The 52,657-nt window shown below is 35.4% G+C and overlaps 1 protein-coding gene across 1 annotated transcript; it reads left to right on the top strand.

The window, feature by feature from the left end:
• The first annotated feature begins 13,930 nt into the window (after positions 1-13,930).
• LOC140445443 (uncharacterized) lies at positions 13,931-39,909 on the top strand. The gene is made up of 21 exons (XM_072537456.1): positions 13,931-14,068; positions 26,261-26,490; positions 27,476-27,811; positions 27,864-28,106; positions 28,163-28,287; positions 28,341-28,646; positions 28,803-28,911; positions 29,004-29,191; positions 29,247-29,463; positions 29,518-29,768; positions 29,827-29,988; positions 30,082-30,279; positions 30,338-30,581; positions 30,868-31,163; positions 31,267-31,752; positions 31,811-32,026; positions 32,080-32,260; positions 32,321-32,614; positions 32,722-32,894; positions 37,284-37,499; positions 39,472-39,909. Exons 2-21 carry the CDS (start codon positions 26,262-26,264, stop codon positions 39,616-39,618), a joined length of 4,617 nt encoding a protein of 1,538 aa, XP_072393557.1. The 5' UTR covers positions 13,931-14,068; position 26,261; the 3' UTR covers positions 39,619-39,909.
• Positions 39,910-52,657: the final 12,748 nt, after the last annotated feature.

The following is a 52,657-nucleotide window of genomic DNA, read 5'->3' on the forward strand; positions in this document are numbered from 1 at the left end:
AAAACTTTGTTAATTTTTCAGTTAATTTTTTAAAGGCATTGTTTTATTTTTTGTTGAAAATTTTAATTTTAGCGAAGTAGTTTTGTATCTCGGTAAGTCCAGGTTTTTTAACTCCGCCTACAGGATCATTGACATACTACCTCACTGATCTTGTTGCCGGTCCTAAGCCCGGAAAAAGGAGGAAGGTTCTTGGGTCAGATTAGCACTTTAGCCAAGTTAAAAAAACCTTGTCTTTTTTGAAAAAATATTTTTTTTGGGTTTTGGTACAGACTATGTATGACTTATTTTAAAAATTTGCGACACTCAGATCAAAGATGTTGCTAAAAAATTTACAGTTAAGAAGTTGCGTGACCAGCGGAAGGTTCTTGTAGTTTTAAAAAGAACATGAACGATCTAATTGAGAATGGAGACAACATAACGACAGTCAAATTCCAGTCAGCAGATAAGTACTTATGAAAATAATCAGGGGAATGTCCCTTAAAATTGATGAAACTTCTAGTCAAACCAATGAAAAATTAGAAATTTCTAGAAATTGTAATTAGAAATTCAAAAATGTTTACAGTAAAGTCGAAGAATGAATTAAAAAAAGTAAAAACGTTTTCTGGATCAAAATCGAAAGATCAAAACATAAATATGTAAAATTTATTTTTCATTACAATCAATTGTGGTTAAGTCCCATATAATAATGCCAAACCAAAACAATTACAGATTCTTCTATATTATTTATATAAGCAGTATTCATACTTTTAATTTAATTAAGTCGTGATACAATCCACAATTAGTTCCATGTTTTACAGCTGTGTGATCATTTTAAACCATCAGTTTTGATTTTTGTATTCTGAAAATATAGTCGGCAATTGATTTTTGGCGTAAGTTGGCATTTTTTGCAATCCACCATAGTTTTGAAATAACCTGCTCTTATAGTATCTTGATAGACTTTTAGTTTATTAAGCTTCTGTAGAAGGAGCTACTAGACTGCAATAACATTAAGACATTAAGTTAAGTATTTTCTGTAAATACTATACTACTGTATAAATATAAATGTAAATCAAGGTTCTGAAACTATACTGACCCGCAAAAAAGTGGCCACCCTATAAATTTAATTTATAATACATAAAATGGTCATAACTGCTTGATTCTTTAGCATAATTTATTTAATTAGAAGGCTAGAAAACAAAATATTGTAATATCGAAACGAATTAAAAAACAATAAAAATTAAGGGTGAACTTGAACAACATTGTGTTATATTGGGTATTATGCCCTAAAACATCAATAACCGTTTGCATACGATTTAGGAGGAAAAGGAACAAATTTTAAGTAAAAACATTAGCCCTCTCTAAAATTTCATAACAAAAATTCCGCTCGTCACTTAACATCTCCTCCTAGTTCTTGAAGACATTGAAATTTATATGAAGGAAAATTATTCATTTTCAAAATTTTAAGACCGTGGAATTATGAATATTAACTGGTCTGCAATGGTCCGAGAACTTATTTAGGATTTTCTACATCTGCTGTTAATACATGTATTTAATTTTGATTTTCCAAATTTCTTGGTACCTCAGCAATATTTTTTGTACATGTACAATTAGAAATCACGGTCCCAGTATTTTCAAAATTTTGGAAAGATCCATAAAATCCTTTGAATTGTTGAATGACTTGGAATTGGTTTATTGCGATATCTTACGCTAAATAAAGAACTGACAATTCGCACACTATTGTCTGAATAAAATATTTTTTATATTGCTACTTTCTCCTCTTTAAACAATAAATCACAAAATAAAAATTTTGGCAATTCACATATTTAAATTTGGCAATTCAAATATTGTCAAATATCAGAAACATCAATATGACCAAACGCAACAAGTCATACACATTCTTGCACAGCGTGTGGCCTGACTTTAAGGGGTGGCCTGAAAAATGTATTATTCTTGCACAATTTTGGAATAGGTTTAATTCGTAAAACAATTTTAACGTTTGTTTTCGATACATATTTCAGTCCTCTACAAATAGTTTTTGTTAACTTTTGGTGTAAAATAATTAGAAAAGCAGGAATTCAACAATTTAGAATTTTCCACTGGGTTTCCTAAGGCCCGTTTGATGATTCACCACCCTGTATATATATATATATATATATATATATATATATATATATATATATATATATATATATATAATATAACGTATACAATAAATTCCACAGAATATTTAAGGTTTATTATATTTTATTTAAATTTTTTATATTATTATTTTGTATGGTACTTAGCTTCCTTAAACGTTTATTGTCAAAGCTAACTTTTTGCTAGAAAATTTTAATTCATATATTATATTTCTATTTTATTTATTAACACAAATGCTTATGACTGCTAAACTAATATCTTTATCAATATATTACAACGTACAGAATCTTATTTTGTTTGGTTTCCAAAGCAGTTGGTGCACGCATAAAAAAATCCAAATCTCGACAAAGACAATTATTATTATTATCATATTTTTTTCAGCGTTTAAGTGTACGATTTAGCTTTTCGGGATGTTGTTGTGTAACACAAATACTAATGATAACGCCAAGTTTCGAAAGAGTGTTTAGAAAAAGGTAAAAAAATTTTGAAATTGATAAAATGTTTGCTATGCTTATTAGTTTTATTACAAGTTTGTTATCCTTAGTGGCACACCTTTTTTTATAAGCTGCTGTAATGCGATTATGTTATCATGACCACCTTCTTTATATAGTTTAGCTGGGAGATTATATATTCCGGGTAATTTGTTTCTGGCTAGTTTTTTAACTGCATAGGTTACACTCATCTATATAAAAAGCAACTTCAGTAAACATTTCTGGACGATCCGCTGAATGCTGAAAGAGTTATGTAGGGAAATGTAACTTACTCTTTAAAATACACGCAGTAAATTCCGTGTTTTTTCATTGAAATTAACAATTCTCCGTCTTACAAACTATTAATTAATTAAAAAAAATAGCATGAGGACATTCTAATATACTTTATATTTATTTCAAAAAATCATTTAGAATACGTCTGAAGGATAATAATTCGAGGCGTCTATGAAGTTAAAAAAAAATGGGAATTTGTCCATATGTATTTAATTTAGAAGCTCGCAAATTAAAGAACTTTTTAGGATCTATAACTTTTATTTGAACCATTTTCTCTAAAATGTGCAACACACGTTTTATAGGCAAAAATGATTTGTTCACTTTTTATGGTTGTTAAAAAAAACAAAGCAAACTCAGCTGTAGGTCTTTAAGGATTTATCATTAGCTATCCCTCATATCGTTTATAAAATTCAAAAACCTGTAGGTATAAGATTTTTATGTGAAATCCATCATTTTTTCACAGATACACTGGGGTATGTAGGCAACCAATTTAACTTCATTTTACATTGATGATAATGTAATCGCAATTACTAAAATCTTACTGTTATGTTCTCTCCTGCATTTTATACCAGAAAGGCTATAAATAGAAACATTTCGACTAAATAAATACAGAGAAATAGACCAAGAGCTAGAACATCTCTAAAAGAGAAAAACAATAGAATAAGAAGAGCAAGAAGAACAAGAAATCAAGAGGCAAACTAGACTAAGGCACCAAGGTGAGATGAAATAACAAACAGAGCCCTAAAAATCTACCAATGAAGCTAATAGTGTATCTTACATTACTTATTAATAGTATGCTGAGATTAAGACACTTCTCATCCCACTGCAAAGACGCCCACGGAGTTGATACAAAACTTGAAAAAATGGCACCGTTCCACAAATATATCAACCGATAAACTTATTATCACCCATAAACAAAACTGTGAAAAGAGTTATACTCCAGAGGATAAAAGAATAAACACAACAAATAAGAGTTCTACCAAAGGCAGTTTGGCTTCAGACAAGAACAGTCCTGCGGTACAAGTACTGCAGCTAAAGGAATAAATTAGCAAGAGTTTCAACGAACACAAATATACAGGCACAGTATTCTTTCCACAAAGAAGAACTCATATCCAAGACGAACAACTTCGGATATAGTGAAGCAGTGACAAGCCTGATTGGTTCGTACCTAGCTGATAGAAAGTTTAGAATTTGGATATTATAAATACTGCCGTAAGACGGAACCACAAAAGCTGGAGTTATACAGAGGGCGGTAATATCATCCCTACTATGTACTATATATAAAGGTGATATTCCAAACTCACCGAAGACATTCGAGGACACTACCATACCTGCTAAAAGGTGTGCTAAAATGTACAACAATTAGGATATCCTAGAAAAATTTTGTTTTTCGCCATCAATTTTTCTGGGGCTCAATAATATCTTAAACATAGCACAGGTTGTATGGAAAAATATAAATCAGTGAGTGGGCTAATACAATAACGTAGCTTATAATGTGTAATAAGTAAAGATGTACATAAATGCAAAAATGGCGACAAAATGGAGAATAAAATATCAGACCCAGTTCCTCGCCCAATAGGCTTGAGACAAGGATGTTCTTTACCTTAAACTCTATTGAAAATTTATATTCAAGAAGCATTAAACAACTAGAGGAAAAAATGCACAGGAATGGAAGTAGAACTTGAGAACCAATGTATAACAAATCTTTTCTTAAAGTAATATATGGCTGAATGCTCGAATAAATGACCTTTAATCAAATAATAGGCAGATATCGAGCGCAGGTTTTTATTAAATCTTGCCCAAGTACTTTCGCTCTCAGAGCATCTTCAGGGGCATCTGAAATAAGCCAAGAAACGTTTTTCCAATTGAAGGAAAATTAATTAACCTCGAAAAAAACTCCAAGTTGATGGCTCCAATCTTCATAAAGTAATTCATATAATTTCATATTTCATCAGTTGACTTCCTTTATTAGTGTCAGTTGAACGTTTGGTCAATGTTCAGTTTACCATAGAATTTTGAAATGTGCAGATCACATCACCATGATTGTGACTGCTCATTCAAATTGTCATGTGTCAGATGTCACTTTAGCATTTCCGTTAAGACCAGGAGCCATTCTCATTCCTTTTGTCAACCACTATGTAGCTTCTTCAAATTTAAAAATTTTAACTGTTTATCCTTTGTCTAGTGTTGTGTAATAAATGTAAGTCTACAACGTTATATAAAAATTTTTTTATCAGCCATCAACTTCGAGCTTTATTCGAAGTTAATTAATTTTCCTTCACTTGAAAAAATATTTCTTGGCCTATTTCAGATGCCCCTGAAGATGCTCTGAGAGCGAAAGTACTTGGGCAAGATTTAATAAAAACTGTGCTCAATATCTGCCTTTTATTTGGTTAAAAATCTTTTCTTCGCAGACGATCAAGTGATGGCAAACGATGAGGAAGTCATGGATTATATGATACTAAAGTTAACAGAAAAATCCGAAAATTAGTGACCATCAACATGAACAAAACAGAATATCTTAGAATAAAGACGAAGAAAGAGACATAGAACTCTCGATTAGAGATATAAAAAAAATGTGAAAAATTGAAATACCCAGGGACAGTGATAGCGAAAGAAGGAACATCGAAACGAGATATTCAGTAGAAAATACAACAGGGCCGAAATATAGTACAACCACTAAACTCATTCTTTTGCTCTCCTAAAATTAATTTACAAACAAAAATGACAATCTACGAGTGGGTTGTGAACCAATTTTGACGTCCGGATCTGCATGTTGGCAAATGAAAGAGATGAAATTTGGGATGCACCGGAAGCTGCAGGACCCCCGTAGATATATATATATATATATATATATATATATATATATATATATATATATATATATATATATATATATATATATATATATATATATACAAACAACACAGTTTATTAGGGCTGCAGTCAGAAAGTTTGGCCGGGATGTTACAGAAACACTCTTTTGACTTTTGGTCTTGCTTTCGGAATTGTTTTATTCCTTCTTCAAGAGACTGTAATTAGAAGAATGTGTTCATATTTACAATATATCACAAATTGTCAGTGCAACTTACTAGTCGTCGAGATTATTTATATAAAGCTATGACACTCAACATTAATGGCACACATAAATATAACATAAAATAATGAACAAAATACATTTTAAAATTTAGTTATTGATAGTAAAACTTCGTTTGTAACATCTTTTAATGGTGTGTTTTAACTGATCCATAGAGAACAGAAAGAAAAAACAACAAAAATAGTATGAATTAAAATGTAATTAAGTGTTCTTCATGTTTTATTAATGGAAGTAGTATATTAAACCTGTCTTGATGGTATACAACATGTTTTGCATGCAGGTGTATTATGGTGTGTATATGTAAAAGTAAATCTTTATGTTATTTTTGATGTTTTGTCAGTAAATAACAATAAATGTTACTCAGTTTATCTATGTCAGACTTTTTGTTTATACGAGACGTATTGGATTTTATGAAACACATTTCCAAGAAAACACGTTTTGAATGATTTTTTTTCCTTTGCCAAAATACAGGAATCCTCGAAATTAAATTCATGTTTTAACGTTAATGCATGTTCTGTCAGCGCACATGCATTTATTTTTTTTATTTTTATGTCGCTGCGATGCAATATCACTCTACTGTGAAAATTACGAGATAATTCTCCGATATACACGTTTTTACAATTGGCACACGGTATAGAATAAACAACATTCGATAACTCCTGTATTGTGAAAGGATCCTTTGTCTTTGTGTACAACTTCGATACCGTTTTCACATTCTTAGTTGCAATTTTTAAGCCACGCAAAGCCAACCAAAAATTTATGAAAACAACAATTTCTCACTCCCAGAGGTGTCCTACAAGGAGACGCAATATCGCCAAAGCTCTTCACTGCAACTCTAGAAAATATATTCAGCAAAATGAACTGGCAGAACAAAGGCCTATCCATTGATGGAAAATACCTTAGCTATCTAAAATTTGCAGATGACATCGTTGTGATTACTAATAACTCTGCAGAACTACCAGAACTTATAAACGACCTAAATGCAGCTAGTAATGAAGGTGGCCCAAAAATGAACTTGATAGAAACAAAAACCATGTACAACGAGCTAGTGGATGTCCAAGATATAATAATAAACAACACTGCACTTGAGACAGTAGACGAGTATGTATACCTGGGGCAATTATTAATACATAAATCTGGCTCTTTACTCCCAGAAATTAACAGAAGAATGAAACTGGCTTGGGTATCTTTTGGTAAAAATGCAGTTATATTCAAATTCAGGATACCACTTCACCTGAAGAAAAAAGTATTCGATCAGTGTATATTACCAAACATGACATACGGTTGCGAAACTTGGACACTAAAGAAAGAGATAATAGCGAATAGAAGGAAAACGAGGACAGGAAGGCGAAGTATTTCCTGGCTGAAAAATCTACGTACGTGGTTCAACAAAACAACTATAAATCTTTTCAGAGCAGCAGTTTGCAAAATACAGATTGCCATTATGGTCGTTAACATCCGAAACGAATAGGCACTACAAGAAGAAGAAGAACATACTCATATCTAAATAGCTGTAATCATAGACAGACTTCGCGGTATGGATAGCATTTCAAAGTAAAGCTCATTTTAATGGAAAAGATTCTTTTTAAAGAGTATCGTAATATCATCTAACTAAATTTGTTGAATGTGCTTTGTGAACCTTTTCTTTTAATAACACATCAAATAATAAATAAAAGTACGATTTAGGCACGTAGGAATTATTCATAAATGGAAACGCATTTAGTTATAGATATATGTACTTACTGCAGTAATGCACAAATATGACTAAATTAATAAATGCTGTGTATTTTGATTGCCCCTTGTATGACCCGTCATAATTATTAGATTTACCATATTGCGAAGCTGCCGACCCAAAAATCACAGAGCATATGTATCCTCAATTTAAAAATAAGCGGTACTCCAATTCTAATCACATATTGAATATTTATGGTAAATAGCTCTATTAATTTCTGCATTGGTCACATTTCCAGGACTGAACTCGAAAATTTAACTGCACTCTAAAAAATTGTTAGTTCTAGGTAAAAAAATTAATAAATATTATATAATGGTTCCAAAGAGTATAATATTATACACAAAAATAAAATAAACACCGAGATAAATAAACTTATCGAAAGAACAAAAAAAAAAAAAGAATAATAGAAAAAAATGTAAGATTACTAAGTTTAAGCACATCCTGGAATCCATAGAAAGCTAGCACATATGGAAAAGTGTTTTAAGTTTAGTAGGTGTTCTATAGTAAATGGGGTGTGCTGATCACGAATAGGTGCTTAGTTTTTTTTTTCAGCACAACAGGTTTTTAGAGAAAGTGACTGTTTTTGAAATTTTTTATGGAAACTGACAAAAATATTGAGAAAACATTTATTGAAACTATATTTAATAGAAAATTATAGTGCAAAATTGAGTTGTTCATAAAAAAGTATAACGTTAGAAAATCGTTGGATGTTTTTTAATAAAATCGTTCTCTTTTTCCGTGAAAACAGCGTGCTGTTCATTTTGTGAATTTTTGTAAGCGAGTCCCTCTTCGAGACCCAACAATAATTAGCCATAAAATGTGGTTTTTGGCGACAAAAGATTTTTATCTTTCAGTCGTGATCCTAAGATTTGTACAGCATCCTTCGATAGGCTCAAGTTTCGGCTTGGATAAACTGTTGAGGTTGGTCTATATCAGGATTTAATTCGTCTTTATTGGTTTTTTCATTTGAACTTTCATCTGATGATTGCTGTTGGATGGTATGAAGAAAAGATGGAGAAATGGAGATTCCTGGTCCATTAGATACTTCGGCAGACGGTAAATCAGGATACTGAAGTGTATGTTTATTTTTCGACTGAAAACGCTTGATATCACAGAAGCAAAAGTAACAGTCGTCTCCATAGTTTTTTGGTCTCCATACCTCAACACACTGCAAGTACACTTTGCATGGTCAAGGTTTGTCCTGATCACCAAGCTTAACATTGAAGTAAGCGTGATTAGCTTTCTTGATCAATTCTGTTGTATTTTGTTGATACTTTGCTATCGTTAAATCACCACACGTAAGAAAATATATCAGGGCTGTTTTAATACTTTTTCTATCAACTGCTGATGCCGTCAAGTTGACAGCATCGGCAGTATCGCCATTGAAGAAAGATGAACATAATATTATACCAAATATTTTTGCTCTAGTACGTAAGAAAATATATCAGGGCTGTTTTAATACCTTTTCTATCAACTGCTGATGCCGTCAAGTTGACAGCATCGGCAGTATCGCCATTGAAGAAAGATGAACATAATATTATACCAAATATTTTTGCTCTAGTACAAAATAGCTCACAAGGTTTTTTTTTTAATTTCGTGAAAAATCTTGATCTGATGAACTCAAACCAAATTCACATTCATAATCAACGTACACGTGTTAGCTAAGGACACTTATCAAATTCAAAACGCCAGAAATCATGTAGGTCTGTGAATTAATAAACGGATGTGTATTGGATGTGTATGTCAAATAGCCTAAATATTTAGAATATAACATACCAATATACAACTTGTACATCGATTTCAAACGAGCGTTCGATTAAGTAGATAGGCAAAATATGCTAAGTAATTATCCATGCTATGTATACCCAAAAAGTTAGTCAAACTTATAGAAATGACCTTAATGGTTCCAAGGCAATGGTGCGAATAAACGGAGATCTGACAGGGGCATTTGGTATTGAAAATGAAGTTAGGCAGGATGATGAATTATTAACAGTACTTTTAAATCTAACTTTGGAAGCAATTATTAGAAAATTAATTATCAACGACTGTATTAATACAAGATCATCTCAAATATGCGCATTTTCGGATGATATTACCATAATAAGCCGCAACAAAAGGGTATTGATCGAAAAAAATATAGACTTAAATTGGGAAGCCTCTAAATTTGGTCTAAATATTAATGAAAGTAAAACAAAATACATATATGGACTGCACACAATCGGATCAACAAGAGAATCTAGAGGCAGGGAATCATACCTACGAATATGCCTTTAGCTTTCCCTACCTGGGCTCAATATTAAATGACAACAACAACGTCAGTCTAGAACAACAAGTAAGGATTCTTGGCGGTAATAAGTACTTTTATAGATATAAAGACTTAATGAAAAGTAAATTGCTAAATCGTGAGTCTAATTTAAGAATCTACAAAAGAGTTATTAGACCAGTACAATGGTCACGTAGGTATAAATGCGAAACGTAGACTCTCTCAAACGCTGATGAAAATCAATTGAGAATATTTGAGCACAACATATTAAGAAAGATATTTGGATCAAGGAGATTGGAATGCAAAAATAGGAAAAACTAAAATAGATGACCATTTGAAAGGAACGATAGATGAGCATGGCTTAGGCGAGCAAAATGAACGAGGTGAACGGCTCCTTCAATTTGCCATCGACATGGATCTTAGTATAGTAAGCACAATGTTTAAACATCATCCGCGGAGATTATCAATATAGTCTTCGCCTGGAAGACGATACAAGAACAAAGAGATTATATTCTTATCACTAAACGATGGAGGAGCTCAATAATCAACGTGAAGACAGAACCAGCTGCAGACTATGGTTCCGACCACAAAATGTTACAAGCAGAATTTCGCATTAAGTTACACATTAAAACAATCACAAATTAACCACAAAAATTGATTCCAAAACACCCGGAAAAGTTTAGAGAAGCATTAGCAGAAGCTGACCTACCAGTGACTATCGGAGACCCTGACAAAACGTGGGAATATATAAGGAAATGGATCACTGAAGCCATCAACAATACTAATCCTAAAGACAAAACAGCTAGGAAAAACATTGGATGACTGAAGAGACTCTCAATCTTGTAGAAGAAAGATGAAAACTTAGAAACGGTACATCAAATTCAAAACAAAAAGAAATAGAAACATGCACCATAAATACAACTATAAAACACTTGTGGAGAAGCGACAAAAATAATTGTATTAAAAACATATGCGTACAACTAGAGGAACATGCTAACCGCCAAGAATCTAGAGAACTTTTCTCAAAAGTCAAGTATCTAGCGAGAGAATTCAAACCGAAGAAATAGATCATCAAAGATAATAGTGGAAATACCATAACAAATAAAGACGGTATCGCAGGGCAGAGGTGTGGAAACAATATTTCGAAATATTATTCTCTAACAACGACCCAGACAATAATACAGAGAAAAGAAGTTATGAAAAAGAACCTCAAATATTGAAATCAGAACTTGAGGCGGCAAATAAAAAGCTAAAATTCAGAAAAGCAGAAGGAGTAGTAGATGGAATAACAGTTGCAACACTCAAAGAAATGGGAGAATTAGGGACGGAAGTAATGCTTAGAATTCGCAATGAGATCTGGAATACCGGAAAATGATTGGGGTAAACCCACGTTTATTCCCATATATAAAAAAGGTTGACCGGCAGATTTCAGTAATTATCATACAGTAGCATTGATATCACACGCGAGCAAAGTACTTCTAACCATCATCAATGAAAGACTAAAATCAATTCTCTTACCACAAATTCCCCAAGAACAATGCGGATTCGTCCCAGTTAAAGGAACAAGAGAACATATCCTTAATATTCATCAAATTATCGAAAAATCTCGAAAGTTTAACGTAGAAACATATTTATGCTTTGTTGACTATTCCAAGACCATCGATACCGTAAATGGGATAGAATGTGGCGTATACTTAGAGAATTGGGTACGCCAGTACATATAATCTATTTATTACAAAAACTATATAAATGATACTGCTAATATGCAAGAGTTAATAATGTGGTTTCGAAAAACTTCAAATTAAAATCTGGAGTTCGAAAGGGATATATATATATATATATATATATATATATATATATATATATATATATATATATATATATATATATATATATATATATATATATATATATATATATATATATATATTATATATATATATATATATATATATATAATTATGCGTTATGTATAAGTTTTTGAGGAATTGGAGCAACGATAGGAGGAAGAAAAATCAAAAACCTACGTTTTGCGCTGATGACACTGTTATATTGGCGTCATCACCAGAAGAACTGGAACAAATTATAAATAGGCTATGCAGGGTAAGTACGGAATATGGTTTGAAAATAAATATGCAGAAAACCAAAGTGATGATCATCGATAGAATTAGAAATATCCAAGCAGAGATAAGAAACATGGCAGGCAATTTAATTACTAAGGCTCTGTTATTACTAACAGTGGAGGATGCAAAGACGAGATCCGCCGACCCATCACAATGGTCAGATCGGCCACAACAGCCAAACTAACAAAAATTTGGAAGAACACTGACATCACAAAACACACAAAATTACGCCTTGTTCTAGCATTGATATTTCCTATCGTCACCTATGCTTCAGAAACTTAAACAATAAAAAAGCTGATTCAAAGCGTATAATGGTATTTGAAATGTGGGTCTATCGTAGAATAATGCGCATACCATGGACCGCCCATCGCACAAATAACTCAATTCTATCAGAACTTAACATAAAAACTAGACTCATCACAACTATCAACCAAAATATACCGAGATATTTTGGACATATAACTAGAAGAAGAGAAGGCATGGAGCGATTGATAGTTGAAAGTAACGTAGCGGGTAAAAAATCCAGAGGAAAATCTCCAGTACGATGATCGGACCAAATGAAGGACATGGTTACTCATTTTCCGAAGCAAAACAACACGTACAGGAGAGATAATTGGACAGAAATAGTAAAACAAATTACATGACGCCACTACATCCTTATGAAGGAGAAAAGATAGAGGAGGAGGATTTGAACCAATCGATTGTAGCGATGGTTCATGGAGAATTAATAATTAACCACGAGCTGGACGAATTAATGCAGAGCGCAGACATTGTTAGATTTATAAAGTCTCAGAGACTAAACTGACCTTATGACCTTAAAACCATGAATATCAGGCAGTGGAGAAGAAAAGTAACTGGGGAGGTAGAATAGAAGAACATTGTTTAGCTGACCAAAACTCACTAAGAATTGTAGCGCCATGAGAAGAGGAAGAATTAATAAACTTACGAACAAGTACCAATCTTTATTATGATCCAAAATACAATATGAAGGAAAATCACCAAAAGAAGTCAGCATTGAGTCGGGTAAGTTGTATCCTGTCACCAGCACTATTTAACGTACACTCAGCTGATGGAGATATTAACAAATATTGGAATAAATATCTGTGATCTAAGAATTATTAGCAATCTTTACTGGAATCAAACATCGTCTATCCGTACAGAGGCATGAAAATCCGATGATATTAAAATCAAACGTGTTGTCCGACAGAGATGTATACTATTAGCCTTGCTCTTTAACATATACTCTGAGGAAATCTTTCAAGAAGCAATAGAGGATGTTGAAGCCGGAATTCAAATTAACGAAGAATATATTAATAACATCAGATACGCGGATGAGACGGTGCTATTCGCTGACAGTTATGAAGCCTTCCGGGACTTAATGAATAGAATCACAGAAGTGAGTCAGAAATATAGACTTTCACTAAACAGTAAGAAAACAAAATGTATGATGATCTCTAAGAAGAAACAGCAAATTGAAAGAATCAGTGTGAATTGTCAACCAACAGAAAGAGTAAAACAAGGCACCTGAAGAAGAAAAATATATTTATTACTTTTTCATTTTTTTCTTGCTAATTCTTCGTATTTACATTACTATTACAAACTATCTTATTGTATTCACCACTCACAAATCATTGATTATTTTATATTTAAAATATCCACTAAAGAGAAGATCTATTTTCTTTAGTCCGCCTCTGTATATATTTGGGACAAATCCATTATTATTACAAAAATAGTGAGAGTGGGAGCGATCCATACGCATTTTAATTAATTAACACTATATGCGTTAATGTCTTACACTATTCCTTCTCCCTCCAATTATTCCTATTTTAAATAGATAAATAGATCTGTAGAACTCAACAAGTCCACAGTGCAGTCCCTGGCAACGGGGCACACGAATCCAAGGGCTCTAGTGCCCTACAGTGCTTAAAGATTTGTTTTAGTGTTTCTACAGTGTAATTTGGATTTTTTCATGTGAGTTTTGATTTTGTGATCTAACGCGTCTAAAGATAGTGATAGGAAACTGTTTTGTTGATCATTTGGTCCAAACTTGGTTTTGCAAATTAAAAAAAAATTGTATTTTTCCTCCCCTTTCGTTACAGTTTTCCAGTGAATTTAATCTTAACTTTTTCTTCCAACCGTCTTCTAATTTCTTTTTTTTTTCTCAGAGACTCATCCATCGTATCCTTATTATCTTGGGGTTTTCTCTTTCTTTGTTTTAAAATATTCAGGTATGTTATCTTCTTTAAAGGGTTAGCTAGTAATTTTAATCTAGACGTTGTCGCCATTTTTGAGTAAGTGCTCAGTATCCTCCCTTTTAGTTAAGAATTTTTATTTCTTTTAGAATATCTACTGTATCTAATCGTTCTTCTTTAATATGTATCCACTATTCCAAACTCATTCTTCTCTTGATGTAAATATTCTAATTTTGAAATTGCATAATTTGCCCGAATGTGCACTTTGCGTTGCTTATTTCTGATATTATTCTTCCAGATTCAAGCATAACAAATATATTACAAACATGCTTCTCCTGCTCTATTTTTTATGCATACTTTAAGTTTTTAAATATTATTTGTCCTTTTGCCTTTAATTTCAACAAATTGTCCCATTTCTGAGTCTTCAATATGCTATTTTATTCATAATAAAATAGGTTTGCATGATGCAATTTTTTTCTTTTGTTTTATCAGACTTGTACTCTTCATTTCCTTTACTCTCAAATTTATATTTCTTTTAGTAAAGAATACACTCGCTAAGCTACAATGTTTTGTTTTTCTGACAGTGAGACTACATTCTTAAAGACATTCTTGCGTTTTTAGGCCACTCTATGGTCTAAGTTTGATATATGTATTCGTAAAATTTGTGTTTCTTATTATTTGTAAATTTTGGTACCACTTCGTGTACAGTTTTTGTTTTAGCTTTCTGTAAAGTTTCTTTTCCAAAAGCATTAATGATAATTCTGGCTTTACAACCCTGCGGAGGTCCTAGCCTCCTCAAGAATTTCTCTCCAAGACGTCCTTAACCATCGCCTTTCTCCGCCAAGCACGTATTCCCATATTTCTCATGTCATCATCGATGTTATCAAGGAACCTTCTTTTGGGTCTTCCTCTTCTTCTGTGACCAATGGATCTATCAAGGAACGTTTTTCTAGCTGGGTCATTTTGTTCCATCCGCATTACATTTTTACGATATCAGGTTCCTGGTATATTTTATAAAGTTCGTAGTTTTATCGTCTTTTCCACACTCCATTGTCATTCACTGCTCCATGTTTTCATTGCTGGACATTTATTTTGAAACTTTTTACTGTTTCATTTGTTAGATTAATTTCCATAACTGATTATAAATCTGAGGCAAATATGTACTCAAACGTAAAGTATGTTCGCAAAATATGCACGAATTTTGTCAATAATATATAAAAAAATTATTTTTGTTAATAATATGCAGAAACAATTCAACATAACATTCAACAAAACACACTATGCATTGTAAAGTATTTTTATTATATTAACTAGGTAAAATCAAAACTTAAAATAATTGTACTTTTTATACTTCAGATTTCTCATAAATTAGTAAACAATTAAAAACTTCTTAAAATGTTCTATTAAAAATTTATGTATTCTGTCAGAACATAGATATGTATAAATAGAAAAGCTTCTTTCGATATCAACCAATGTGGTAGGAGCATAATTAGCCCAGTCTGGTTATGCAAAAATCATCGATTTCACAGCAAAATTGTTCGGAGATATCTGAAGCTTTTAAGACATAGGTGGGGGTTACTCGATGACGAATAGATGAAAAGGTACTCGTATTTTTACCTTGCGTTTTTTTTAACAATAATTTATGGTCACAATTTGATTTTTTCTCTATAAGTTTTTTCCTTTATATTTTACATAAGCAATATTTATATCATTTTTTTATATCAAGAATATCTTTATTTTCCCTTTTTTTCGATTAAAATTGATAAATAATTTACGGAGATATTTGCCAAAAAGCAGTTTTTTTGCACTAATTTATAAATTTCATTAATTTTTTTATTAACAAAGTAAAATGTTATTAATACATTTGAACATCGAGGAATTACTGTCTTTTAAATTTGTGCGAAATTTCCCCCCGATCGGTCAAATAGTTTAAAAGTAGGGAGACTATCATTAATTCATAAAACCTACAAAGATATGTCGATTATTCTACTAAAAAGATTAATTTCGGATGCAGAAGAAATAATAAATGATTACCAGTTTGGCTTAAGACCGGGAAGATCAAAAGTAGACCATATCTTTATCTTGCGCCAAATTTTAGAAAATAGTTGGGACAACAACAAAGATGTACATGGAGTTTTTATAGATTTTAAACAAGCGTATGACTTTGTGAAAATGGATACACTTTGGAAGGTAATGGTAGAATTGGGAGTACTCAGAAAGCTGATAGGATTAGCCCAGATGTGTGTGCAGGATTCTCAAGCATGTATCAGAATTGGCAGCAGTACATCAGATGAGTTTTAAATCAAAACGGGCCTAAGGCAAGGCGATCCACTTTCTTCTTTGTTATTCAACTTTACTTTAGATGATGCAGGCAGAATTAACAAATGGCTTCGCTGCGCAGGGAACGAAGGTACTGTTAGCTTTTGTTAACGATGCCGGCACAATTGCAAAACCTAGCAGAGATGCGAAAGAAGTTTTTATTCTTTTTGAAAGCGGAGTCAGAGAAATAAGCCTTAAGGTAATCGAAGATAAGACCAAGTACATAGTTGTTACCAAAAATACTAAAAAGACTAAGAATTAGACAAAACATTTCGATAAATGAATACAATTTTGAATTTGTCTTGTCAAAGAATTCAAATACTTGGGAGCAGAGATAACAGCTGAAAATAGTTATGAAAAAGATATAGCGGCTAGAACTAGAGCGTATTATTTCCTAGCGTTGCTACTTAAATCAAAATTACTCTCAAAGACAGCTAAAACAAGGGTATATAAAACTGTAATTCGTCCCATAATAACGTATGGAAGTGAGACGGGGTCACTGAACCAGCGCGAAACAACAAAATTATTAGTCTTAGAACGGAACATCCTCCGGATAACCTTAGGACCTCATCATCATCATCACTGGCTCGACAACCCTTTTTGGGTCTTGGCCTGTTCTAGGATTCTTCTCCATTCCGATCTGTTTCGTGCTTTTTTTCTCCAGTTTTTTATTTTTAAGGTTGTTATATCATTTTCTATTTGTTCTAAGTATCTCAGTTTCGGTCTTCCTCTTGTTCTTTTTCCTACTGGCATCTGTTTGAATATTTTGTTTGGTATTTCGCCTTCTTCCATTCTTTCTACATGTCCTATCCAACGCAGCCGTCCTATTTTGATGAATGTTATAATATCCGGATCCTGGTATATTTTGTATAGTTCAGAGTTGTATCGTCTTCGCCATATTCCGTTTTCTTTTGTGCCCTTATATATGTGTCGCAAGATTTTTCTTTCGAAGGTGGCTAACAACGTTTCCTCTCTTTTAGTAAGTGTCCAGGTTTCTGAGCCATATATGTGAGTACCGGTCTTATTAGGGTTTTATATATTTGGCATTTTGTCTTTCTTGCGACGTTATCTGATCTTAGGTGTCTAATTAAGCCATGGTAACATTTATTTGCAATCAATATTCGCCTCTTCACTTCCTCCGTAACGTTATTATCAGACGTGACTAGGGATCCCAAGTATATAAAGTTTTTTACCTCCTCTATGTTGTATTCTCCTATTGTTATATTTTGTGGCTGCCTTATTTCTGCGTTTTTTCTTACCTGCATATATTTTGTTTTGGTCGACCTTAGGACCTTGTATGGACGAAATAACAGGAGAGTGGAGATGAAGACATAACCAGGAACCTCAAGTACTCTATGAAGAAGAAACCATAGTACGATATATTAAGGCAAATCGGATAAGATGGGCAGGACATGTACTGAGATCGAATAATGAAAAACTACTAAATACAACCTTCTGGGAAAAATCCGACGGCAGAAGGTCAGTTGGTCGACCAACAAAGAGATGGAAGGATGCAGTAACGAGTGATCTGCGTAAGAGGGAGGTAAAACAATGGGAGATTACTGCACAAGACCGACAATTTGAGGAAAATAGTAAACTCGACCAAGACTCACTTAGAGCTGAAGAGCCAAGAAAGAAGAAAAATCGATCTGTAGTTAGGGCATTCGAACATATTACCTTTCTTGTGTATTGTACAAAGTATTGTAATATTCCAATCAGTAGGAAGAGATTTATGTCTCCATATTTCTTTGATTATAAGTTGTTGTAGCACAATTATTGTATGTTGGCCCAATTTTCATATAGTTTGACCGGAAGATTTATTTAATTCGGGTGATTTGTTTCTGGTTAGTTTTTTAATTGCCTCTTCAATATCTTCAACTTCAAGAATCGTTGATGGCTACTCTTTCCTCTCATATGTTTGATTTGTTTCGCTTTTTCTAATAATGAAAGGCATTATAATACTTAAGATAAATAATGTCTTAAAATAAAATAAGGAGGATATTGTTAGATACATATTTATTTGCGTAAAAGCATAGATCTCAAAAAAAGATAGAGTGAAGAATAAAATGATAATTATGTATACTAATAGTGAAATACCTGACGTCTATTCTATATCTAAACACAAAATTTATTATATTCAGCCATAAACTTCACGACAATGCTTTCCTATAGATAAATTGACAAAACATTGAGAGATTTACTCACTTTAAATAGCTGGGATGCTACATTAAAGACTAACTAGACCCAAGTAAAGAGATTAAGTGCAGAGTTAAACCAGCTCATACAACGTTTCTGCAAATGCAATCATTCTTTTGTAACTATAACTAAAACATAAAATTGGGTCAAAGAATGATCAAACGTTATATGTATGTGTTATTATATGGCACCGAAAACTGGGCTCTAAAGGCTGATACGATAGTAAATCAACATCAAAGGAATCTAAAATGTAAACGAAAGACAAAGAAGAAGAAGAATAAATAATAACAATTGGTAAAACAAGCTACATGGAAATGGATGAACAAAAATATCTAGCTCTAGCCGAAGACAGAATAGTAAAAACAGCAATATATTATTTCCGTTGCGACGAAGATCAGTAAAAAGATAGTGCAAGCAATTTATAGATTGTAGATAACATTCTAAAAGTGCATTGAAAAACAGGTGAAATATGTCTAGATCAAAAAGAACAGGAAGAAAAAGAACAGATGTATTGGTCATAAGAACTAAATTATTAAAATAATACGGAGCAAAAACAAAAATACTACTTGTACAAAAAACAGAGCGCCGTAAATGAGCGCCATATGGAAGTACTGTATTTTTTGTGTACCAGATATTTGCGATTTATAATATTTAATTGCTTTGTTTTCGACTGCTTATCTGAAATGTTTCTCTTCATTAATTATTATGGAATCATTCTTCACAGTTTGCTAATAATAGATGCGCAATTTAATTGTTTTATATATGAATTTGCTATTTATATAGGTCGCTATGACCGCATTTTAAATGGTCCATTGATGAAATCAGAACCATCTTACTATTAACTATTAACACTAGGTCATCAATTTGTATATTGTGTAATCTGATTATTTATGTGTGATAACAAACCAATTTAAGATAAAACCAATTTGTTAAATTGCAATCAATTCGTAATGTTAATAAGAATGGTAATGGGAGACAGTTAAAACTTTATGGGTTATTTCTTATAAAAGCTGTAATATACGCAATGATAGACTTTGATAAAAAAATAAAAAAAAGCTAAATAACGATATAACGCTTATAAATTAAACTTAAGTAAAAGATTAATAGATCGATTAGTTGATATAGGTGAGTCTTATCCGAGACTTTATTAATGATACAGATATTGTTTACAATATACTATCTTATACTTCTTCGAATGCTTCATTGAATAATTCTTCTGAGTACCTACCTACACATAAAATAGGTGCTGTTGGTTTGGTATACCCCTCAGAGCTTATGTGATTCCAAGGCAAGCAAGTCTTTGCACCGTGCTTAGTTTGAGCATACTACTGACGCATATATAGGGTGTTTGGTAGGTCGATGGAAACTTTTTAAGGGATAATAGGGGCCGCCATTTGCAAAATTTTTTGCTAATAATGTATCGCTCAAACTGTTAAGGTTTCCGAAATAAAATTAATTTGTCAATATTCGACAACCGTCTATTTCACGTTTAAAAATTATCTAGACGTACTACCTTCCTGTTTTACGAATGGAATAAAAATGTAAACCTACAACACTGACTCTTCGCATAAAATTTCCATCAGCTATCGTCATTCTCCGAACGCATAACAAACAAAAAACAATCTACCTGCTATGCTAACAAACAATCTACCTGATATGAAGTGGTTTATTTTGGTGTTACTGATTTGACATCCGAATTGTGTTTGAAGTTTCTTGTGAGTTTTTTGTGCATTACGATTTTGAACTTTGTTTGAGTGAACAACCAGACTGTGTATCTGCATAACGTGATTTATGGATTAGTTGTGATGGCTTTGTTTTCGAATGCAGAGTACGCAGACATTCTGTTTCTCTATGGCTGGAGTGATGGAAATGCATCTGCAGCACGTCGAGAATATCAGCGCCGTTACCCTAACCGGCGACTTCCCCATGTAAGTGTCTTTTTCAACACATATCGACGAATTAGTGAAACTGGTACTGTTAACAATTCTGTTTCTGGTATTAATTCTGGACGTTACGGTCCTGGTGTAGACGCCCAAATTTTGCAAGCTGTTACGAATGATCCTACCACAAGCGTCAGAAAGGTTGCTCGGCAGTTAAATGTCTCGCAATGGAAGGTCTGGTCGGTAGTGCACAACGATGGACGCTATCCTTATCATCCAATTAAAAGGGTAAATTTTTGCCGCTTTTTGTTAGATGCAGACATCAACGATGGTAATTTTCTTAAAAGTATATTATGGACTGATGAATCCAGTTTTAATAGAGAAGAAATAACAAATTTTCACAACCTCCGTTACTGGGCACATGACAATCCCCATCTACCGAAAGAAACATATTTTCAGCACAAATTTAGTATCAACGTTTGGGTAGGAGTTATCGGACGAGAGTTAATAGGACCTTCCTTTTTGCCAGGCAGGTTAAATAGTCAAGTGTACTAAGACTCTCTAGAGAATGAATTACCACCACTCTTAGAAGATTTACCCCTCGCCCTCAGACGAAGAATGGTGTACCAACATGATGGATGCCCTGCACATTGTGCACGTGCTGTTACGGCTTGGTTCAACAATCACTATCCCAATAGTTGGATCGGACGAACTGGACCGATTTTGTGGCCTGCTAGATTGCCCGATTTAACACCGTGTGACTACCACAACTGGGGCAGATTCAAAGAACTTGTTTATCAAGTTCCAACCCGAACTAGAGCTGATTTAATGGAAAGGATTATCGAAGAATATAATTATAATGGCAGAACTGAGGTTAAAAGTAACCACATCAGAAATACGACGCAGGGCAAGAGCGTGCATTAGGAATGGTGGTTCTCATTTTGAACAACAATGACTGTTTTCTGAAGTTTATGTACATACTTAATAAGGCATAATAAAAGTTGCAAAAAGCATGATGTATCGTTGTTGTGTTTTACCTTTCTTACCCGTTTCATTAATGAAGGTTATTTTAACAATGCATTAAGATTCAACGAAGGGTTTTTGCAATCTGAGCAAGTAATACGTAAGGCATTTTGTATGTCAGGGAAGTATCTCGCTTAGATAATTATTTTTAAAAATAAAATAGACTAGCAGCCTAATTTTCGAATATTGACAAATTTAACTTTATTTCGGAAACCTTAACAGTTTGAGCGATACATTGTTAGCAAAAATTTTGCAAATGGCGTCCCCTATTATATCTTAAAACATTTCCATCGACCTACCAAACACCCTGTATAATAGTTGGTTTTACCCCCATGTTATAAATCTAATAAAATATGTTTGGTTTTAAACCCCTACATTTTTCCATGAGTACATCTCGAGTATAATATTACGTCAAGGTACGATACTTCACCACATTTTAGTCCAGTCGTCAGAGATTGACCTCTAAAATCATACGAACAAGCTGAATTTTGCTGAGAATGTCAATTTTTGGACCTCAAAAAAAATGCAAGAAAGTTTACTAAGGTGCCTCATCCTAGAGGGGATAAGACAGAAAAAAAATCGATTTTCGAATAATCTGTACGCCGTAGAAAAAAATGTTTCAAACAAAAAATGTAGCTGAGATAATTTTGAACAAAAATACTTTTTGGCACTTTTTCTGTTAAATAAACCGTCGTCTCAGAAACAACGCTTGAAACGATCGGCGATTTTGCATGACAGTTACGCACACGAAATCAATTTTCGTGTTTTACTGCAAATGAAGTCAGTTTTTATAAAGGTGTTAAATAAATAAACGTTGAGCCATTTTTGCTATTTTTTACGATTCTGATGAGATTTGATTGAATTTATCATTTTTATTGACCGGTCGTAGTGGAATTTTCATTGCTGGAGCCTAATCTTCAAAACTTATAATATAAAATTTCGATTTTGAGTTTTAGCAACAAATATGAGGCATTTGAAATATTCCTAAAAAACGCAGAATTCACATTCACATTAAAAACAATCTCACGAACGGGAAATTTGTCCACGAAGGCGGTATTGGATGGATTTTGTAGCTGATATTGTGTAATTTCGAAAAATGTACTTATGCAATCAAAAAAAAGCAGTTTTAAACGTTTTAGATCGTTTGTAATGGGAAAGTTTCAGCGTTTTTAGGCACATTTAAAATGCCTCAAATTTGTTGCCAAAACTAAAAACCGAAATTTCATGCTATATGTTTTGAAGATTAGGATCTAATAATGAAAATTTCATAGTGACCGGTTAATGAATATTGTTCTGAAGCTATTTTCTTGTGGCATTTTAAATTAATTTATATTTAAATGGGAATAAGCCACAATTAAAGGTTAAAATACGTTTATTAATAAAATAAACGTATTTTAACCTTTAGTTGTGGCTTATTCCCATTTAAATATAAATTCGGTTAATGAATATGATCAATTTTATTGATCTTATGAGAATCATAAAAAATTGGCAAAAATCGCGCAGCGTTTATTTATTTACCATTACACCTTTATAAAAACCGACTTCATTTACGGCAAAATACAAAAACAGCATACGAAAGCTGCACTCTTCTTTTTCAAGGCGTATTTTGATTTTTGTCGATAAGATACTCTTATCAAAAGATATCGAATTTTTACCGTCAAACTGATATTAATTTTATTAAGGATTGATTTCATGCGCGTAACTTATTCAAATTCGCCAGTCGCTTCCAGCGTTGTTTCTGAGAGAACGGTTCATTCTGCACAAAAAGTGCTAATAAACATTTTTGTTCACCATTATCTCAGCTACATTTTTTATTTGAAACATTTTTTTCTACGGCGTATAGATTTTTGGTAAATCGATTTTTTCAACCTTCCCCCTCCCCCCTAAAAGGGAGCATTTTAGGGGAAAGCCACTGAGTAAAAGTAGTAAACTTGTTTGCATCTTTTTTGGAGTCCAAAAATTGACATTCTCAGAAAAATTCAGCTTGTTCGTATGATTTTTAGAGGTTCGGTGACATTTTCCTCTTTCCAATCCATCTAAATTTCTCCTTCTAGTAATTATGATTTTAGCTTCTGGAGGCTTGTTAATTATTACTTGTTATGTTATCTTTGGTTGAATCCAATTCGTCTCACTAAACAATAATATAATATATTGTCTGATATATTGTATGTGTATCTGCGGCCTTATACCATTATTGAATAATGGCCTAAATTATCTTTTTTCCTTGTCTTTCGATCAAAAACTATTCTAAAAAATTCCCTTCCTTCGATTCTTAATTTATCTCAACTTTCTATTAGGTACGTTCATTATCTGATTTGCATATTGAAATATGATAACAATCATTTTCATTAGGTTTATTACTTCACAGTTTGATTTTGGCGCTACTCCTTTTTGTTAATTTCTGGTATTTTAATAAAGTCTGTAGCCTGCGTGTAACTATTCATTTATTTCTACCTACACTGTCTTCTACACATTTCTACTTAGGAAAGAGTAGGCTATTGGTACCTAAGGCTAATTCAGGATATTGCAAAAACTTAAAACATTTCAGTTTATAACTTTTTTGAAGATATACTTCAAGGGCCTAGGTATATTGGTAGGGACCGCATGCAATAAATGGTGGAACAGTGCAACAAGAGAAGCAAAATTTCCAATTAGTGTAACGCGCACAATTATCCGACCTATTCGGCTAATGGTGGGTATATGTCGTATAGCTGTGGGTAATAATAGAACTTTAAAATGACCTTCGAAAATATATTTTATTGAACATAAATAATAAAGATACAAACCAATATACAGAAAAAGATAAAAAAAACTAAGCTTAAGATATGTAAAAAAAATCTAAGCATCGAAGAAGTCACAAATATAAATATCCCTCTGGACTATCCTTCCCTGTACACATGGCATGAGCCCATTGACAACATCGAACAGTTTTACCACACCTCGTCTTTTTTGCTACCATCACCACATAATACACAGAAGTCATTTTCATCTGACACGAGATCGTCCAACTCATCATCATCGCACTTTCAGTTCATTTTCTGAAACATCTTCGGAGCTGCTGTCTTCAAAAACTTTATTTTTGTACCTTTTTGCTGTTGCTGGATATACTTGGCACTGCAGCATCATTATTTTTTGTATTAGACACTTGAGTTTGATTGTCTCTGGAAGAGATGGACGGAAGCGGCTCATCATCAACAACAACAGGTAAATCATAAGTTGCGGCTAAAAAGGCATCAGCCGTGAATTTATCTTTTTGGAAAGACCAGATCCCAGCTGCCTGAAAGCCTGATTGTGCTTTGTGCATTGTAGCAGTATGCATGTATGCTTTATTAAATATCCCGCCTAAATCATATTGTGTTATCTTCTCTGCTGTCTGTAAGTGATAAACACAATATCTTTTGAATGCTGATTTGAGAAGACCAAAAAAGTTATATTCAATGGTTGGAGCTTCTGTGAAGTGTGAGGAGATATTTTTAAAAGAGAAATCCCATTGACTCTACAGTAATTAAATATAGGAAGAGAAATGTGACTAGAGTGGTTATCCAAAATCAAAATGACTAGATTATCTTTCGACGGTTTTACGGTATTTTTAAAATGCTGAAGCCATTTATAAAAAAAGATCTCCGTTAATCCAGCCGCCTTTAGAACAAGAATAAATATATTTGGAAGGACCATTTTTTTTGTTAATGCGTCTGTCATTCTAATCCTTGGAAAGATAAACATTGGTGGAATGCAACAGCTGCCTGATGCGTTGAAGCAGCAAATAATTGTGACTGTCTCTTTCACCGGATGATTTCCCGCCAAACTATTTGACATCCTTAGATCACAGTTTTTTGCAAGGCTTTTGCACGGTGGTAATTCCACTTTCATCCACTTTAAAAATTCGGTCTTCTTTGGTTAAATTTCGTGTATAATTGTTGCAAATTATTAAAAAAGATGGTAACTTGCTTTTTATTAAAAGTCGAGATCCCATTCATACTGGAGAGTTCAGGCTTTCTTAGAGAAATTTCTGGATGTCTCTTTAGAAAGCCTAAATACCAGTCTTTGCCTGCCATTTGTGTCTGAATATTAAAATTATGTTTAATATGACTAGCATTCGTCAATGAGAATGCAAGTCTTCTCAGCTGGTTTCTGGTCAAACCATGAAATAATTTCGCCATCTATAAAACGTGCTCTGTTAATTGTTTTTATTGTTTGATTGAAAAAATGCAACGCTTCAAAACATGAGGATTTACGATGTCACGTTCACCATCAACACAATTCTTACATTTTCGAATGAAAGATTCTGGAATATTGAATCTTCTTCCAGCTTCGCGTATGTTACCACCATTTTTTGCGAAGTCTAGAGCCGTGCTCATAGTTTCAGCATCGCAGGACGCCTTTGTGGTTGATATTTCGGCATCTGTAAAATAATGGCTTTTCTATATAAAATATGGTATATGAAGGTTTAGATTTATTTTGTTGCTTTATATATCTTATCGGCTAATGGTGTACAATACGCACCATTAGACAACCTTCCACTTCACCACCTTCTCTACATTTTTATTTTTCAGAATGAAGTTCAACCTATATGTTTGGGCTGTGCTATTAGCTCTTACGCTTCTAAGTACCAAAATAGACGCTGGAACAAGAAGAAAACATTCATCTAAACCAAAGCCTCAATCCGATGATCCGAATAGTATACAACCAGAAGAGGTTCAAAATCAAGATCCTAATGAATTTGAAGAGTATGGCAAATTAGACGACTATGAAGATTATTATGATGAAAATGAAACTAGAAGGCGTAAGTATGACAGTTGGTTTGTGTTCATTTTTTATTTGTGTATGAATGGCTAAAATAATTCACCAAAACATCTTTTTAATCATTTCACTTGAAATCATTGATTTTATAAACTTTGATGCCATTGTTACTCTAACGCTATTGCATTTCATTTCTTTTTCCTCTTACTCTTATTTGATTTATCATCATCAATTACCACCCTGATTTGTACATTTCTGAGCATAGGCCTCCCCTAGATATTTTTATCTATTTCTGTTCTGCGCCTCATTGAATTGGCCGCAATTATTTAGAGGTCGTCGGTCTATCACGTTAGAGGACTTCTCCGGCTTCGCTTGTCTATAGGTGGTCTCCACTCAAGCAATTTTTTTTGACCACCTGCCATCTTTTTTGTCACTCTAGTCGTCTACGAACTTCTACGTTTCTTAGTCTATTTTTCAAGCTTGTCTCAAGCATTAAACTCTCTATTTTACGTTTTGTTCTTCTCAATGTTTCCGCTGTTTTTACAGAGTTAATGTTTTTACTCTGTGTGTGACAAATGGCAGCACACTTGTTAAACGCTTTGCTTTTTGAATCGATTGACATTTATTTTAAAGACGTCTCTCATTTTTCCTAATGTAATCCAACCTAAACTTAGTCTTCTGAGTAGTCTACATGTCTGGTTGTCTCGCGTTAATCTTATTTCGTTGCCCAAATACAGATATTTTTCAACAACTTCTATAGGAGATTCCTCCATTTCTATTAGCTCATTGGAGACAAGATTAAGATTTGTCATCATTTTTGTTTTCCCATAGTTTATCCTTAAACGGACTCCCTCTATTAATTGCTGTAGTTATTGTAGCATAACTCTTGCTTCTTCTAAGTCGTCTAATATCTGTCCTTCAATGTTAATACCCTTTGAGTCTTGCGCACGACTAGTGATTCAGTAAATATATTTGGTTTTACCATCTGCATATTTTTAAACCTAAAATGATTAATATGATTGTTGTAGCCGTTCCTGCATCAGTTACGTATCCTTCTACACCAGCTCCTATTACAACTCCACAACCAGAAAACGAACGTCCTCGCAATCGTCACCCCGAACGAACAACGGAAATTTTTGTTCAGCCCGAAAATGAACGACCTACGCAAAGACCTAAAGGAAGCGTAAATGTTCATGTCATTCCACCCACAGAGAGAACGTTAACGTGCACACAAGACAACAAAGAATATCAAGATACAGAAAGATGGAAAGTAGGAGAATGCACAGAATGTACCTGTGTTAAGGGTAAAACAGAATGTAACACTGACGAAGTATGTTTGCAAACACTGAACTCCCCTCAGTCAGGTAATGTTTTGATAGAATATTTCATGAGTATATTAACAAGACATTATTTCAGGACCTCAAGGAGAACATGGTGAAGCTGGTGAACGCGGAAGGCCAGGAGATCCGGGAATGCCAGGCAATCCGGGTACTCCTGGTATTCCAGGTGCACCCGGACCACCTGGTCCTCTACCAGATTTAAGTGCCTTCTACCAACAATTATCACAATCCCAAGGTGGTGACAAAGGACCTAGTTATCCAGAACCATTTCAATACCTACAAGCACAAGTTGGACCAGTCGGGTCTAGAGGGCCACCAGGTAAAAAAATCCGTGAAAACTCAAATTTCCTACTAAATGATTTATTATACCTAAAGGTCCACCGGGCCCCGTAGGACCGCAAGGTTTCCAAGGTCTTCGGGGAGAAATAGGCGAACCAGGACCCGCCGGACCACCAGGACCTGCTGGACCCAGAGGACTAACGGGTTCACCCGGCAAAGATGTAGGTATTCCTAAAATTTTTGTTTATTTTGGAAAACTTAGTTTCATTTATAGGGAGAACGAGGAGATGACGGTGAAGCTGGAGCAGCGGGAGCAACAGGTCCTCCTGGTTCACGAGGTATTCCGGGGATGCCCGGATTGCCGGGAGTAAAAGGGCATAGAGGATTTCCTGGACTAGACGGTTCTAAAGGTGATCAAGGTTCACCCGGTGAAAAAGGATCACAAGGAGTATCAGGACCAATGGGACAAACTGGATCTCAAGGACCTGCTGGCCCGAGAGGAGAAAGAGGACGCGAAGGTCCTCCGGGACCTCCTGGAATAAGAGGAATTGATGGAATTGCTGGACCACCAGGAATGCCAGTAAGTATCATTGTATATTAAGTCATTAAAAAAGATCCCTGTATTTCCTATAGTAAATGAAGATTATTTAAAATTAATAAAACTTAATAAGGAATTTATAAAGGATAATAACTTTAAAATATGAAATACGTTAGCTATGTATACATTTATTTTTAGGGTTCTATTGGTAAGCCTGGAGCACCAGGATTTCCAGGAAATCCAGGTACAAAAGGAGATCAAGGGGCATCAGGTCCAAAAGGTAGTCAAGGCTACCAAGGAAGTAGAGGTAAAATTTTGTTTTTAAAAAGGATTAAAAAATATTCTTTTTATATTTTATTAGCGTATACGTAAAACTTTCATAAATCATTAAATGTTTAGGTGAATCAGGAAGGCCAGGTTCACCGGGAGAATCTGGTCCTCCCGGTCCCGCTGGAAAAGATGGATTACATGGAGAAAAAGGTAACACTGGAGTTCCGGGTATAGTAGGACCACCCGGATTTCCCGGAGCCAGAGGACCTCCAGGACTAGCTGGAAGTTCTGGTCAACCAGGAGCTAAAGGGGCTGATGTAATAAAACTTGTTATCGTGTTTATCGTTTTATTCTAAACTATTATATTTATAGGGTTTGCCTGGGGAAAGAGGATACAGAGGAGAACCTGGTATTAAAGGGGAAATAGGTTCTTCAGGACCTAGAGGATTACCTGGTTTATCTGGGCCAGAGGGAAAACGTGGAAAACGAGGTATGAGAGGATCTCCAGGACCTCAGGGACTTACTGGAGAGCGTGGTATTGCTGGAGTAAGAGGTCTTCCCGGTCCTGACGGAGCACCGGGGCCTAAAGGTAATAACTCCAAAGTTCGTACATAATTTGGTTTCACTAAATTTGTCTGCATAGGTCAAACTGGAACAAGGGGTGGAGTTGGTCCGGCTGGACCAAAAGGACCGGAAGGAGAGGTTGGCAGGCCAGGTTCTCCAGGTTTACAAGGAATTAGAGGTGTACCTGGGAGAATTGGCGCACCTGGAAAACCAGGTCCATCAGGAGAAAGAGGCATACCCGGACAAGATGGAAAGCCAGGAGAAGCTGGGCCTCAAGGAATTCAAGGTCTGCCTGGTCCTTTAGGTTTGCCCGGTGAAAGAGGATTGACTGTGAGTTATTAAAAAGAAGTGTTATTAACAATCTTATACTATATTATTTAACTGATAGGGTGAACCAGGGAAGGATGGAGAAGCTGGTCCTCTCGGACCATCAGGTCCCAGAGGTGATGCAGGTAAAGATGGAAATCCAGGCCCGCCAGGTCTTCAAGGTCCTCCAGGTGTAGATGGCGAAAGAGGAGCTCCTGGTGTCGATGGAGCGAGAGGTTTTCAAGTACGTTTTAACGCATTCAATATAGTAGCTATATGGAATTTAAATTTTGTTTAGCGTAACTAAGAGTACCTACTTATGTGTACATATATTTAGGGTCTTCCTGGAGCTGTTGGTAATCCAGGTTCACCCGGTAAGGATGGAGAACCAGGAGTGCAAGGCCCTATTGGTATTTCCGGACCACAAGGACAAAGAGGAGAACGAGGTTTTCCAGGAGAAAGGGGACTACCTGGTATATCAGGTCTACCCGGACCTAAGGGTGCTACTGGAGCTCAAGGAGCTGACGGACCACTAGTAAGTTTTTATATGAATATATTTTAAGACGAGATAAATGTACATATTTTATTTTAAGGGGCCAGATGGTCCACCTGGACCAAAAGGACACCCCGGTTTGCCAGGCGCAATAGGATTACCTGGATTAAGAGGAGCACTTGGTCCACAAGGTGAAAAAGGAGAACATGGATCTGTAGGGCCAATTGGGCCTGATGGAGCTCCAGGAAGACAAGGTGAACGTGGACCCATGGGTCCACTAGGGCCTCCCGGTCCACCCGGAGAACCTGCTGCACCAGGAGAACCTGGACCACAAGGAATATCAGGTTAGTTAACAAATAAAGTGCTATGGAAGATAATCTGTCTCATAAACATATCAACGGTAGAGAAAAAACTCCATTTTACAAAAACATTGCATTTAATATTCGCTTCTACTCAACAATACACCTTTTTCATTATTTTTATCCACCTTACTCGTTTTCAAACCATATCTTATTTGTCTGCTGTCAATTTGATAATATGGAAAAATGTTTTTAGTATAACTCAAAAATTAGTAGTTTCCGAGATATATATGTAATATTTTAAATTAAATTAATATTATGTATTAAACAGGTGAACCAGGGGCACCTGGCGCGATTGGAGAAAGGGGACCATCAGGACCCCAAGGAGCTCAAGGATTTCCTGGACCACCAGGACTGATAGGATTACCTGGAATTAAAGGAGAACGAGGTTTTAATGGCATGAAAGGGGCCCAAGGTAATTCCGGATTACCAGGCAGACCTGGAGAGTCTGGTGCACAAGGTCCAATTGGATTAACAGGAGCCAAAGGGGCTCGAGGGGAAGCTGGACAAAGAGGAGATGCTGGTATTATGGGAGCTCCTGGTAGACCAGGAGAACAAGGACCAGTTGTAAGTACTGCTGTAAAAATCACATTAGGATTTAAAATTTTGTTTTAATATATAGCATAAATAGTTATTATGTTTTATGCTAATGATTTATAATAATATTTAGGGACTTCCTGGAAACGCTGGACCCTCAGGACCTCAAGGAATACCGGGTATAAAGGGAGCAACCGGTGATATTGGACGGTCTGGCTTACCTGGTTCACAAGGTCTACCAGGAGCTCAAGGACCAGAAGGTGCAAGAGGAGAAAGGGGAAATGAAGGACCTCCAGGACCCGTTGGACCAATTGGTCCTCAAGGAGCATCTGGGGAAAGAGGTATTCCCGGTTTTCCTGGGCCTCCAGGACCTATAGGAAGCCAAGGAGCTAGAGGATCACCAGGAGAAGTGGGACCTGCAGGAAAACCAGGAAATGAAGGTCCCCCTGGCCCACAGGGTATGCCCGGACCTCTCGGACCTCCAGGATCAAGTGGAGATCAAGGACCAGAAGGACCCTCCGGTAAACCAGGTCTACCGGGAATATCAGGAAGACCAGGTGATAAAGGGCCTCAGGGATTACCTGGCCCACCAGGCAATGTAGGAACTCCAGGATTACCAGTACGTAATTGAAAGAGTAATCTATAATCTAAATATAAGTTAATAAACATTATTTTAGGGTCCTCAAGGTCCTCCAGGACAAGCAGGTTTAGCAGGTGAAAGGGGACCCCGAGGTGAACAAGGATCAGCTGGACAAGATGGTGCTCCAGGAGAAAGAGGAAAACAGGGTGCACCTGGTCTACAAGGATCAAAAGGAGATCGAGGAGAAATGGGTTTAATAGGCCCCAAAGGTCATGCTGGTCTAATGGGTCTTCAAGGATTACCTGGAGCTCAAGTATTAAATATGGAGAGTTTAAGTGTCGCATTTGTTTAATTTAAATATTCTAGGGTGCCCCCGGTGAACGAGGCCTTCCCGGAGAAAGAGGTCTACCAGGTAAGGATGGAGAAAGTGGATCAAGGGGTCCACCAGGAAGAGAAGGTAGTTCTGGACCGCAAGGGCCAATGGGTTCCCCAGGTTCAAGAGGTGAAAGTGGCAAGGATGGAAGACCTGGATCTCCAGGAGCACCAGGTAAGATTAGAAAAAAATTAATTCATATAAAACATTATAAATCTTAATTCCTTATTTCAGGACCAGCTGGACCTCCAGGTCCTCCAGGAGAAGGAATGGGTTACGATGCTGCAAGCTTAGCTGCTTTGCTAGCTCAAGGCCAAAATAATCAAAAAGGACCTGATTCGATGAATGATCAACCTCCTAGGATATTTGGCAAAGAGCTGACTGCAGAAGAAACTCGCGAACTAATCGACAAAGCTTACGAACAACTTAAAACATCTTTTGAAAAATTAAGAAAGCCTAATGGACAGAAAAATTCACCAGGAAAAACTTGTCGAGATATTAAAGCTGCGTATCCAGACTCCCAAAATGGTATGCTATTTCCATTCAACTTCAGTAACTAGGATTGAGACATATATTACTTTGATTTTATTATAGATCCAGCTTTTTTTATTAGCTAATACTCTTTTTTATTTTAGGACAATACTGGGTTGATCCTAACGAAGGTGACATAAAAGATTCTATTCTAGTATACTGTAACATGGAAGAAAGAGCAACCTGTATACTGCCTTCTCCAGTTAGAACACCGGAAGTAAACTACAAGGGCAGAGAACCAGAAATTTGGCTTGGAGATGTAAATCACGGAATGAAGGTATATCTCGACCACTATATATTATGATAGAGATAGGGGAGTAGCAAAGCTTCTTACGATGGAATACAAAGCGGTGTTCTATCTTATTCCGAATACTTTCTCTCTTCCTGTCATGTGCATGTGGCTAAAATTTGACCCGCACAGATACAGTGTTATATTTTTACCCCTACGAATTGGGAAAAATTCTTTATTATTAAAGTTTCGACTTCAAGATATGTGGCCTATTTTAAAATACAATTTTTAAGAGTGTAGGCGCAAAATTCCCGGCCAATGCTTTTTAAATGCATTCATTTTTTTCGAATCCTGAGAAAACTAATAAGTATTTTTGAAAAATTTAGACGCAGAATGAAAGATTACATTATTACCGAGGGCCGAAAGTCCCTGAAAACTTCTATAATGTTTATTTTAGTAAGTTACAGGAGTGAAAAAAAAAGAGAAAATTAAGTGTGATTTTGAATTGAATCAAATATATCATTCAAAATAAATTTTTTGTTTATTCTAAGGGACTTTCAGCCCTCGGTAATAATGTAGTCTTCCATTCTGCGTTTAAATTTTTCAAAAATATTTATTAGTTTTCTCAGGATTCGAAAAAAATGAATGCATGTAAAAAGCATTGTTCTTGTTTTATGTTGGAAACAAAACAAAGTAATTCTCATGATTTTAAACTGCATTTTTTTACTGACAACGTGAGTATTTTATTTAGTTGCCAGTTTTTCCCGCACCCATTTTTTTAGCATCTTCGTGTACACCATGCTTAAATCTAAGTTTTGGCCTATCTCTTCGCCTACTTCCCACAGGCTCTGACATAAGGATTCTTCTAGGAGGGTTGTTCTGCTGAGATCTTGCTAGATGTCCTTCGCATCTTAGTATTTTCATTTTTTTCTATCTTTATCACCAGATATCTGTTTGTACATATTATTAAAATATAAGACTCGTCAAAATATATGAGTTCCTGTGATCAAAAAATATTGAAATACTGAAATTATGTTCCTTTGATTTGTTTTCCTTTTTCTATTACCAGTTGCATTATATTATTGCTTTTTGTTGTGAAGTAGTTGGTTCTGTTTATTTATTATTGTTTTATGTACTCCTGTTCTGATTGTCTTATCGTAAAACTGACGTCGTTTTCATCTTGTTTATATAGGTGTCTATCTCATACTGGTAAACCCATTCGCTCGCAATTTCTTTTCCATGGCTTCAGACTTTTCTCTGGGAATATTTTAAATAAACTGGGGCATGTAGAGCAGACTTGCAATAGTCTTGTTGTCTTTTTAAATATGCTGAATATTTTGTTCCCAATTTTACTGAGTACTCTGTTATTCTTGTAGATTTTATTCGCTGCTTTTTTAGTGTTTGAAGCACTTCATTATCGTTTACTGCTTTCCATAGTTTAGTTTTAGCAATTATGTATCATGTATTCTTAAAGTCCATAAATGCTAAATAGATGAGCCTATATTTGACCATTATTTTTTCTATGCGTTGTTCTAATATATAAATATGATCTATGCGTGATTTTTCTACTGTAACCCCCTTTGGTCGTTACCAACCTTTTTTCTTTTATAAATGTATATATATATATATATATATATATATATATATATATACATATTTCTAACTTTTTCTTCTTCTTCTTTCTTATATCTAACCTAACCAACAGATATACATCTATCAAAAATAGTCTATCAAAAATGCCTCAACTAAGCAAATGTAGGTAGCGACCATAGCCTTTTTTTTGGGAAGAGGAAATCTTCATAAGACCATCAGAGCAGATCGCAGCACCAAAAGAAACCTTGGTACTACGCTCTCCTCTAGTGTGTGTCAGTGCGCTGGCCTGATCCAAACATCCGTGAAGCCCAGTGAATCGATCGTGAGAACGCGACTAATACCTCCTTATTAGACACGTGTTTTTAGTGTTCTTACTTCGGCTGTCCCGCTGGTGCTCTCTCTCTACGCTCTCTACTCCATGTCAGTAATGCGGATAGTAAGAAGGAGTAGTTCATCTTTGGACCTATTTTATTTGATTTGATTTGTTCTTATGATTTCTTCCTTACAACGAGGAATCAAAGTCTTGCAGTCTTCTGTTAATCTCTCATCTCCCATCTTGTCTCAGTCTCGTGTTTGCTTTTTTTATTATTTTTCTTATTCTCCTTGGTATTTTTGAGAGAAAAATTCTTACAATGATTTTTGGGGCCGTAAATGAAAATGGACTATAGCGTCGAAGATGCAACTTTGAACTATATCAGTTATACACTGATCCAGCTATTGTGAAATTCGTTAAAGTGCAGACTTAGATGGGCTGGACACATTGCTAGGATATCATATTAAGTATATACGAAGAGATTAACATTTTCAAAACCAGAGGGCACAAGAAGTAAAGGATGACCACGGAGGAGATGGATTGATGATATGGAAGAAGACCTACATATTCTAATGGTCAGAAGATGGAGGGAAGTTGCCAGGAATTGACAGGCAACTTTTTTGTGAACAGGCCAAGATCCACATCGGATCGTCGAGCCACTTATGATGATGATGATGATGATGATGATTATTTCTGTTATTAGGTCTATTATCTCGTTAAAGTTATCTGCGTTTTGCATGGCTACAGTCATTATACTCTCTGATGTTGTCTCCCCTAGAATTGATCTCATATCTTGTTGTTTATCGTGAAAAAGGTTGCAATGGAATACGAAATGCTCTGCGTCGTAGCGCACTCCGCAATCTATACATAAATCGTCTTCAGTTTTCCTTATGCGATATGTATAAGACCTAAATGAGCCGTATCCGGTCAGGAATTGTGTAAAAAATAATTTGTTTTTTTAAACCTACATTTATACCACTCTTTCACATCTGGAATTAGTGTCTTTGTCAATTGTGCTTTTTCTGTCTATGCCTCCCATTCTTGTTGCCATTTGTTTAGCATATGTTCGCTTACCTCGGTTTTTACCTGTGTTAGGTAGCCGTTATCATTGTGGTATAATATTTTACGTTCTTTCGCTAAGAGGTAAATGGGGAGCGTATATTTTATAGGTACTCGGCCCGCCTATCTTTGGCATAATCTTTGGCAGAGGTTCTCAATTCAGTCTTCTGAACTACATTTATCAGGTGTTTCGTGTATCTCAAACCTGAATCAAGGTGTATGCTTAAATACTTAGTATATTTACTTGGTTCTATACTTCCACCATTTAAATTAAAACTCAGATTTGGTCTTTGTCTTGATCCTTTTAGTACTACTATATCTGTTTTGCTACTTGCCAACTCTAGGTCATTCTCTAGTATCCACCTGTGTAAGAACTTGTCTGTCACCTTATTTCAATATCCCCATTCATATTAGTCTCTATTAGGATTGTGAGGTGGTCTGCATATGCTATAGCGTAGGTGTCTTGACCATAGCCTATTTTTAATAACCCGTTGTACAGTGTATTCCATAACGTAGATCCCGAAACGGACCCTTACGGTACTCCTGATGATAATTTCATATCTTCATTACATGCCACATTTAAATACCTGTAGTAAAGGCGGCTAGAGACGGTTTCCCAATAGGAATACGATCAGTAGAAAGATAACAACATTGACGAAACGACAACTTACTGGAGGCACATTGAAAAACAGATAGTCATGTCTACATAAAATGAAGAAGTTTTTCTATACAGTCTGCCCATAAATAATATTACACTGATTTCTCAATATTTCTCGTATTTTTTCTATCCCCTTTCTTATATACGAAGGTAACATATCTTTGTGTTCAATCGTTTGGTAAATCCTCTTCATTCAGTCCTTTATCAAACATTTTATATATCATGCGAAATAATTTTTCCCGTCCATTTTTAATCAGTTTATTTGTTCTGTCAGGGTATCTGGTCCTCTACATGGTTTTCTTCTTTCTCTATGGTTTGTGCCATAAATTGACGACGATTTACAGTTAGTAGTTATTTATAATATTCCTGTCATTCTTGTTCTTTGATTTGACCAATACGTGTTTCCTTCGTCTTATTTTTTAGAGCGACTTTAAGAAATGCTATAGTACTGAATTCCTAGTTCCTCCAATATGCTGTTTTATGTCTGCATATTTTCCCCATTCTTTATTCTTTTTAGTGTTTTACTCTTCTTTTAACTTGTTTTGGAGCATAAAGCCCAAATCTATATTGATAATATCTTCTTACACCCTTATCTTTTCACACGTCAGTTATATTGCTCATATAACTTCTAACAGAACACAACAAATCTAAAATAAATCAGGCAGGTCTATGTACTCTCACGTTCTCTTCTGGTTTCATACAGAAGAGATAGAATAATTTGTTGATTGATACATGCTTTCCAAATTACTAGTTTACTACGATCAGAAAGAAGCAAACAGATTTAAACTTATATGTATTATTTTATATCTTTCAGATAACGTACAAAGCAGACAGTACTCAAATAGCCTTTTTGCATTTGCTGTCATCTAAAGCCAGACAAAATCTCACATACCATTGCAAGAAATCAGCAGCATATTTTGATGCTACGAGACATACTTTCCGACGAGGAATCAAACTGCTCACCTGGAATGATGTCGAAGTTACTCCAAAGGGAAAACTAAAGTACGAAGTACTTAGTGACGAGTGCAGAGTAAGTTATTTTGGTTACTATTTATAACAAATTCTATATTCTAATCGCTATCATCATCCCAACATGACCTTTAGAGGACCAACTAATCATCATATTGTTACGTTTTTCTGTGGGTTCAGAGATTAAGTGAAGCACATTGTGGTTTAAATAATTTTATTTAACCCAACAACTCACTTAATTATAAATATTACAATTACTAATCACATTAATAATTGTCACTTACAAAACAATTTACACTGATACTTCTTTTAGCCAATACTAATAATAATCAAAGGTCGCCTCGGCTGGCTTATATAAATAGAATGAAATGTTCTGGAAAACCTTACCAGGCGACGATAAAATCACTACATAGGTGCATAAAATATTTTCCATATTATTTAACCCACACACATCAAAAAAAATTAAATTGCGTCCTCTCAAAAATATAATCTAAATGTAATTTTTCAATGGACTAGTACATAAATTCAATTAATGTTTAAATAAAATATTACTTAATATTTATTTCAGTCTGATCTTAAGATCTAGTTATTAAGACACTTAGTCTCTCTTTGTATTTTCTGCTGGAGTTTGAGATTACTTTTTTGATAGTAAAGACTTTTACTAGGTCTCTTCCTTTAACCTTTGAAGAATTTCCAAGTTAGAATTACTGGCTGTACCCCATAATTATATCCCATGAGCCCACACGTATTTTATTATAGATTGGTAGATAAGTATTTTGTTTTCTGTTAGATATGATTTTCTGAAAATCATCTAGTAGATTTTATGTAGGTTGAGTCCAAATTGTCTATTTTTAGTAAAGATTGGCTTTCGCCAAGTCAGTCTTCTATCCGAATGTATACCAAGATAGTTTGTGGAGTCTGTTGTTTGTTTTAGTTAACTATCATTTAAATAAACTGGAGGACAAGTTTCCAGTCGTATTGTGAATGTCACATGGCACGATTTTGTTTCATTTGCTTTGATTTTTCATGTTTTTTAAGCCATTTTTGAATTTTGTTCAGATTAATTTGCAAGTTTTGTGGTGCTCTTTGTATCTGATGCAAGAACAGCCATATCATCAGCATATGTGGCAGCTGTGGTCAATCTGCTGGTTGCTAAGTCAGCAGTAAATATCAAATATAACAGGGCTGATAAGGCTGCCTTGGGGCTTCTAATAACCGGCCTTCGTGCTGTTTAACTACAGAATAGCGGTCGGATATGTAAGATTTCAAGATTAGATAATAATGGTGGGAAAGATTTTTCTTGATATTATACTGCCGATTTCAGAATCTAAATAATCTCTTAAGACAAAATAGGATAAATCTTCCATTTTGGCACTTCGCAGAAACTTCTGATACATTTTTATTTTCAAATGAATTATTGTTTTTAGTGTATTGATTTCTAAACAATCATATGTAATAGGTTATATATTGTAGATAAATAATCGATTAACTTCGTAGACCTTTTCCCATTGCGACCTGGTAGACTTTTTGTACCTATATTTGTGGTTTTTGAATAGGCTTTGGCACCTACTTTCGAGCTTATTTTAGCTTGAGGCTTTACTTTAACATAAACTTAAGCCTTTTCTCCATTTGCCCGATTATGCTTGCTGTATAGACTTTTATTTGGTCGTTTCTAATTTATTCTTGCCACTCTTAAGGAATCGAAGGTCACTTACAGCAGAACTGCAGTCCTGTCCTGCGTACAGGACAAGGCAAATGAAACCTAGATGTCGCCTTGTTTCCAGAGGTATGCCGTCCTGAATAAGTTACTGAAGAATCTAGTCATCCAACTTGGATCAATTTTTGATTTTATTTTCTCATCTACTTGACCAAACTGAAACTAAAACATAAACATAGCTATCAAACCGCAAATCACTTAAACAGGTCCATATCCTGAGAATTTACCAGTTGATGAGATTTACATTTTCACTCGACATATCTTCTTCCACATTTTTCTATTGATCATGTAAATTTATAATGGTTGTATTTTTTAGTATCGCCGAAACACATGGGAACAATCAGTTATAACATATTCAACTGAAAAGCCTCAAAGACTTCCCATCGTCGATATAGCCATTCGTGATGTTGGAGAACAAGACCAATTTTTCTGGGTAGAAATTGGAGAAGTTTGTTTCTCATAAAATTCAACTTAAATTTAGCAAATATAGCAGATCAAGTAGACCAGAAATCAGAATATCGAAAGAAAATCCTTATAATTTTTGTCTATAATTGGGTTTTGTGGATGATTTTAAACACTTTTAATGTAAATTTAGTACAAAATTAAAATAGTTTTTTTATTCTGACATCTGTTCTACAATTTTCACTTGCAAAATAGTACTTAATTTTGTAAGTACTTACAACCAAAGCATGTTACTGCCATTTATGTGTTCTAATATGTAATTTTAGTGTCTAAAATAAAATTTTAAGGAATATGTCATATTTTTTATATTACGTTTAGTTGAAAGGTGCTGTAATTAAGACAATGATATACTTAGTACTAAGGATACATATTATTTTTGTATAAAATTTAAAATAAAATAAAAAAAATATGAAAATGTTTTAGTTTATCTTCTTTTAATAATATAATAGTATACCTAAATAAAACGCCAACACTTTTTCAAAAACAGAATTTTTTCTTAACAACAGTAGATATCTTCTTATAACAATACAAAATTGCAGCTTAATTACATTTAACATTTTTCAATGTAAAGCCTTAATAAAAATGAAAAAAATTAAGTCATTATTACATCGTTAATTTCATCGCAGCCGAAATAGAGCGAAATGAGAATAGTATTATTCTTTAAGTTGTGGTCTCCAATAAACGCCATGCGCCGCATACAGCGTTTATCGGTCGCAGGCAACTTCGCGTTGAGATCAGTCAGAGTATATTGGCATAGAATAATCGAACACACATATTGGTATATATTGGTATATACAGCTTTTCAAATTTAAGGTGATAGCATTGTGATAGTTGACAAATTTGTCCACTTGAGTAGAAAATTAAGTGAGAACGCATTCGGAGGAAAAGAGATACATAATGCGCTCGGTCTCTTCGCCTCCTTGGTACTGAAATGAAATTTATTTAACTGCTATGTCTTTATTTAATTTATAATGTCTTTATTAAAAGGTTCTTATTTTAATTTATTAAAAAGCACGATAACTTATATCAATTTATTTAACGAATAATACATAATTTATATAGGCGAACGTAACAATTAAAATCGCGAGCGCGTCTTCAAAATCAACTGTTCTCTTTAATTAAAGTTCCGTTATTATATAGGAAATCCTGTTATTCGAGAACGGCGGCGATCTCCCCAGAAGCTCAGACCGGTTTTATTTCGGTCTACCTGGACACCTCGAATCGGATGAGTCATCATAATTTGGGTCTAGATCCTTCGCCGAAATTTCTACAACAAAACAGAATTAGTCATAATATATTTACGGTTATTTTAGGCCATGATATTTATCGTAACATTGCCCCCCTCTTAAAAGATGGTTCCTCCTGGAACCTTGTCGGGACTGGAACCGGAACTGTATGCTGGTATCGGCAACTGGACCCTCTTTTACAACTTCCAGTTATATAAAAATGACAAGGGACGGTTTTCTCTCCGCACCAGTAACTATGCGGATTGCAACAGACTTACACCTGGACTTCGGTGTCTTTGAAGATCTCCTCCACCATATTTCGGATAACCCTCCAATCTAATTGGCGGCACTCCAACTTTGGCATGGCTAACTTTTGCACGTCGGACTCTAGTACGTGCTCTCTCAATTGAAGTAAGGCTTCCCATACATCTCGGTAGGTAGGTTGGTCACGAGCAGTGTCTTTTGTTACCAGGTAGAAAAGGTAACGTGATGCATCTTGGAGTTTCAAGGTTTTACCGGGAGCTGGCACTTGGCATTGAAGTTCTACAACTCGACCAAGCTTCCTTCGAAAGACGGATGCCAACCCTGGTGCGTCTTTGATACTGGCCGGGATGGTAACTGCCAGCGAGTGGTCATCGGGGAGCGCGAGTAGATCTTGCTTTTCTTCAGTGGTAACACCATGTCTTGCTTTACCGGTACGTCCATAGGCACCCATGAATTCCTCAAACGTGAGGTCAGACACATCTTGGACTTGGTTTATTTCCACTTCTTCATCTACGTCGTGGTCACCTTCGAAAGACGCCAACTGGTTATGGTGTACTATCATCGGCTTTCCCCTCGGAATCTTGCTTATTCGGTAGATGACATCGTTGATCTTCTCCATGATGAGGTATGGACCTTCCCAAAACTGCTGCAATTTGGGAGAAGAACCTTTTCGTTTCTTGGGATTATACAGCCATACTTTGTCGTTCTTCTTAAAGCAACCCTTTTCGGCTTGTGTATCGTACCGTTTCTTTATTCTGTCGCTAGCGATCTGAAGGTGGGAACGGACCAACTCATGTACATCGTCCATTCTTCTTCGTAATTCGATCACATAATCTTCACCTGCTACATCTTCTCCAGGTCGACACCCAAACTCTAGATCACAAGGTAGTCGCATTTCGCGTCCGAATAGGACTTTGGCTGGTGTCTGGCCTGTTGATTCGTTAACAGCAGATCTGTAGGCCATTGTGAAGAACGGAAGGTATTGGTCCCAGTCTCGCTGATGATCGGACACCATCTTTGTCAAATACTGTCCTATTCATTCGTTCTACCATACCATCCGATTGCGGATGATACGCGGTAGTTCTTGTTTTCTTCATGCCTAGTCTATCACATATTCCTTGGAATAGATCGCTTTCGAAGTTCCTGCCTTGGTCACTATAGATCTCCAAATCGGCTGATATATTCTTGGATCAACTTATCTGCAATGGTGGTGGCTGTCTGATCTGGAAGTGCGTAAATCTCGACCCACTTAGTAAAGTAATCCATTACTACCAACATGTACTTGCCTCCATTTTCACTTTCTGGAAATGGCCCAGCGATGTCCAAAGCTATTCTTTTAAACGGGCTTCCAACATTATATTGTCTCATAGGAGCTCTCCTTTTTCGGTAAGGCCCGTTACTCGTAGCACAAATAGTACATTTCTTATACCAGTCTTTTACGTCGTCGGAACTGTTCATCCAATAAATCCGTTCCCGAATTAGCTGAAGGGTTTTCTTTACACCAAAATGCCCTCCCGATGGACTGTCGTGTAACTGACGAAGTACTTCGGCTATTCTGCTCTTTGGGATCACCAACTGTCTTCTCTTCTCTGAACCGTCATCATTTTCCAGGACTCGTTTGAGCAAGCCATCTTCGATGATAAATGAGTCCCACTGGGCCCAATACGTCTTAACTACTGAGCATAGGTTTGATATTTCCTGCCAAGGTGGTCGACGGTTTTCCTCTTTCCATTTTCGGATTTTCTGTATAACTGGATCTCTCTCTTGTTCTTCCCTTATCTTAGTAGGCGTCCAGTCGTCGTTGACAATCGTCGTTCTTAGCACTGCTGCTTCCTTGGATTCCGTTTTGTTGCAGTGGGAACACTCTGCTGGGCATGGCCTTCTGGAAAGAGAATCAGCGTTTCTGTGGCTAACTCCGGCCCGGTGCTCAATCATAAAATCGTATTCTTGGAGTCGTTCGATCCACCTGGCTATCTGACCCTCTGGATTCTTAAACTGCATCAACCACTTAAGGGCGGCATGGTCGGTTCGGATTAGAAACTTTCTGCCATAGAGGTATTGATAGAAGTGCTCTACTGATTTAACTACTGCTAGAAGTTCTCTTCTCGTGACGCAATAATTCCGCTCAGGTTTTGAAAGAACTTTACTAAAATATCCGAGGACTCGTTCCTGTCCTCCTTGAATCTGAGACAGCACTCCTCCAATTCCCACATTACTTGCATCCGTATCTAAGATGAACTCTTCTTCTGGCAGCGGATACCCTAAAATTGGTGCTGTTATTAGATGCTTTTTTAAGGTCTCAAAGGCATTTTGGCAGTCTGTATCCCAGCGGTATTCTCTTGCTTCCTCTGTAAGTCGCGTTAATGGCTTAGCGATATCTGCAAACTTCTTAATAAACCTCCGGTAGTAAGTACATAGTCCAAGAAAACTTCTCACTTGATGTTTGTCAGTTGGTTTTGGCCATTCCTTAATGGAATCGATTTTTCCCTTATCCACGGCCACTCCTTCCTTACTGACTATATGACCCAGATAATTGACTTTACCTTGAAATAGCTGGCACTTCTTGGGGTTTAGCATCAATTGGGCAGCTTTAAGTCGATTAAAAACGTTTTCTAAATTCCTCAAATGATCTTCGAATGTCTCCCCCAAGACGATTATGTCATCTAAATAAACCAGGCATGTTTTCCAAGATAACCCTCTCAACACATTTTCCATCAGCCTCTTAAATGTCGCAGGAGCATTACAGAGTCCAAATGGCATAACGTTGAATTGCCACAATCCAGATCCTGTGGTGAAGGCTGTCTTTTCTTTATCTACTGGGTCCATTTCTACCTGCCAGTATCCAGACTTCAAATCCAAAGTAGAAAACAATTTACTTCCAGCCAATGTGTCCAATGTGTCATCGATCCGAGGCAGAGGATAACTATCTTTCTTGGTAACGTTGTTCAGCAAACAGTAATCCACACAGAACCTCGTCGTTCCGTCTTTCTTCTTAACCAGGACCACCGGAGAGACCCATGGGCTCGTAGAAGGTTCTATCACCCCGACTTTCTTCATTTCCTGAACAATCGTTTCAGCTTCCTCTCTTTTCGCCTGTGGTAATCGTCGAGCTGTTTGACGAATTGGCTTAACATTACCAGTATCAATTTTATGCTTAACAACGGTAGTTCTTCCCGTCTTTCCTCCTTTCGGTACGAAAATATCACGATACCGCCGAAGAAATTCCCTTAATTTTCTTTTCTCAATCTGATTCAGAGACTGTCCAGCAACTGCAACCATTTGGTCGAATTTGTCGTTGGAATTATCAGATGTTGTCGCCTGACGGATTATGGATGTCACAGGTACACAAGTTCCTACTTTTGTCTCTTTCTTGATGGTTACTGGGTAGTCATTGACATTGATAAGCCTCACAGGAATTTCCTTAGCCAAAGTCACCAATTCCTTTCCAATTATGATTCCACGGCCAACCTCATCGTCGTGGTTCCAAGGCTCCATCATAACAGGTCTCCCTTCGTCCACAATTCCCTGTAGCCGCGCTACTATGATCGTTTCGCTTCTCGCAGGCACGACTGTATCTTCTTTAATGGCTGCTTGCACAGTGTTGTCATTATGTGGATGGAGAAATACTTCCTCGTTGCCAACTTTGATTACCTTATTCTTAAAATCCAATTGGAATCCATGCATATTCATTACGTCCATTCCTAATATAACATCCTCTTCGATGTCAGCAACTATAACAGTATGGACAAACTTTTCTGCTCCAATTCCCAATTGTACCTGAATTTCTCCATGAATGTTGGCATTTTCACCTGTAGCGGTCCGAAGTCGCAACCTCGTTGGTAACAGTTTCTTACGGCTGTTTATAACTGTCGGGAGTATAATGGTTCTGGTCGCTCCGGTATCCACCAACGTATGCTTTTTACCATTTATGTCTCCATCTACATATACACTATCTTCACGACATTTCAAAGAAGCTATTAGTATAAGAGGGTCTTTGGAGGAGTTCCGGGTCGGAGCTGCCCCCCTAAGGCTGCCTCGTTCTGGTTTTCCTGATGGTGAGTTTCTTGATTTTATGGTCTTCTTTTTCTTGCATGTCATGCTTTTCATCATATTAACGAGCTGGTCAAGTTTATCTTCATCTCCTTCCTCTTTTACATTCCTAGCTTTACTGTACCTGCCAGAGGCCTGGGGAGCTGACTCGTATTCGAGGGCGGCGGATAAGACATCAACCAGCGTCTTGTGACGAGCTAATCGCAGTGTTCTCTGCATTTCATGATCACGAAGACTATCAATAAACGTTTGAACGGCCAATTTTTCCATCATGTCTTCGGGAGCTGTTGGATAAGCGTATCGTACTAACCTGGCAATTTCTACCTCATATTCTTGAAGAGCCTCATCTTTCTTTTGTCTTCGATGATGTCTTCTTCAATTAGTCACTGTCAGCTCATAAATCGTAGCCATTTTCACAATTTATTTTATATTCACTTTTGACACCAATGAAATGAAATTTATTTAACTGCTATGTCTTTATTTAATTTATAATGTCTTTATTAAAAGGTTCTTATTTTAATTTATTAAAAAGCACGATAACTTATATTAATTTATTTAACGAATAATACATAATTTATATAGGCGAACGTAACAATTAAAATCGCGAGCGCGTCTTCAAAATCAACTGTTTCTCTTCAATTAAAGTTCCGTTATTATATAGGAAATCCTGTTATTCGAGAACGGCGGCGATCTCCCCAGAAGCTCAGACCGGTTTTATTTCGGTCTACCTGGACACCTCGAATCGGATGAGTCATCATAATTTGGGTCTAGATACTTCGCCAAAATTTCTACAACAAAACAGAATTAGTCATAATATATTTACGGTTATTTTAGGCCATGATATTTATCGTAACAGTACACTCCATACTACAAGTTTACAGAGAGTGACCTTATTTATTAATGGAACTTCTATGATATGTCTATATTGTATGTTATTTTGAAGTTTCAATTTTTCCTTCGGAAATATTTCTCAAAATACAAAATATTTTGTTTTTGTTACTTGGTAAAAAAATTCTTCTAATAATTATATTTTATTTGACTCATTAATATTGACCATTCAGTCATGTTGAAGCGGCAGTTTTTCCGAACACTTCTATAAGTGTCTCGTTCTGTAATTTTATAAAAGGAATATTGGCAGAGATGAACGCTTTACATTTGCGTTACAGTAAACTGTATAAGAATAAAAGAACAGTAGTTCTAAATTTTAGTAAGTCATAAATATTTTAATCTGTTGTTTATTTCTTTACAATAGAATAATATCAGCCCCGTTGGGATGGCTGTCAACATCCGGTATTTAGGTACTAAACTGTATAACTTTATAACTTTCCCGAATAATATTTCTCAAATAGTGACTGAGTTGTCAATATGAATAAGTCAGATAAAATAAAATTATTAGAGGAATTTTTGAACCAAGTAACAAAAACAAAATTTGTTTAATTTATTGGTATTTCGTATTTTGAACGATTTTCAAAGTGGAACTCGACACTTCAAAATAAACACACACACACACACACACACACACACACACACACACACACACACACACACACACACACACACACACACACACACACACACACACACACACACACACACACACACACACACACACACACACACACACACACACACACACACACACACACACACACACACACACACACACACACACACACACACACACACACACACACACACACACACACACACACACACACACACACACACACACACACACACACACACACACACACACACACACACACACACACACACACACACACACACACACACACACACACACACACACACACACACACACACACACACACACACACACACACACACACACACACACACACACACACACACACACACACACACACACACACACACACACACACACACACACACACACACACACACACACACACACACACACACACACACACACACACACACACACACACACACACACACACACACACACACACACACACACACACACACACACACACACACACACACACACACACACACACACACACACACACACACACACACACACACACACACACACACACACACACACACACACACACACACACACACACACACACACACACACACACACACACACACACACACACACACACACACACACACACACACACACACACACACACACACACACACACACACACACACACACACACACACACACACACACACACACACACACACACACACACACACACACACACACACACACACACACACACACACACACACACACACACACACACACACACACACACACACACACACACACACACACACACACACACACACACACACACACACACACACACACACACACACACACACACACACACACACACACACACACACACACACACACACACACACACACACACACACACACACACACACACACACACACACACACACACACACACACACACACGCGTACAACCCAGCTCCTACAGAGATATGTGTATTAACCATTCCTTCATTTCGTCTTTTCTACACCCCATAGTGGGCTGGTATATTAGGAATAAGTTTTTCATGAATCCATTTTTTATAATTATTATAGTTCATTTCGCTATGATAATTTCCAGACTTCGTACCATATTTAAATGTCAAACATGCGTTTTTTATGAACCCCATTTGGCCGCCGGGGTGAACAATAATCAGCCTTTGCCCTTTGGACACTGGCTTGTGCAAACCTTCGGTGGTATTGTCTCCCCAGTATCTGTCATGGGTATGAGAGGAATGAATATAAGTTTCATCCATGTAAATTATGAGCCGATTTTCTTCCCTATATTGTTTTATATTTCTGAGAAACTTCCTCCGGAGCACTTGTATATCGGGTTTTTCCATTAGGATTTTCCTGTTATTCTTCGCTTTCTTCTATCGAAATCCCATATCTCTCATCACTTTTCTGAAAGTTTCATGCGACCCTATATAAATATTGTCTTCATTAATTTTTTTTGTTATATGTCGCAATGTAGGAACTCATTTTTCCGTGACATAATAATTTATTATTATACGCCGAAGTAAACCTTAGTTAAAATCGCCCAAGTTGGATTTTGGGGTAGATCTCATTCTTTTGTTAGGCGTCGAAAATGATGTAGAAGCACTTTCTTCTGTATTTTTTATTTCACGAGAGATCCGTTTTATAGTGGCTATACTTACTCCCGTTGCTAAGGAAGCACGCTCTTGAACTTTTTTAAAATCTTTAACATGCGGATTGTGTATCGCTTCTCTCTGCATAAAAATAATTAAATTTGCTATTACCTCCCTCATTTGTCCAGACAAGACTTTGCCCTCTAATTTTGAATGAAAATCCATGTTTATAATTTAAAATACTTAACAATAATTATTTAAAAAGTCAAATCTATTGTAATATAATATTTCTTCAACACACAGTAACTTTAAACATAAGTAAAATAAAAAAACTTTGTCGCAGACTATACAAGTACCTTCCACTTCGAAGGGCCAAGAAATAATAAGGACGAATTGTGTTGTGGTCGAATGCGCATCGTGGGTGGAGCCTAATTTCAAATTGGCCAAGTATCGCGTTAAATTTGACAAGCAATACCACAAAATCAGTCGAGGGCGATCTTTCAATTAATTAGTTGGATAGTTCAAAAATGGATAATGAAACAGTATTATTTTTTTACTCGAAGAGAAAGATAATAACGATTATTTAATATGTATGCCACTAAAGAAAAAGAGACGGAGGAAGTACAAGTTATTTGTAAAGAGATATGTAAACAGAAGGTTATTTTAACTTACTGCTGAATCTGAACCACTTATATAATAACGATACCAAGTTTATTGAATATATGAATATGTTTACACCGGAATTGCATTTCTGCGAGATATTTTAAAAAAGGTTAGCAAAAAGTATATGTCAAGGTGTCCTCCCAATTTAGAGTATCTTTATTTTAATTACAAGAATTGTTTTCCATTGTTATTAACAGTGCTAGAGGCCAACTGCAAATTTTTATACAATAAAATTGGTTCCTATGTGAAAGAAGGAGATAGTGGTACATTTTCAAAGTCGGTTATAGCAAAAGAGTGACTGAAAATGGGACCGTTCCATTTCCATCTAACGTCTAAATGGAAAGTTTAGTCGTAGATGATCAATTTAAGTTGCTTCCCCGTTTAATGAAACCATACCCATTTGCTCAATGACAAGATATGAGAAAAGACAATTTAATTATCATCTGAGCAGAGCTCGCAGAACGGTCGAAAGTGGATTTGGCATTTTGTCAAATATATTTAGCATTATTCATACACCTATACATATGAAACCCAATACTATAGATAATCTAGATAATCTGATTATGGCAGTCTGTTGTCTACACAAGTTTTTGATTTCAGATCAAAATACTGGAAACATTAAACTTTTTGTTCAAAATTATTTCAGCTCCATTTTTTTAAACATTTTTGTATACGGCGCGGCGTACAGATTTCTTAGTAAATCGATGTGTTCCGTTTCTCCCCCCCCCCCCCCCCCCCCCCTCTTCAGAGATGAGTGGCAAACTTTTTGCATCTTTTTGAGGTCTCATTGACATTCTCAGCAGAATTCAGCTTGTTTGTCTCGTTTTTAGAGATCAAATCTTTGACGACTGGACTAGTATTTACATTAAAATACTCGAAAATGACTTAAGATGCCGCGTCCAACATTTGACGCTACATACAGCAGTTATACGCTAGATACGTTCGGCGTACAATACAGACCGCATCTATTATTTATTGTATTAAGCTTAAAGACTTGGCGTTTTGTCCTTAATTGTAAAAATTAAATTGTTGGAAATCGTATTTACATCTAAGCACTTACTATTTTAGTCGAAAAGTTGAAAACGACAGGAAATCGCATTTGCAACAATCTAAGTCCTTACTTAAGTACTATTTTTGTCTAAAAGTTAAAAACTGCTGAGATATTGAACAAAAACGGTTCTCTTTTTTAATTTTCAAATTCACGAAAGGCCGAGTATAGTCGCAATTTTAAATTTACACTACTATTGAGCAACCTTAAAGGTTAGAATAATAAAATTTGAGGCAGCTTGCTATACAAGCTTACTCCTTTTTTTCGTCTAACCCGACTAGACTATAGAAATTGATAATGAATCGCCAGAAAATAGGTAAGGCTGCCGTTTTTTGTAACACTATCAGTGTGAAGTTAACGTATCATATGTTAGCTTTTTGTTTCATTTGTCTTGTGAGTTAAATAATTATATAATTCAATTAACATGAATATGTAAAAATTGGAGAGGACAGTAATAAATGAAATGGTGCTTGTTAAAATACAAAAGTTCAGAGCAAAATCATAAAAAAAATGAAATGAAAAAACATGAAGAGAAGTTCAAATTAATTGCACAAATTAGGAAAAATATAGTGCAATTAAAGACAGCAATTGAAAGATTTGAAAAATTCCTGGAAGAAATTTGAGAATAAGGAAACCTAATGGTGCTCAAAAGAAGTCCAAGAAAAAATTCCATAAAGAGTTCCAAGAAAATAGGTTGAACACAGGTCTTCAAAATTACTATAAGGTTGCCAAAAAGGAAGCTAAGGTAGCTATAGAAAAGGAAAAAGGTGGACAGCTCAATAGAGCAGAAACAGAGTAAGTATCTAGAATGCTCATTTAAATATGTAATTACTACCACAAATAAGATAACTTTGGATGATAAATGTGAAAACTAATAGATTTAAGTAGATCAGTATTATAGAGCAACTAGAAATTAGATGGACATGTATCCATTATTGGTGAACAGTGATAGATGAAATGGAATGAGGCAAGTGGGGTGTTGTATGGCAGAATGATTCCAATGAATCTGAAAGTTACATTATATAAAACTGCCGTAATACTAGCTATAATGTACCGTAATTAGACAGCTAAACCAAAGAAGTACAACAAAAGCATGGAGAAATACATATTATAAATTAAGGGAAATCTAGCTGTGTTAATTACCCAAGGGTATGGCCAAAGACTTGTTAGGAGACAGTTTAATGAATCATTAAATGTATGTAGTCAGGGCCGCCGCTAAGGTATTGGCCGCCAGTGTGCAACTTAATATTTGCTGCCCCCCTTCCAACATTTTAGACATACATACTATTATTTAAAGAAATGTGCAGACGATGCATAATATAACAATAAAAATTTGTAAATAGATAAATACTTACTTGAACATTTAGACTAATCTCCATGATCCAACGTCCATATATTAACTATACCAACATAAACACATAAAAAAAACGGAAACGGTCTCGGAAAACTTTTTGACAATATCTTTAATGTCCAATGTCGCACACACTTCATGTTCTATAGATAACTTTCTAAAGCAGAAAGTCTATCTTGTTTCATTGAGGATCGCAAATAGTTTTTAATAATCTTAAGTTTTGAAAACGACCGCTCACCCGTAGCTACAGTAACAGGTAGAGTTAGGAATCTACGTACTACCTATTATAGTTAAGTTGGGAAATGCAGATACAAGATTATTTTCGTAAATATATTCAAGAATATCAATAGGATTTTTTTCTGCGGAAAAAAATGGTTGAATAGCTTTAGTTTCTTCATATAAATCGGTAGCACATTTGCAACAGGATTCATATTTGCAGGCCATTTTCCGGGATCATATGAAACCAAGTATATGTTGGAGCTTCCTACACTGCAATCCAGATTAACTGAAACATTAATTGTTCTGTCTTGGTTGTTGGTTTTAGGTTCAGACGTTTCAGCATCAACACTCGCACTAACGCTATTATTGTCATCAAATCCTCCGTCTCTATCCACAGGAATATTCAATTGTTTGGTACTTTTTTCTATGGTTTGGACTTCGCTTGAAGTTGAAGGTACTAAATTTATATCCGAGTCTTCTATATTTTCATGTATGTTTTTCATCAAAAATGATATCAGTGCACCGCTAAGTTTTTTTTTCTCCTCAGTTTTTACCTCTTTTATTTTTCTATATTGAAAGTCTGAAAGTCGTTTTCTTTTTCTTTTGGACATTTTGAAATTATCAAAAAAGTTGTCCAAATAATGTTTCTCCAAATAATATGCAGCCGTAACGCGTATATGAATAAAATTGCTCTGATCTCGACGTTACTTCGAAATATGACTGTACCTGCAAAAGGACGGCAGTTCATACAATAAATAATATTTTCTGACAATTTTTTTTTTGATTAGGATGAAAAAAAGAAGTATACATGATAAATGAAACGCATTTGGGTATTATCACGTACTGAATAATTATTAGTATTGTTTTATTATTGTATTTTATTAATTATGATATTGTTTGGAATATTAGAATTCACAGAATTATCTGAATCATTACTATTTAATTATTTGAATTTATTTTCGTTTTAAAAAAGTATTATCATCAGTGGACTTCTTTTGGCCGCCCGTGTGGGATGCACACTTGGCACACATGGTAGCGGCGGCCCTGTATGTAGTGGACTTACAACTCC

Source organism: Diabrotica undecimpunctata, chromosome 7 (assembly GCF_040954645.1).
Source record: "Diabrotica undecimpunctata isolate CICGRU chromosome 7, icDiaUnde3, whole genome shotgun sequence".
NCBI lineage: Eukaryota > Metazoa > Arthropoda > Insecta > Coleoptera > Chrysomelidae > Diabrotica > Diabrotica undecimpunctata.

What these genes read in the sequence shown, in the direction of transcription:
- LOC140445443 (XM_072537456.1), top strand. Translation starts at nt 26,262, where the DNA reads ATGAAGTTCAACCTATATGTTTGGGCTGTGCTATTAGCTCTTACGCTT. An exon ending in ATGGAGCGAGAGGTTTTCAA is followed by an intron (nt 29,989 to 30,081) that starts GTACGTTTTAAC and finishes ACATATATTTAG; the next exon opens with GGTCTTCCTGGAGCTGTTGG. An exon ending in CAGGAGAACAAGGACCAGTT is followed by an intron (nt 31,164 to 31,266) that starts GTAAGTACTGCT and finishes AATAATATTTAG; the next exon opens with GGACTTCCTGGAAACGCTGG.